Source organism: Melampsora larici-populina (genome assembly GCF_000204055.1).
Source record: "Melampsora larici-populina 98AG31 unplaced genomic scaffold MELLAscaffold_107, whole genome shotgun sequence".
NCBI lineage: Eukaryota > Fungi > Basidiomycota > Pucciniomycetes > Pucciniales > Melampsoraceae > Melampsora > Melampsora laricis-populina.
The window spans coordinates 61,148-133,236 of NW_006768871.1; the positions used below are offsets into that span (position 1 = coordinate 61,148).

General features: G+C 40.3%; 9 protein-coding genes across 9 annotated transcripts; 5 read left to right on the plus strand and 4 right to left on the minus strand.

The window, feature by feature from the left end:
• Positions 1-14,276: 14,276 nt before the first annotated feature.
• On the minus strand, positions 14,277-15,090 carry MELLADRAFT_114031 (uncharacterized protein; the record flags this gene model as incomplete). Its single annotated transcript, XM_007418820.1, has 4 exons — positions 14,277-14,325; positions 14,407-14,773; positions 14,865-15,010; positions 15,086-15,090. The coding sequence occupies 4 exons, from the start codon at positions 15,088-15,090 to the stop codon at positions 14,277-14,279; spliced, it is 567 nt and encodes a 188-aa protein (XP_007418882.1).
• Positions 15,091-15,917: 827 nt separating this feature from the next.
• On the minus strand, positions 15,918-17,690 carry MELLADRAFT_69722 (uncharacterized protein; the record flags this gene model as incomplete). The annotated part of the gene is made up of 8 exons (XM_007418819.1): positions 15,918-16,144; positions 16,250-16,608; positions 16,681-16,804; positions 16,918-17,063; positions 17,173-17,251; positions 17,354-17,412; positions 17,509-17,535; positions 17,632-17,690. 8 exons carry the CDS (start codon positions 17,688-17,690, stop codon positions 15,918-15,920), a joined length of 1,080 nt encoding a protein of 359 aa, XP_007418881.1.
• A 2,812-nt stretch (positions 17,691-20,502) lies between these two features.
• On the plus strand, positions 20,503-23,018 carry MELLADRAFT_69723 (uncharacterized protein; the record flags this gene model as incomplete). The annotated part of the gene is made up of 8 exons (XM_007418812.1): positions 20,503-20,548; positions 20,776-21,055; positions 21,143-21,527; positions 21,664-21,789; positions 21,943-22,123; positions 22,191-22,468; positions 22,907-22,912; positions 22,998-23,018. 8 exons carry the CDS (start codon positions 20,503-20,505, stop codon positions 23,016-23,018), a joined length of 1,323 nt encoding a protein of 440 aa, XP_007418874.1.
• Positions 23,019-23,720: 702 nt separating this feature from the next.
• MELLADRAFT_118642 (uncharacterized protein) lies at positions 23,721-25,211 on the plus strand (the record flags this gene model as incomplete). Its single annotated transcript, XM_007418813.1, has 4 exons — positions 23,721-23,817; positions 24,137-24,416; positions 24,504-24,882; positions 24,947-25,211. The coding sequence occupies 4 exons, from the start codon at positions 23,721-23,723 to the stop codon at positions 25,136-25,138; spliced, it is 948 nt and encodes a 315-aa protein (XP_007418875.1).
• A 142-nt stretch (positions 25,212-25,353) lies between these two features.
• MELLADRAFT_73686 (uncharacterized protein) lies at positions 25,354-26,187 on the plus strand (the record flags this gene model as incomplete). Its single annotated transcript, XM_007418814.1, has 3 exons — positions 25,354-25,500; positions 25,568-25,845; positions 25,952-26,187. The coding sequence occupies 3 exons, from the start codon at positions 25,479-25,481 to the stop codon at positions 25,991-25,993; spliced, it is 342 nt and encodes a 113-aa protein (XP_007418876.1).
• Positions 26,188-27,673: 1,486 nt separating this feature from the next.
• Positions 27,674-28,361, minus strand: MELLADRAFT_69725 (uncharacterized protein; the record flags this gene model as incomplete). Its single annotated transcript, XM_007418818.1, has 4 exons — positions 27,674-27,871; positions 27,893-27,928; positions 28,053-28,218; positions 28,249-28,361. The coding sequence occupies 4 exons, from the start codon at positions 28,359-28,361 to the stop codon at positions 27,674-27,676; spliced, it is 513 nt and encodes a 170-aa protein (XP_007418880.1).
• Positions 28,362-31,088: 2,727 nt separating this feature from the next.
• MELLADRAFT_79796 (uncharacterized protein) lies at positions 31,089-32,553 on the plus strand (the record flags this gene model as incomplete). Its single annotated transcript, XM_007418815.1, has 2 exons — positions 31,089-31,740; positions 31,852-32,553. 2 exons carry the CDS (start codon positions 31,192-31,194, stop codon positions 32,218-32,220), a joined length of 918 nt encoding a protein of 305 aa, XP_007418877.1.
• Positions 32,554-48,276: 15,723 nt separating this feature from the next.
• MELLADRAFT_69727 (uncharacterized protein) lies at positions 48,277-48,828 on the plus strand (the record flags this gene model as incomplete). Its single annotated transcript, XM_007418816.1, has 1 exon — positions 48,277-48,828. One exon carries the CDS (start codon positions 48,277-48,279, stop codon positions 48,826-48,828), a length of 552 nt encoding a protein of 183 aa, XP_007418878.1.
• A 6,363-nt stretch (positions 48,829-55,191) lies between these two features.
• On the minus strand, positions 55,192-56,949 carry MELLADRAFT_84204 (uncharacterized protein; the record flags this gene model as incomplete). The annotated part of the gene is made up of 3 exons (XM_007418817.1): positions 55,192-56,175; positions 56,278-56,504; positions 56,559-56,949. The coding sequence occupies 3 exons, from the start codon at positions 56,947-56,949 to the stop codon at positions 55,192-55,194; spliced, it is 1,602 nt and encodes a 533-aa protein (XP_007418879.1).
• Positions 56,950-72,089: the final 15,140 nt, after the last annotated feature.

Here is a 72,089-nt window from a genome sequence, read left to right on the forward strand (position 1 = left end):
GCGCAAACGCATAATTTGGGTGGAAGACTTTTGCTATGCATTTTGGCGGGTTATGCATTTCTGTTGTCAAATTTGGCAGCAAAACGTTGTGGAAATAAAGTTTACTTGAGTCTTTTGGAGACCTTTATATAGAACTTTTTTTATTATTATTTATTTTTTAGTTTCTAATGGGGCACTCTCAAACTCAGCATATCCTTACCAAAAGTCGCATTTTTTGGGTTTTTTTTCATTACATCATACTCAGCCATTACTAGGCCCTGACAACATCTAGACAAGGCTAAAAAAGAAGGCTAGACTACAACGGAAAGAATAACACACGGTGGGCTGAGCCCTTAACAACCAGAACAATCGATTAGGAGGCCTTTTTATTAAAAGATGGCTAGAGGAAACGAAAAGAGAGGGTAGGCAGCGTGGAAAAGAGAACGATGACGAGTTAAAACAAGGTAGAAGGAAAGGACTGACCAAAATGGTTAAAACCAAACAAATCAATTCTCAATTCGGAGAACAGGTGATAGGGTGATTTCTTCGGAAAGCAAGGCATGATTAAGCCACCATTCAGATTTAGAAACGGTCGTTCCGATCGGAAACGCCAAAACCAAACTAGAGAAAACATGCTACAGAGAAGAATCAAACGAAAAGAAAAGAGAGAATGGAATTCGATTAGTAATCGAGAACAGGTCAGAAGAAAGGAATGAGAAAAACAAAAAGAAGAACTTACCTAGGTTTGATTAGGGTTGAAAAAGGATCAAGTGCTGGGTATAAAAGGGGGTCTTGTTTTTGTTTTTGTTAGGGGAGTGTGTGTAGTTTTAGAGATCAATCGATCGAGTTGAAGTTGTGTGTGCTATCGAAGTGTTGTTAAGTGACCGTTATCGAATCTTAGAGTTCTTTTTCTTCTTTCGTTCCGAGTTTCTAAAAGACAGTAAAGGAAGTAAAGAAAGAAGTTTACTTGAGTGTTGAAGTTCTTTTTTTTTACTTTATTGTATAGGTAGAAAGAGACAAGGGAGAAAATAAAGTCTTACACTTTATTTTTGAATATAAGGGTTATTGAAGAGTGTTATCGAAGATTTTTGGAACCCTTACACTGGGAATTTCAATTTTATTTCATTTTTTTATTTTACTTAAGCTTACCTTGGGGGTTTTGTCCTAAGGTATTAAGGTAAATTACACTGTTACAAGTGTAATTCCCTGGGTTTTAGGACTGCTAGGGTGTGTAGGGTAGTTTTGGAATCTGTAGAAGTTGAAGAACAAGGTTTAGGAGGATTTTCAAAGTTTTATTTATTTTTTTTACTTGCTGTGGGGAAGTTTCTTGGAGAACTGCATTGGGGAACATAGTAAAAAACAGCTTGTTTACATCTGTTTTTGAACTGTAGGACCTTTACGGGGATTCTTGAAACTGAACAAAAGCTTGTAAATTGGGATTTTCAAGGTTGGAAGCTTATTTTGGGTGAAAGTAAGGTTGGCAAGAAGTGTCTCATTGTATTTCGAGGGCAGCTTAACGGCACTTTGGTTACGGCTCTTGGCGGTTTATCCTACTTGGGTGGTTTCTTCCCCTCGAGGCTCTGCCTACGCTCCACAGCGTAGGAGTTCTACAACGTATCAAGATTCAAGATTTTTTTTATGCATTATCACAGGTTATGCAGCTGCGCGGGTATGCATTTGCGCGGGTTTGACTGTAGCAAGAATGATATTGTAATGATGATATTGATCATTGATAAAATAATGTGGACAACCAAGTAACAATAAAATAAGCTGATGATAACAATTATTACAGGGAGTTGGATAAGGACAGTGAGTTTGAGTTGAGGGGAGAAGAGATGTATGAAAAGGTGACACAAGGAAAAGTAATTTTGGCCAGTCCCCTTCTCATGTATGGAGATGATTGGAATGAACACAAGAAGGAGATTGTCAAAATCCCTTGAGCTTGTGTCTAGAACATGATTCATCATAGACTTTTGGCCCATCGAATTCAAATCAGTCAACAGCAATCCATCCACATCCATCCAGCTCTGCACTCATCACTTTTACTCAACATATTCCCTCTGGTCTTACAATGTCAGTACACCAATAGTTGTTACTTACTCAGAACTTGTTAAAAATCTAAAAGAGAATTTTTGTAAGGAAAAGTGCTCACACACAATGGGTTTCACCAAGAATCAGATCAAACAAGAGGCAATAAAGATTGTTGCTCATTGTCAACACTTGAAGTTCAGTTTGATTCTGTCTGGTCAGCAAGGTGGTCATCACATAATAGTCAGTTGTATGTGGTGTGTTATAACATACTTCAATTTAGAGTCTTGACTTTGCCATAGTAGTGGGGTTCAAGTCAAAAATTCCAAGTAGGAATTTCACAGCATCCGAGAGAGTTTTTAGGACAAACTTTACCTAAAACGGACTGGGACGTCGTAAGAATGGTTTAAAGATAGGCCACCACGTCTTATAACGAGAAGAAGAAAAGCTTTGAGACAAAGGTACAAGTGCTGGAAAAAAGTGCATTTTATCTGCTGTTATGGACTCAACAAGAGAGAAGAACGAAAAAACAGCCGTTAGGGAGGAAAAAAACTACTCGTACGCCTTTTCTTGAAACACAAAAAGACAGTATTTTTTTCTCGATCTGAAAAACAAACTGATTGGCTTAAAATTATAGGCATTGTTGTATAATTTTAGACCTCGCAAGTAGCTCTAAAGCTACTCACAAGTCATAAAACGTGAGTTATAATTTACAGCCTTTGAGCGACGTCTAAAAGCCATTAAGGGGTGTCAAGTCAAAATAAATACGACAGATTTTTTTTAACGCGGAAATCTTTTTATGTTCTTGTTGTAAAAAAAGATTTCCGCTGTAGTAAAAATCTGTCGTAAAAATGAAGTAAAATTAATGTACTTCTTGCCGCTGTAGGCTACCCGAGCGGTAAAATGAGAGTTCTGCGGGTTTTTTACAGTCGGTCAACCCAAGCACCTGCTTGACCAAAGAAGGTTCAAACCTTCTTTGGTCAACAACAACTTCCTGCAACTTCCAGATCTATCATCATGGTTCGAATCTCCGAACGTCAGAGAACAATCAACATCATAGAGCAATGGTATCAATCCGCCTGCGATGAAGCTCATGAGTTAAGAATGCAGGAGGTGACTTATGGGCAAAGAATGGCCCCTTCAATGGGCAGTTTAATTTATCCAGATGAAGAACCATCAGCTTTGATATTCGACTTCATCTTCAATGCAGAAGATGAGCTTGAGGACCTCTTGGAGCTGGTCACCGAGATGAGATACCACGAACCTCGATGGAAGATGCCTTTCGAGGATGACTTCAACATCAACGATGTTCTACGTGATCGGCCATTTGAGTTCAAACAAGCTATGCGAACCACAAGAGCTGGCTATGATGCCATCCTTGACCTCATCATTGGTCACCCGATCTTTTTCTCAACATCTAACAATCCACAACTGCCTGTCGCCAAGCAGCTTGCTCTTACCTTGGAGCGATTGGGCAGTGCAGGAAATGGCGCTTCATTAGGCCGTTTAGCCCGAACTTATAAGCTCTCATCTGGAGCAGTAGTTAATTGCTCACGCCGGTGCATTCAGGCCATCAATGAGTATGCTGCCGATTATCTCAAATGGCCTGATTGTGACCGGCGAAAGGAAATCTCTCAGGTAATGGCCTTGGAAGGCTTTTCCGGTTGTGTAGGCTTCGTCGATGGGACTACTTTCCCGCTCTATCAAAGACCTGGGATAGATGGCGAAACTTGGTTTGACCGCTGTAGTATTTAAAGCTCAACAAGAGCTTTACAACACCTAAGAAGGGATAATCTACTACGTGTAATATAGTAGAAGTTGCCTAAAGACTGCCTTCTTCAAAGAAACCAGCACAAGGGCACTTGCTGACCACTTTGTGATAACAGAGAAAAAGATAAAGACACTATGTTTATTACTAGCAATACTGTTGTAAGTATTATTCCCAATTAGACTTGTAGTCTTTAACACACGTAAATAAATTTCTCCTTGCTTTGAAGGGGCGGATTTAAGTGATCTTAGTACAAATATAGTAAATAAATGATGATTTATAACACTACAACAAAGGTATAAGATGCAGAAAAGGGCGCTACAATCCCAAATTCATCAAGGAGTACTTATATCCAAATGTAACAATCTTTACAACAGTCAACAGCCTCAAAAACCAATCAAATCCGCCTAAATAACCCTAAAAACCATGTAATGACGCAATGTAATGATCTTGTTACTAATGTATGATGTAATTTTCACAGCCAAAAGTGATCAATGACGCAATGATGTAATGTACAGCACTTCTTAAGATGAATACAGGTGATTTTTTCCTTGTAAACTAGCTGAAACCCAATTTTTGAGATTACGATTTTTTTCAGATGTGCTCCAATTTTTGATTACTAAAGTGGATCTTGTAGCCCACGTGTTACTGATCATTTCTGACACCTATAAGACCTATTTCTGATGAGTGATGAGTAAGATATTGAGTTGTGAAGTTAAGGTTTTTGGTGTTACATGTGTCTTGTGACTGTAAATTCGAGATTCACGCCAATTTCTTATTTCCCTTATAACTTTTTACATACACCTCCGTTACTAATGATTTAAAGGTTGTACATTATGTAATCCACTCTTCTGCGTTGAATGAGCCATCTACCAACTTATTCTGACGTCATTTGACATATGTAATTAGCTGAAAACCTCCATTTTCGCCGATTTTCACCTGTTTTCTTCACTTTTCACAGCTACTACTCTCTTTTCCTTGCTCATGTAATATGACATCATCTTCTATAACCTTAAAAATCCCGGAAAATCCTCTTGGCAACCTTAATTTCTACTACTACCACCATTACATATGTAAACTACACGCCTAACCCTTGTTTACCAACTTCGAAAAAGTACCTTTCTGCTAATAACTTCTGTTTCCCCTTATCAACCTTGAATATTAAAATTGTTCCTGTATAATAAACTGTTGTTCTTTCATATTCTAACCTTATAAAACCCATAACTTAATTATAAATAAGCTAAAAACCATTTTCCAACTTTTACACCTATATTTTCGAATTTTTCTTATCTTTTCTTTTTCTGTCTTTTTGTAATAACTTTGTAAGTAAACTATGTTGATCTTAATAATATTTTTGAACTAAGATGACATAATAATGATCCAATAAGTATACATAAGCCTCTAAGAGCTTCAATTGATCTGAAAACCTGAATTTCGAATTCTCTGCTATATTGAAGTTTGCTAATAAACTGGTAAAGTAAAGATGATTAATTTTTTTGCTTAATGTCATAAATAGATCACCACAACGGTACAGTGCGATAACAGCCGAATGTATCGTAACCGGCCCGACGTTGCCATCAGCCTCTCATTGGGCCGCAGGTCTGCGTGTTCTTTGATACCTCTTGTGTACGGTCGATTTACGACTCTGTCTGGGTGGATCTGCTACTTTCTCAGGCTACTCGGATTCGGATTGGGCTGAGGATCGACACGATCGTCGGTCTACTACCGGCTACACCTTTCGTTTTGGGCATGGTCCAATCTCGTGGAAATCACGGAAACCGACCACCGTATCTCTCTCTAGCACCGAAGCCAAGTACAAAGCAATGTCTGACTCGTGTAGGGAAGCTATGTGGTTTAAACATCTTCTGTTTGAACTAAACATAAGAACCCCATCAGCAATACCTCTTCATGTTGACAACGAAGGCGCGGAGGCTCTTGCGAGAAATCCTCAGCACCACTCAAGGACTAAACATATTCACGCTCGATTCCACTTTGTCCGAGAGTGTGTAAAGAATGAGGATGTGACTATATTACATGTATCCTCTAAGGACATGTTGGCAGACATGCTTACCAAGCCTCTACCACGTGTCTTGCTCGAGCGTCACAGGGCCATGTTTGGTCTGCTCTAATTTTGTCTCTTTCCTTTTCCTTTTCCTTTTTCTTTTCTTTAAATTCTCTTTCTCTTTCTTTATGCTATCTTATGATATTTGTTTGATGAAGCTAGCTGGACGCAAGGGGGGGTGTTGGAATACTTGATGTCTCATGATGAACTCCTCTCGTATTCCTTATGTCATCTGTCATGTGTGCTTTCCATCTACTGCTTCTTGTCTATTGTTTTCTTTTATCTCTCATGACGGATCATGTGAATCCTCTAGTTCTTACATAACTAACAAATGTTTATTACGTAGTAGTGTTGTGTATATATACAACCTGGAGCTGCACTAGGAAAGGGTCTCTTTTCCTCACCCTTTCCATTTCATTCTCGTGCGCTCCAGGTATGTATTTTCTTTTTCCTTCATGTTGTGTGTGTTACTTATGAAATTGAAACTACCCTTTCCATTTCATTCTCGTGCGCTCCAGTTGATCGCAACAAAGACATCAATGGAGGATAGGTGGAACAAGATGCATGAGAACGATCCACTTCAACCTATGGTGGATGTGATGCTTGGGAAGATTCGAATGTATTTAGACGAAGCTCTCGAGTGTGATACACTCATTCTCGCTGCAGCCTTCCACCCTGGCCTTCGTTTGAAATTTTTTTCGCATGCCTTTGGAGAGGCCTCTCGTAGTCATGGACGTGCTGAATCACTTATGGAATCGGTTTTCGAAGCTGAGCGAGATGCGGCGGACCTTTTCACTCAACCAGCATCTGTGACAACGTCTCCTACTGGATCCCCTGTCAATTCATCTGGAGCCGACTTCCTTAATTTTTACAACAAGGTAACTACTTCAAGCAACCTCAATGAACTTGACCGATACCTCCAAGGTATCGATCCGATGATTTCACCCGACGTAAACAATCCACAGTATGCCTTGGATTGGTGGAAGGTGACTTTTTTTTTATCTTTGTTATTGTTTTTTTTATGAATTCAACTAATGTGCATTTATTTACAGGCTAACCAAGGTAAATACCCAGTTTTATCCACCTTGGCTCGTAACTACCTTGCTACACCAGCGGCTTCTTCTGCTCCCGAACGTTCGTTCTCAGTGGCCGGGCGAGTTTGTGCAGATGACCAAGGTGCATTGAATACCCGAATGATAGAAATGCTAGTAAACGGTCAATTGTGGATGCTAGAAGGCATCCCCTTAACTGGGGACTTTGCTGAGGTTGGCAAGATAATTGAATACGCCAAGAAGGCAATCCAAAAGAAAACCAGAAAAAGCAAGTTTTGATTATCGTATTAACTCTTCTTCTTTTTATTATCTTTTTTTTGGGTGTAACTGGTTTACATTTCTTCTTTTTTCAATTTCTCTTATCTTCTCTGCTATACACTTGTTTACAACGAGTTTTTTAAATTTTCTTTACACTCATTAAGACCTTTTTTGTCAGTTTACATTTTTTACTCTTCTTTTGAAATGCGATGTTTGCTTTTTTTGCCTATAACACAGCGAAATTTTTTGCCTTTAACGCAGCGAAGCGCTGCGGGACAAAAGTACGCTTTTGGCTACTTTTTTTCAGAAATGGGCTTTTCCCGCTTGCGCTAAAGCTGCCAAGCTTTGCCGGCTTTCTTTTCCGCTGCGCTGTCTAAATGGCGGTTTTCAGCGCTACGTAGCGCTGCGAGCCAGAGTTGCTGCAAGGGTTTAGAGATTTCCAAGACAATGGGTCATAAAGTCTATTTCCTCAAAACATACCTCTGAGTCTGACACTTACCTGCTTCCAACATGAAGGGTACATCCAATCATCATAATAAAGACCAAAATCATCATAAGAAGGAACCAATCCGATTCCAACAGTCATCACCACCCCATACCACACTCTCACTGGACAGCCACAATTCTAAGGTATACTAGTTTTTTTTAGTCTAATCATATAAAGATGAATACAAAAATGAAGTATGTACTCAGTATGCTTAGGCTCAGAATGAAAAACACTAGTGTGAAAAGCTTGGGAAAAACCTCACTTGAACTCTCTTGACCAGTCTCTTAAAGAGCCAACATGCCTTGAATCATTCTTATTCAGAATCTATAGACCGTTCTTATGTAAGAAATCTACAGTTGAAAATTCTAATATATAAAAAGTAGTCATATGAGATCTGAAAAACATCATCTTACTTTCTTTCTAACTCACTCTGAGGTTCTTTGATCTGCTTTATAAAAAACCCATTTTTTTGTGTGCCTTGCATCAAATTCAATGAGTCACACATACACAAATTCAGAAAAGGATGATTAATAGGGGGGCTCAAGTCAAAAATTTTTACAACTTTTATGGTAAAAAACTTTTCCCAATTTCATAAAATTTACGCAAAATTTTATGAAATTGGGAAATGTTATACGACATCCCAAATTTTTTTAAGCAGCAAATTTGCGTAAATTTACTGCTCAGAAGCAGATCCGAAAGAATTTTTTTGGTCCTTTTTTATGAATTGGGAAAAGTTTTTACAGCACGGTACCGTAAAAAACTTTCCCCGATTTTTTAAGAAAAGGCGGCAAATATTTTGACTTGAGCCCCCTTAATATATATAGTCTTAAATGTGATCTGTACTACTTACTCTTTCAAAAAAATAATGGCATAAAGACCCTCAATTTTTACAAAGTACATAATCCTGATAAACAATTGATCATAATTATCAAAGATCAGAAGAATGTCTCAAGAAATTCAAAGTTGATTGACTTGATTTTGGTACATCCCTTTTAGCCAAACACTTGTTCCAGCTTGTTCCCCTCAAGTTCTGCAAAAAGGTTAAAAGAAACCTATGAAAATTTGGGACTTATGTTAAGTTATGTAGTGTAGCAGTTAACAATGACTGACCTCTCACAGGGAATTATCTTGTGTTTACTTACTTATGGAAAGGTCAGGTCATTGTTGTTACGGCTGAGGTGGCTAGGCACCGTAAGTGACTAGGCAATCATCCTAGTCTCACCCGTTTTCGGTTTAGCCCAGTTGGAAGATCTAGGAATGTTAGATCAGGGCTGGTTTCTTTTCTCTCTTAGCGTCATTGATGTAATGCCTGGCTGAAACATGTTTCACATATATAGTTCACGTTTCTTCCTAAAACTTGTGTTCTCTCTATTGTCACAATTTCTATTTGTTTCGGTAGACCTTTCACTAACACTAGTTTCACTAGGTAGATCTTTTATTTCTCTTTATGTTATTGTCACAATTTCTATTTGTTTCGGTAGACCTTTCACTAACACTAGTTTCACTAGTTTGCGTTTCAACTCTGTTCGTCTCTACAGGTTATGAGCTTTAGAGTACCCGACGACTCAGACATCTCTTTCGAATCTGCGCAATCCGAACCTACCGTTCACGACAATCAAAATCTTCTTGCAAATCAACAAATCATCGCAAATCCCTACGCTACTACCATTGAACCTCTCGAATCCGAAGCGATGGACCCTGAAATGGAAACTCAAGTTGCTGGACAACAACCTCCCACTGCTTCTGGAGTTAACAATTCCCAGAATTTGCAGCAAATCTTGAACCAGCAATCCATCACGAATGCTCCGCACACCGTCCATCAAACGATCACCAATGTCTTTACTATCACTGGAAGTGAGAACACGGACTCCTGGATCGTTAGGACTAAGAATTGTCAAGTCAAATTGGCTAGTCTTGCTTCGCTCGCTTCGGATGGTTCAAATTTCGACGTTTGGGATGCCGATATTCAAGAATATCTTGAGACGATGACTGGATGTATTGATTACCTTCACCCTGCTGCTATCCCATCGGTCTCTGGTTGGAGAGAAGACATCGCTAGGGGCATCAACGGACTTTTTCACTGGACCGTTGACAAACACATCAGTATGCTTCTAAAGGAACATTCTCCTGTGCCGTCCGCCCGTTACGCCTGGTTGAAAAGTCAATTTTCAGGACAAACCTTTGCCGGGCGAATGTCTTTATTGGATCAATTCACTTCTATTAAATATGATCCTTCTTCGACAACCCTAGATTCTTATGTTCAATCTGCTTCTACCTTACGACGTAAATTAGAACGATCTGGCATGTTCATTCCGGATGATATCTTTGCTGGAGTTCTTATGAATAGCGTTCCTCACGACTTTCCCAACGTATCCAACACTTTCGAAGCCCAGATTATCAACAATTCTGGATCGATTGTCAACTCATCGGCCATGATCCGAGCCATTGGAGCTGCTGATGTGGCTCATCGTCGTGGAACTGTTTCGGTTGCGGATGGACTCAGTACTGCTGTTGTTAAATCTCCTAAGGTCAAAGTCGTACGTTGTTACTACTGCAAGAAATCCGGTCATACTAAACCGGAGTGTCCTATCCTCAAGGCTAAGGACAAGAAGCGTCAAGCTCCGACGGCTTCTACTTCCGATGTGCGAACTGTGGAACCTCAGTTTGCCGACATCGACTTTTCAGGGTGTGTGGATATCCAACATATCATCGTTTCACAACTCGATACTGATATATCACCCTCTACCATTATTTTCGATACTGGCGCTACTCACCATGTATTCAACAATCGCTCATTCTTCATATCTATTCGCAACATCAAACCATTACCAGTTAGAATGGCCAATGATTCTTCTTCTTCTTTTATCACTGGTGTTGGTCGCGTTAGAATTTGCAATGTAACAAACTCAGACGAGTTTTTGGATGTGGATAATGTTTACTTTTGTGAGAACCTTCGTCATAGTCTTCTCTCTGGAATTCAGTTGGAGGAAGATGGTATATATTTTCGAAATTCATCAGTTGGTATTGAACTCTGGAGAAATCAATCAAGAGTTTTAACAGCGCAGAAGTCTGGTAGGAAGTGGATTCTTAAGGCTGTTCCAAGTATCGTTGAGACTGCGGCTGTGTTAGGCGACTTTATGCTGTGGCATCGTCGTCTGGGTCATGTGAATGACCGAACTTTTGTTGAAGCTTGTTCGTGATAAAATCATGTGTAGGATTGCCTGACAAACTAACCAAGACTGTGGCTTGTGAAGATTGTGCTGTGGCTAAATCAACGAAGACTTCAACAATTGGTCCCTCTCTAATTTCATATGATGGACCTCTTCAGCTTGTCGTAGCTGATCTGTGTGGGCCTTTTCCTGTCAAAACAGTGTCTGGTTCTGAATATTCTTTAGAAATCCGCGACGTTTTTTCAACTTTCATGCGGACTTATCTATTAAAATCAAAGAATGAAGCAGCAAATCAAATCAAAATTTTTATTGCTGAAGCAGAAAGACGCACTGGGAAGAAGGTGATACACTGGCGTACTGACGGTGGGGGGGAATTTGTTAACAATTCCTTGAAATCTTATTTTGCTGAGAAAGGTATAAAGGTTCAAAATTCGTTGCCATATTTTCATGAACAAAACGGATCTATTGAACGTGCGAACAGAACTGTTCAGGCTGGGATGCGTGTTCTTCTACGTGATTCAGGACTTCCAAAGAAGTTCTGGGGTTTTGCTATTATCACAGCAACTGACTTACACAATAAAACACCAAATTCAAACACCGGATCAAAAACACCTACTGAATTGATGTTTGGTTTCTCTCCCCAAGTTGATCATTTACGAATTTTTGGTAGTTGGGCTTTTGTTCATGTTCCTGTAGAAAAACGCAAGAAACTCGATGACCGGGCTATCAAATGCCGTTTTGTTGGTTATCTCGATGCCAGCAAGGGATGGCGGTTTTGGAACCCTTCAACTAATGAGTTCATTGATTCGGCTCACGCACGATGGTTGGATGAAAAAACCATTCCTAAAGTTTCCCCTATACAGGATCGACCTCATCATCTTGATGAAACTTCCCTTCAACACATTCTCACTTCGAACGATACTATCGATAACCACGAAGATCTTCGTACTCTTTTTGAATCTCTCTCGATATCATATTCTCTAGATGATTCAACTTTCACGGAAACAGTAAGAGAACAAGACTTGAACATCGACCTCCTTCATGCCAAAGCTGCTGGTTTCTCTCAACATCTTCCACGTAGTTATCAAGAAGCAATGAGCAGTGAGTATTCTCATGAATGGAAGGCTGCATGTAGGAAAGAATTGGATATGTTAATTCGACTTAAAGTTTGGGAAGAAGTTGTTTTACCACCCGGCCAGAAAACAGTGTCTAGCAAGTGGGTATTTGCAGAAAAAACCGATTCTCATGGTAACATCACAAAACGAAAATCCCGATTTGTTGTGAGAGGTTTTACTCAACGTGAAGGCTTGGATTTTTCAGAAACCTTCGCACCCACAGCAAAGTTTACCTCACTCATGATCATTTTCTCTATCACTGTTCAACGAGGTTTTCATATCCGCGGTTTCGACGTTGTAGCAGCATACCCTCACAGCCCCATCGACGAAACAATTTACGTCAAACCAGCTGAAGGAGTACTTACGTCGTCACCCAATCTGGTTCTGCTTCTCAGGAAGGCTTTGTATGGTACCAAGCAAGCAGCCCGCTGTTGGTGGAAACACTTCTCATCAGTCCTATCTGGTATGGGTTGCAAGTACTGTATAAATGACCAAAGTCTGTATGTTCTGCATTACAAGAACGATATCGCCTTACTTTGGATTCATGTGGACGACGGTGTGATCTGCGGTTCATCAATGAACATTATCAACTTTATCCACGAATCACTATTGAAGACTTTTGAAATCACTTGGAACGACAACCTAGAACAAATCGTCGGTATCAAGATAGATTATCGACCAGATGGAATTTTCTTATCACAACCGGTTCTTACTTCAAGTTTATTGGAAACGACTGGCTTCTCTTCTTCCCGAACGTCAACTCCGATGACGGCCAATCTTCAACTTGAAACTTCTGACAAGGAGTCTGTGGGTATCAATTCATCATCTTATCTGTCGATTTTAGGCTCTCTATCTTATCTGGCAATTGGAACCAGACCCGACATTTCCTTTTCGGTGAATTACTTGGCTCGTTTCTCGTCAAAACCTGGGGATAAACATTGGTTAGCATTGAAGCATCTACTTAGGTATATTAGTGGTACGAGGAATGAAGGGATTTATTTTAGAAAAAGAGAAGAAGATGGTGGATTAATTACTTACTGTGATGCAAATTGGGGAGGTGAATTTTCACGCTCGACTCATGGTTTTGCAGTTTTTCTGTTTGGTAATATTATTTCATGGGCATCAAGAAGACAAAGTTGTGTTGCGACTTCGACTTGTCATGCCGAATATATGGCATTAGGTGTATCAGCACGGGAATCTATTTGGATTCAAATTTATTGGAAGACATATTCAAGACAACTTTCATTACAACTTTAAAATGTGATAACACAGCGGCCATCAAAGTAGCGCAAGACTTACATCTGACCAAACGATCACATCATGTAGCAAGAGAATTTCATTACGTTAACGAACAAATATTCGATGGAAATCTCAAGATAGTTTGGATTGATGGACCCAATCAAAAGGCAGATATACTTACGAAATCTTTGGGTAATATCATATTTCAAATACATAAACATAATATTTGTATGTCCTAACTAGTATAAACCTCTAAAGGTTGAGGGGGGGGTGTTACGGCTGAGGTGGCTAGGCACCGTAAGTGACTAGGCAATCATCCTAGTCTCACCCGTTTTCGGTTTAGCCCAGTTGGAAGATCTAGGAATGTTAGATCAGGGCTGGTTTCTTTTCTCTCTTAGCGTCATTGATGTAATGCCTGGCTGAAACATGTTTCACATATATAGTTCACGTTTCTTCCTAAAACTTGTGTTCTCTCTATTGTCACAATTTCTATTTGTTTCGGTAGACCTTTCACTAACACTAGTTTCACTAGGTAGATCTTTTATTTCTCTTTATGTTATTGTCACAATTTCTATTTGTTTCGGTAGACCTTTCACTAACACTAGTTTCACTAGTTTGCGTTTCAACTCTGTTCGTCTCTACAATTGTCACGAGAGCCATCTCTTTTTAAAAAGTATGATGAGAGTGACATGTTGTGACTTCAACACCATCACACACTTTGGAAATTTCCCCCTCTTGTAACATGACCTGAACATTTGTAAAAGTGACACAAGATGATTCTCTCTGTCCAGGGCAGGTGATAGAAGAACAACTAGTCAAACTCTACGAGAATGAGCAAATTCTTTGAATCATTATTTTGTAGGATGTCGCACATTTTCTTTCAGAAGGGACACCTTTATAAAAGGAAAGGTTTACTTAGCTCAAAAGAAACTACTCCTCAGATTTCAACTTTTCAATCAAAAGGTTCACTCTAAACTAATACATTCAAAAAGAAACGATAACCTAAGATTCAAAGACCATGTAGTAATCCAAAACCAAAGCCAGAAACCAAATCTTTCTCTTGACACAAAAATCATCTTGATCTTCTCTTCTCCACCTCAGTAATATCAAAACGAAGTTCAAGAAGAAGCACGTTTCTTTTGACTATACAACAATCCACCCAAATATCTAAACGAAAAAAAAAACACGTGAAGCTCATTAACCAAATCATTCAATCATGAAAAACCATAAGTTCATTTAAAACCTTACCCTTGACTACCAAACAAAGCACCTAATCCAATCACCGTAGCACTCACAATCCTTCTATCCCATCTCTTACGATCCCAATTCATAAACACCATCCATCCCACACCTGCCAAAACACCTACGTTCAAAACTGATAATAAGCCGAATTGGTTTTGAGGTGAATGGATTTCTCTACGAGCTTTTTTAGTTACTTTATCAAGTCGATCGGCTGGTCTTTTGGATTTGTTTTGTTGATGATTGATGGATTTCTTGGTAGGTGTGGTGCCTAGATCGGATGATGATTCAGATGAATTATTGGTGTCTTTTTCTTCTCTTGATCGGTTTAGATCTTCTTCAAATTGAGTTTTTCCTGACCAATCATTCGGTACAACTACCGCAAAAAAAAGACATACATATTAAGAAACTTTAGATTGATGATCTGATTTAGAGATGAGAGAAAGTGTAGATTCAAGTTGGATTACCATTCAGTTTATGATTCACATCTGGAAGTGAAGTTTGATGTGCATGTTGACTTGCTAAATCGTTGGTAGGACCTTCTAATAAACTTGGATCTGGTTTAGGTTGTTGATCTGGAGGTAAAGTGTGTTGTGCTGTGATAGATGCGTAACTTTTTTTTGGGGGGTAAGGTAAACAGATGAATTAGTGATGGTTTTCGATGGTGATCAGAATGAATTGAGTTTACCTCATTTTGATCAATGGATGGATTGGTGGTGGATGAGTTGATGGTGGATTGATAGGTAAAGTGAATCGGTTGATAAAGCCTTTTACGATTTGATATATGACGTCATTGATTTGATTTCCATTTTCGTCAAATTCTCTTTCATTAAAACCAAATTCAATTCACCATGCATATACAGCAGTTCTTGTATCAAAGCTCCATCTCAAAATCTACTTTACTACTTTAAGAATCCCATTGATGGTAAACTAGAATACAGTCTAGTCAAAGGTAAAGGTAATTAACCAACTTGAATTTTCAATCTTGTGCTTCTCATGAGACTTTGTGTTTAGTAATTCCTAATTTGATGAAAGACCACTTTGAAAAGTAAATAAGTTGGCTTCTCTTTATCATTCACTCAGAATACATTTTGCGATCACCGAGCAGACTTTCGATCATTCCTTTTGTCTATTCTAAGCTATTCTGTACCTCAGTTCTTCGGGCAAATCAACTATGCAAACTCATCTGGTTTACTATTTTTGATGAAGCATTTTCAAGTCACCTTACCTAACTCAGCACATCTACCATATACCTACTCTCTAAAAACCATACCTAAGATCCTTTATCAGAAACACAAATCTCAACACCGATCATCATCTTTTTAAACATTTTTTTTAAGAAACGAAAACCGAACATTCAAACAAAATTCCATTCATGTAAAACAAAAATCAAACTTTTAATTCAATGAAAATGCAATTTTTGAAAAAAAAAAACCAAAACCAAAACCACCCAATCTTTTCAACTTTTTTAAAATTCTTTCTTTCTTCGATCTACTCAAAATGAACCCGAATATTTACTTTTATTTTTTAGATTTCCCAGTTTTTCGTTTCCTAACCATCCCATTCGAATTCCGATCACCTTCACCTTCACCTTCATTTTCCTGTTGATTTAATTTTTCATTCGATTCAACTACTTCTTCTGTTCTTCCAGGTACTTGACTCATAGGTAAATAAGACGAAACAAATCTATAAGCCGTTGCCGGTATAAACGTATTCTTCAATGAAGGTTTAGTAGCTGCTGATTCATCTAAAGGTAATTCTACCATCATCCCCCCAACCAAAAAAAAACCAAAACATCATTAAAACACACTTCTTTTATGGAATTCTCATTCTAAATGTATTCTTCACTTACCTGTTCCATCCTCAGCAACGATCCAAACAAAATCACCTTCAACAACCATATCAATCCAACCAGCTTGAGTAGGTTTCGAAAGGTTTGAATTCTTTTGACCTGCTTGTAATTGACGTCGTCTTTCTTGTCGACTCATCACCATCGGTACATCTGATGATGATGATGATGATTCTTCTGCTTTAAGATTCTCTTCTCCTAATGATAAACTCTTTTCAATTGAGATCTTGACTTTCTTTCTAGGCACTTTGCTTTCGGTTTCTTCTTTTTCTAAAACTTGTGTTGTTGATGATGGTTTTGGTTTTTCTGGTGCTTGTAATCCTTTGGGACCATATGCTGCTTGTTTGGCTGCGATTTGAAATCTATGGCGAAAAATCAAAAACCAAGTTAGGTTTATTGTTGTTTTTAAGATTAAGAGATTCTTGAAAGCTTACTTTCGGATTCTGATTAATTCTGATCTGTAATGAACATGTTGAATTCCATAATGCATTAAAGTAGCTACACTCAACACAAACATAATAGCAAACCCAAGACCAGGTTGCCAACGAGAATACATATCTAAAGAAACGAAAAAAAAATCAAACTCATCAGCACAAAAGAAAGGTGAGGTGATCGCATTATATCATCGAGATTTGATCAAAAATGAATGGATGATCAAGTTCAAGACTTACATCCAGTTCCTTTCCATTTAGGTACACCATTATCATGAAAGAAATTATACCGTTCACGTTTCTCTTCATCCCTCAAGATCGCAGTAATAACACCTAATCTAGCAAATCTAGCTTCGATATCTTTCACATTCGGATTCTTATCTGGACTAAAGTCGTTTTATTCGATTTTCAAATCCATTCAAACCCCCCAAAAAACGTTTAGTGAACAGATCAAAAAGTTTTGATTGATGGATTGGCGGGTTTGAGGAAACTTACTGTAGTTCAAGTGATCTTCTACGTGCAGCTTTATTAATTTCGGGTAAACTGGCCGATTTAGTGATGTTTAAGAACGTATCTATCATCATCATCATAACGATAATAACAATCAAAATGATGAGAAAAAGTTAAGGATCAATTTAAATAGTGAGAAATGGAAAATGATGGAATTTTGGCTTACAAAACGTAGTGCCTTTTCCTTCTGAAGCTTCAAGTGCGCTAACTAAATCAAAGATCTCACTTTTGGTAGAAAAAAGTTCATTCGAGAGTTTCAAGTGTCAAGATTATTTGGGTTTCGTTGGGTTGGAGAAAAGGGTGCGGTGAACTTTTACTTACTGATCATCTGTATCCCATCCATATACACTAATTTAAAGATTCAAAGACAAAACCATTAATGTGAGATTTGTGAGTGTTTCAAGAAGTTTTAATGGATCGGTTTGATGGGATGGGATGACTTACTTGTTGGAGAAACAGAGTAAAGAACCCAGGATGCAAGAAAGGATGATGGATAAATTCATGATTTTGATGTTGGTTTTGAATGGGTTTGATTTTGTTTGAAGTGAATGAGTTGGACAACGGAAGGTTGGTATTTATTTGATCGATCAAGTCAGCGTTGACGATCGACTTTGACTTGTAACTTAGCAACCAACAGTTTCAAAAACATTGTTGCCAACAATGTATTTCACTTCAATACAGTTTGTAAACTATAACTTGCAAATCGATCTTTTTTCGAAGTCATTCTGATGATCCTAATCTGAAGTGGGAAATGTTCAAATGATGGAAATGTGATTTATAAAAATTTGAAAACTTTCATGGACTACCTTGAAGCCTTTTCATCGATCTTAACATCATTCACTTCTTCTCGAAAGAAACCTCGGACTTGAATGAAGAATGAAAAAAACTGAACAGAACTTGAAAGGTTTTTTAAGATGAGAGAGAACTCAAGTTGAGCTGTTGATATGACATCAAGCCTGCTGCCAACCTTCACAGTTCATGGCAATTCATTCTTATCGATCAAACCAATCATCAATCAGAGAACTTTGACTGAGACAACCGCATTCACAACCAAAACAACCAAATAACCTAATCAAAGCAATCAAATGTCAAACATATAGGGTATACAAATATGTTCTGGGAATTTCCAGAAGGTTTTTTCCAGAACGCCAGAACCCTTCTCCTTGAACCGGATTTTACCCCGGTTGATTAACGGTTTTCCCTTGACTGGTGAAGAACCTGTTTGGAACGAGTCCCTCCCAACCGTGCTGCAACGGGGGTTTTTCCCCGGTTTTTCAGCCGGGTTCACTCAGAGAAAAACCCGATGTTGAGCGGAAAATACCCAGTCCTTGAGTTAGGTTGATTCTGTGCGGTCAGGTGGCTCAGTTTTTTATTGTATGGATCCTGCGAGGAGCAAAGGTTTAGACTAGAGCACATATATTGGTTAAATTGCAATTAGTAAACTTAGTTGAAGATACATGGATAGACAATACAGAACTGGATAATTGTTTAAGTAAATCAGTGAAGAGAAGAAGCAGGTGGTTTCAAATTGGATGGTCAATTGAGAAGCTATGTAGACAATTTGATTGGTTGCTAATGCAAGCTATATGTCTATATGTGATAAAGTCCCGTTTGGAGTCTTGATAAGATTTAGATATAGGATGAATAGAGATGTATATACATAGCACAAGTTGAATCTGATACACCAGTCGCGTGATCGGTCTGATAAGAAAGCGAACTGAAGATGACCAGGGCTACGTTTACTTTGACTAGTATGTGGTCATTACATAATTCAGCTGATCTGAATCAAAAGGTAAGTGTTGATGAGAGTTGCATTGAGAAGGAGTAGGCAAAGGATTTGTTGAATGATAACTTGAAGGTGGTCGATTAGATTGAAGTGAAGGATCAAATGATGAAGAAATCAAAGCATTAGCAAAATGATTATAAGGAGATGGATAAGTTTGACCGAGTGGATCGATAATCTGTTATGCAGAAGTGAGAATCAAAATGATGAGATTAGTGAGATATGAAGTTGAAAAGGGTTAGTGGAATTAGACATGGTGATGATGATGATGAATGGTACTGAGAAATTGGTGAACTTCAAGTTGTTTATGAGTTGACTGATTGAAACTGCTTTTTGAGAATTGAAAAGGTTGAGAAAGCCAAGTTGGTTGTGTAATTTTCTTCACTTGATTCGTTTTTGATGATGATGGTAATTAGTAACAGATGTCTTGATTTGGTTTTTAGCTTTTTTCTCAAGGTGAGAAAGTCAAAGACCTTTCATTGAATCGGGGTAAGCCCCGTGGCTTGCGTGCTCAGCGACAAAAATGGTTGAAACCCCGTTTTGAATCCGTTGAAGCTTGACCCATTGCGGAACCGTTGGTATCCATCACGGTTTTGAAAACGCTGCACCAAATGTGGTTGATGAACGGTTGATCCAATGGTTGATCAACCGTTCCTGATCAAACCATTGCAAAACTGGTTTTGGACGGTTGCAGAATGGAGTATTCACCGGATTGTACTCGGTTTATTTTTTCACCTCTGGAACCCGGTTGGTCAACTAAAAGTGACCTGGTGGTGTAATCAACCGGGGTAAAATCCGGTTCAAGAACCGGAATAGTGACCTGGTGGTGTACCCTAATAGAACAGGACATCAGATGATTATGTTTTCCTGATCACCTCATCATGAATCACCAAACCACATATCAGTTGATTCTAGAGACCAAGTTCACTCGAGTCTTGTGAATCGAACTTAACAAAGTCCCTCGCATGCGGTAAAACCCGGAGCCTTGTCAAGTTCGCTTGTGAATGACACTTTCGACACCACCACATGAACTCATCACATTCTTCATATCACTGGCACTATCCATCACAATGCAGTAGCTCATCTCAGCAGTTCACTTAACCGTACTTCAATTCTTTTTCAATTCCGTCAGGCTTCCATGAAGTGAATTATCTTTTTTTTGAAAATGGACATAATCAATCATAAGCTCGCCATCTCTTGCTCAGGTCATCCCTGCTCACCCATCTTTCTACCTTACTAGTTGGTCTAATAAAAAGATCATACATTAAAGCATTGACGAAATTTGATCGGAATGTTTTGTGTAGGAAACCCGGTTCAGGCACCTAACCCAAGAAATGGATGACTGTAAAACTCATTTGATGTTAGAGATTTTGTTCCTTCAATTCTTTTATCGATCTAAATCTTTTATAAAATCAATCATCAAAGATATCTATAACTCGCTACCAAAAATCATCATTATTTCCTTTTGTTTTGGGTGCAACAGAATCACTTTGAATATCTAACACTCTTAAACCTTTCTCAATCCATCAAATATGTCTCTTGCTCGCAAATCTTCTTGTGACTGTTCTTTGGGTTATGGTGAGCACTTTTTTCTTGATTTTCTTTCTCTAATTTTTCCTATTCAGCTTCTATCAGACTGTAGGGCGGAATTGTATCAATTCCACAGTCCTTCCTTTGAGCTCTCCAAGCAGTATAGACTGTTTCGTGTGGATCTATGTCTTTCTTTCTTCTGCATATCAATGGCTTCTCATTCCAGACTTAACAATACTAATAATGCATCATTTTTTTGTGACATCATCCAACAGCTCAACAAGCCCCGAATCCGAGCGATGGGCAATCAACGCGACGATCGGTGGATGTCAACAACCCCACCCGGACCGAAGTGATCGCCGGTCCTTCTTTACTCGAACTTCGACACGGTCCATCATCTCATGGTCGTGTTGGGAAGAACAGATCACGGTCTCGATCCGCACCTTGCAACTTTCCACCAAGGTCAACACTTCTTTCAACTAGGTCTTGTTCTCCTGCAAGTACCTCTGAGGTATATGCCAGTCCTTCATTGACCTCCCCATCTGGACACTGCTCGTAAGTCTTTCCAAAACATGTGCTTTCATCTCGACCTATACTGATTTTGTTTTATTTGTTAATTTATTGATTGGCTTTTCGGAATAGCTATGGAGAAGAATCAGAGACTGAGATTTCAGTTTGTGAAACGTTGAGATCACTCTCTACAGATGATTCCATAACCACGAGCGACTCGGAAGACACTCAGGTCTCTGAGCCTTCAACCACCGAGGGTGATGATGATGTCATCTCATCAAAGGCTGGTCAATTCTTTGATGAAGATGTCAGATTTCCTCCGGTTCCATCTGTCATTGAAGGTCCTTTAGATTTTTCTTTAGTTGAGCAAGTCAGATGGGAAGATTGCGCTAAAAGAAGGATTGCAAGGATGGTGGAAAAAGAGCCGGTTGTAGCATCACAACTTCAAGTGGTTGATACTGGGTACGATGCTATACCTCTTGCTGTAAAGCAAGATATTATCACTTGGTTAATTGCGGTACGTTAATCTTTCTTTACCATTGGTTGATTTACATATTACTGATATTTTTGATGAATAGTTTGAACATCGGATCAGCGATTATCCAAATATCTCCCTTCCCATGAGGCATCGAGCGATCATACTGTTTCATCAGTTTTGTGCTTTGGATACCATGGAAAACATCGACGCCGAGCAAATCAAGCTCCGAGCACATCAAATCGGTGTGGCATGCCTTATGTTGGCCTGTAAAGTTGATGTCGATTTCCTGGCACCGTTAGAGGTGATCCCATTGGTGTTTTTGGGAATGGAGTGTGGTGCAGTCGGGTTGGGTTCACATCTGCGCTGAACAAATTGGGGTTCGTAGTTTTTTTTCTTACACTCTAGTGTTTGAAGTGGTTTTCTGAATTTTGTATTTCGTGTACTATTTCATTAGATGTTGGAGCAGCTTGTCTTGGAGACCTTGTCTTACCAAGTGACATTTCCTACTCCGTGCGACTTCCTCACTGAACTGGTATTTGCTATACCAATGTTGGAAAACCTTGCATCGCATTGTGTACAGGATTGGCAGCTTGTGGAGGAAGGGTTTGAGTGGATGTACGGGCATGCATATCGACGTACGTTCTTCTTTGTTTGCTCAGTTGATCATGATGTGTTACTGATAATTTTGCAATTGGTTAATAGATCCAGAATATGGTCATTATCGGTCATCTGTTCTAACGGTGGCTGTTCTATTATTCTGTTTGGATCAATGTATCTTTGATCATCCGCGTTCTCAAACCAGAACACTTGGTCAAGTTTGGTGGAGGAATGTCAATGGAGTTTGGGCAGAGACAAGGGGACAAGATTCATTAGAAGAGGTATCTTGTAACCTTGCGAGTGATGAGGTCCGGGGACATTGGGTGAACCTCAGTGAAGCAGGTATTAAGACTTCTATCTGTGAGCTCATGGGTTTGGAGCAGGTTTGTCTTTTATTTCTTCCAGATTTATCCTTAGCAGCTTGTTCCAAGTGTATGATTACGAGGAATCACTGACATGTGTTTCTTTTCTTTGGTTTTGCTTTAAAAGTGTGAGGTTGATCGGTGTAAAAAGTGGTGTGCGGCTCTTTGATCAAAAGTGCCTCTTCGATATTTTTCTTTACTTTATTATCTTGGATCATGGTTTTCTTTGATTTGATTTGTGAAATGTGTATCTTAATATCTCCTCTGATAGTTTTTTTTGGATTGCTTGTGTACAACAAAAGATGATGATGGTGCGGAAGCTTCAGGTTTGAGAGTCGTCAATCAAAATTATCCTTGTTTTGTTGCCATTTTGCCGTATAAAAATCGATACATCTGCGTCAGAGTTTTGGAGTAGCCTTGGATTGTAAACACTTGTCATTGATACTCGCTGTTTTACAGCCGATCGTAAGTGATAACCATGTTTTGGCGCCAATGGCAACAGTCGGAACAAACAAATTGCCTCAATCCTGAGCAACTTGTTTATTAACAGGTGTTCGAGCGAATTGTATAATTTCATCACTTAATTCGATGATTCATTCTTAAAGTGTGATCATAACAAATTATTTTCACGTGTCTCACTTCTGCAATTATATCCGATTGTATCTTGATAGGATCTTATGATTCAAGGGTTGATTTTGGGAGACAGTTTGTATTGGTGGTTTAGCGGTGTAGTCTGAGTCACTTTTCCTTTGTTTTTCTTTCTGAGCTCGCAATTGCTGCAATGTGGCCAATAGACGAGGGTTTTTTTCAATTTAAGTGCTCGACATATACGATTGTCTGATGTTCTTTGGAGAGGTATCCTATGATCCTCACCAACAAATAGATAAGAGAGCAACTGCGTTTCACCATCAAGCAACTTTTGGGAAGTTCATATCGGTTGACTCTAGAGATCAAGTCACTGAAGTGCAAATGAGACTTTCGAAACCAAAACATGAACTCACCCATTCTTCATGGCATCGTCCAACACAATTTGATTGATCATGGCAGGCTCAGCAGTTCTTCTTTTTCAATTACATCAGGACTCTGTAAACACATTTTGAAAATGGACATGATCAATCAAACAACTTGCCAGCTCTTGCCAGCTGGTCTACAAATATGATTCGTCGAAGCGTTGACAAATTCGATCAACTGTTTTTTAGGAAAGTCAGTACAGGCACCCAATGGATGACTATAAATTCAGCTTCATCTCCTATTTTGTTTCTTAAACTCCTTTATGAATCATCAACAGCTTCAGAATCCATCTTCTCACCTTTCTACAAATCGACTTAAAAAGTACCTTCTTGCTTGGGCGCAACAGGACCACTTTGAATGTCCATGACTCTTGAAACTTTTCATCATCTCCTCATATACAACAACACATCTCTTAATCCCAAATATTCTCGCATTTGTTCTTTGGCTTGCGGTTGGTACATCTCGTCACTCCTCATTTCTCTCCTGTCTTGTCAATTTCCGTTTTGCGGTTTCCATCGAAGAGGGAGGTGGAATTGTATCACCACCAAGATTTTTTCACTCAGCTCTTTAAGAAATACTTTTGTGGGGATCTATGTCGATGCTTGTCCATTACATCAATGGCTTCTCAACCCAGTTTTATAGAAGCTAATGTATCTTTTTTGTGACGTCATCCAACAGTTCAACAAGCCCCGACTCCGAGAGATGGACAATCAACTCGACGATCGGTGGATGTCAACAACACCACCCGGACCAAAGTCATTGCCGGTCCTTCTTTACTCGAACTTCGACACAGTCCATCATCTCATGGTCGTGTTGGGAAGAACAGATCACGGTCTCGATCCGCACCTTGCAACTTTCCACCAAGGTCAACACTTCTTTCAACTAGGTCTTGTTCTCCTGCAAGTACCTCTGAGGTATATGCCAGTCCTTCATTGACCTCCCCATCTGGACACTGCTCGTAAGTCTTTCCAAAACATGTGCTTTCATCTCGACCTATACTGATTTTGTTTTATTTGTTAATTTATTGATTGGCTTTTCGGAATAGCTATGGAGAAGAATCAGAGACTGAGATTTCAGTTTGTGAAACGTTGAGATCACTCTCTACAGATGATTCCATAACCACGAGCGACTCGGAAGACACTCAGGTCTCTGAGCCTTCAACCACCGAGGGTGATGATGATGTCATCTCATCAAAGGCTGGTCAATTCTTTGATGAAGATGTCAGATTTCCTCCGGTTCCATCTGTCATTGAAGGTCCTTTAGATTTTTCTTTAGTTGAGCAAGTCAGATGGGAAGATTGCGCTAAAAGAAGGATTGCAAGGATGGTGGAAAAAGAGCCGGTTGTAGCATCACAAGTGGTTGATACCGGGTGCGATGCTATACCTCTTGCTGTAAAGCAAGACATCATTACTTGGTTAATTGCCGTATGTTGATCTTTCTTTACAATTGGTTACTTAACATATTGCTGATATTTTTTGATACGAATAGTTTGAACATCGGATCAGCGATTATCCAAATATCTCCCTTCCCACGAGACATCGGGCTATCATACTGTTTCATCAGTTTTGTGCTTCGGACACCATGTCAAACATCGATGCCGATCGAATCAAACGTCGATGCGGATCGAATCAAACTCCGAGCACATCGAATCGGTGTGGCTTGTCTTACATTGGCATGTAAAGTAGACATCGATTTCTTGGCACCGTTAGAGGTGATGCCATTGGTATTTTGGGAATGTAGTGTGGTGCAGTCGGGTTGGGTTCATATCTGCGCTGAACAAATTGGGGTTTGTAGATTTTTTTCTTACACTCTAGTGTTTGTAGTGGTTTTCTGACTTTTGAATTTCTTGTACTACATCATTAGATGTTGGAGCAGATCATCTTGAAGACCTTGTCTTACCAAGTGACATTCCCTACACCATGCGACTTTCTTACTGAACTGGTATTTGCTATACCAATGTTAGAAAACCTTGCATCGCATTGTACAGGATTGGCAGCTTGTGGAGGAAGGGTTCGAGTGGATGTACGAGCATGCATATCGACGTATGTTTTTCTTTGGTTGTCCAGTTGATCGTGATGTGTTACTGATAATTTGTAAATTGGTTAATAGATCCAGAATATCATCAGCATCGGTCATCTGTTGTTACAGCGGCTGTTTTATTATTCTGTTTGGAACAAGGTATCTTTGATCATCCACGTTCACAAACTATCAAACTTGGACAAGTTTGGTGGAGAGACGTGAATGGAGTTTGGAAAGAGACAAGGGTACAAGATTCAATACAACAGGTATCTTGTAAGCTTGCTAGTGATGAGGTCAGGGGACATTGGGTGAACCTCAGTGAAGAAGGTATTAAGACTTCTATCTGTGAGCTCATGGGTTTGGAGCAGGTTTGTCTTTTATTTCTTCCAGATTTATCCTTAGCAGCTTGTTCCAAGTGTATGATTACGAGGAATCACTGACATGTGTCTTTTTTCTTTGGTTTTGCTTTAAAAGTGTGAGGTTGATCGGTGTAAAAAGTGGTGTGCGGCTCTTTGATCAAATTCGCCTTTTCTATTTTTGTATATTAGAAATCTCCCCTGGCTATACACTTTTGTGTTGTCTTGATGTGTTATACTTTTTTTCCTTATGGGTTTTTCTTTGCTTTGCTTGTAGATAACAAAAATGAGAATTTAACGGCAGCTCCAGTTTTTATAGTTGCCCATTGAAATTGATATAGTCTTCTGTTTGAGAAGTTTAGATGTTTCCAAGTATTCAAAGATGCGAATTGTGAGATTTTGAAATGTTTTTGGATTATTTTCCATGCAAACTTGAATTGGTTGATCAATACGAGCGAAGTAGATTCAACCTACACCATGAACCCGTTACCAGAAATCCAACTGGTGTTTCCCTTCAATTCATCATTAGAAACTTGCTTGGATTATCACAACTTGAATAAATTTTTACAGCAAGTTACAAGTTACATGGTAAAACGGGTGAGATGGATTTATCAAGGTTTACAATATCAATATTTCCTATTCTGATTTCATTTACGGCATTTTTTCAAGTAATATTATCAATTTTTACAATTCTTCATACATTTTTCTTATCAACTTTTGATGCATACGTATCTATAACCCAAATAGACCAGATAACCACCGTTATGGCCCGATAATTATTTATGTGTAATTTTTTGGGAGATCTACATACGTATTCAAGATTCATAAGTAAGACGTGGGCGAAAGGTTTCAAGTTGCAAGACATGATTTCATGACACAAGGTAAGATAGGTAAGATAAAGAAACGTGTTTGTTCAAGGAGAGTTTCCGGGCGTTCAAAGCTGAGATTTCTTTAATGGGTCCGAGCCTGTCCGAACTTTCTAAGATATGTCGAAAACGGCTCGGATGCTCAATCAGGTTTCGCCGAGCTCGACTCCTATTTGAGCCAATAAGATCTTGAGCTTGAAAGTCGATCAAGGGGTTTGTATTTAACTTTTAATGCGGCAACAGACATCAACCTGTAACAAATTTTATCGAACCTCATGAAAGATCCTTACAGGATTTTTCGGTGAGGTTTTAAAGGAGAAACATGAGAGCATTTTGATCGATGGTATCATATCAGGTATTCAAGCTTTTCCAAGAGATCGGCGTTAGAATGCAAATGTAAACATTAAAACCCCATATGAGAAAAAACACATCTGAACCCATTTGGATTTCAAGATTTCCCCGCAAACATCCTAAATTACAAGTGGGTTGGATCGGGGTTTTCATCAAACGGGTCTCAATGCACGGTTGTATAAGTATACCGCTTTGTTGGAATGACTTGGGGTTGCAAAAAATTGGATTGGAATCCTCCGTCAAACTGTTGTACTTGAGAGTTACGGGCGAGCTTTGGTGACTTGTCAACCCTGAACTTCATCATACAATAATCAAAAGGTTGTTGATGTTTCAACCTTTTGATGAGAGAGTACATAACACAAGATCATCAAAAGAATAAGGGCCAGGTGCAGAATTTGCGCGTTATTAGTAGTTGATGTTGTTAGAGTGTTTTTTGGGTTTGAAATCAGCAGGAAGGTTAAACTACCGTACAAATGGCATCCTTGTGGTTGATTATGCATAAGGATGATTGGTGGAAAAGTTCATACCTGGGACTTCCTCAAGCTTGTCCACCTCTTCAAACTCTTCTGGTTAAATGTCTTGACAAAGACTTGGTTTTGGGTAAGGGGTGGTCAAACAGATCACTATGTTGCTTGAAAGGTGACACCTTGCTTATTAGGGCATATTCTGAGGAAATGATAATTGGTGTTTGTTGTGTTGGGGTTGATTCCAGGTTGGATGATGATGATATAGCACAGCCAGTATGCAAGCTGCATGTAATTCTTCAGCTTCCCCCACCCATCCTTAAACAGGCTTGGAAAGTCCAAATTCACATCTTTTGGCTATTCAATATTTAGACTCACCTGAACAGCCATGTGTAGCAGGTACTTCATCAGATCCTGTCAACAGATTATGTAAGCACTCTTCCTTACTGGAGGAAGAGTCTGGGCAAACTTCCAGGACGGAATTGAAGTAAAAAAAAGAATGAGAACAACATACAATGGAAAACCTGTTTTGACTTACTGGAGCAAAGGGTGTGATATCTTCCTGTGTCACTTTATGTGAGCCAAATGTGAGAATGTCACCCAGACCACCAGCCCAACCTGCACTTGCCCCTACTTGAGGCATAGGTTCCAACATATGCCCACATAGACCTGTTTGGTATGGGATCCACACCAGCATCATGGGACTGAATCAACATATATTGGTTGCTATTCACCTGAGTAGAGACAAAAACCCAAGATTTATCACTGGACAGAGACCAGGCAACTGGTTTGCAATGTCCAGCCCTGTTAACAGTGACCAGTTGGGTTGGCCATTTGGTAAGGACATTTTTATAACTGCTGCTGAGAGCTTAAATCCAAATACCACTCAGCTCAATATTATCAAAGGCATAGCAAGGAGATAGTAACAGGTCTCATTACATACTAGGGTTTATTTGCAAAGAAATTTTTCAATACCTACTCAATATAGTATCAAGAAACAAAACTCATCACAACAAGCTTGATAGTTCTATCATATATTATGACTGAGGAATAATTACACAATATGCAATTGGTTTGAGATATAATGCAAGTATATATACTCATGTGTGTTATTCTGGCATTACAACAGCTTTTACAGATATCTACTTTGAAGGATTTCTACTTTCACAGATATTCACTGCCCAATGATCAATCCCATACCTATCATCTGTGTTATCTGGTTGAAATATCGTCATAACATGGAAGATATGCACTTCAAACCAAGTCTCAAAAGGACAAATCAATTGATTATTTAGAACAGCACAGTAGAATTGAACACGACTGATTTTAGATAGCAATAACAGAAAAAAAGCTATAAGAAAAGCACCTTTGTATATATTCCTTCACTAAAAAAATGTTTTAGGCTGCGTGCTAAGAACAAAAGCGATGCATTTAACCGCAGATCGTCGGCTGTGTAGATCCCCAGTGAAACTATATGTGAGGCTGCTCGATGATGAAGAACCATCATTTTCGTTGATCGGACTGTGCAGGACGTCTCAAAGATAAGAAAATTAATCATTTTCAAAACACAAAGATGAAAGAAGCTGTAAAACAAATAGATATAACATTCCACATCGGAATAAAATAGTAAGAACGAGATTCAAGAAACTGCGATTTGTCTCTAAGAATACATAATTCTTTTGTCTTGAATGAAACAAATCAAAAACCTCGTTGAAGTACTTACATAGCTTTGTGATTGAATTTTGATCGGAGTTCTAATTTCCATCTCTACCTTGATGAATTTGAAGCACCGCTTTTTATCAAACCCTTAAACTAAAATTACATACCAAATCCCTCACGTAAAAAATCGTAAATTGATCACGACTTCTTAAACTTTACTGATTCTGTTACACGTCGTCTTCGAGGTGGAGGGAGTCGAGGGACTGATGAGAAGATTGGATAAATATTTATCAGTTTGAAATAGGCATCGAATTCGATAAGTCATCCAATCCCTAATCTTTTTGAATGTTAACCGAATGTGTGTGTTTTTTCTTGGCTTGTTTGTTCTGATTTCTTGCAGATTTCTTCACAGGTAATTACTACTTGAACCGTTTTGACTGTTACACTTACTTATGCAGTTTTGATCAATCATCAGATCTCTATCATCTTGGTCTCAAATAAATTCCTTCAAAGTCCAGACTTTAACATAAGATTACAATCCCCTTGAACTAAACCTTGATGATCTTTCCTAGGGTGATTTGCCAGTGCCACTGATCCTACAATTGTACATAACTTTACATATTTAAAGTTTACCGCGTATCAGATAATTTTCTCATCGAGCTCGAAAAATCCTTCCTTACATAAACGAAAAAAAAAATCTTCTTCTTTTAAAGTTTTCTTGATCAACAGAAACTTTAAAACTTTCATGTGCCCACGCTCTGAGCTTGGCTGCCGCTCCTCCGGCTCATACCCTACCATTGAAACTTTTTCTTCTTGATTTTTTAAGCACAAGATTTCGCCTTTTAGACTACACTTAACTTGTTTTATAAAACACACTCACACTCACACTCACTCACACACTACGCAACTACACACTAAGATTCAGTTAACATTTAGTTACATAGTAGTTTCTTTAGTGAATGTTGATTGATTTACATAAACAAATGAAATAAAAGAATTACAAAAGGAAAGGATGAATTGTTAAGATTTTGATTTCACTACATAACATAGAAAAGATTGAGAAGTTCTATGATAAAGATAGGATTTTTTTTACGATTTTTATGTACCTGGAATTGATTTTTATCTAAAAAAGAAAGCCAAAAGGAATACATACAAATACGTACAGCCCCCTATTTTCTGATTGAGATTTGTATACGTTCTACATATATAAAGTTTTTCCGCTCTATCTTCAAGTTCTCTTTGGAAAGAATTGTATGTAGAACAAGAGACCCTAGATTTCAGATTCACCTAAAAAGAGATTTTCATAGATTAAAAAACAAAAAAGGCAAATCCAAAATTCACCCTATCGTTCGGTTCTTCTGTCGACATGCACTTCTTTCGCCTTTGTTTTTCATTAAACTTGTTCAACTTAAACTGAGAATACAAAAATCATACTATACTTACTTTCAATATATCATTCAGAAAGAATCATACACTTCTTTATCATCATCATCTTTACATATCATCTTACCTCATATCTTTTGGTTTAGTTTGATTTAGACTCGGCGGGTTTTTTTTGGTATTTTCTTCTAGCGTTCTTTTGACTTCTTCAACGAATGTAAGTCTTGTATTGAACTTATCAAATTAAAAAGGTTAGTCATTTCGATTTTTTTTGGTATTCAGAAGGATTCTGATGATTCTGATGAGATTAATTTGGTAGATAGTGATCTTTTTAACTTAACACCCATCACATCAAAACTAGAATAGCTACTTATCAATCTTTAAGAGACTTTAAAAAGTTCTTTGTTTCTTTACCAAGATTGACGATCTTGTAGTGTGTGTTTCTTTTGAGAATTGGTACATTTCAGTAGTGAACTCAACTGACTGACTGATTGGATACCATACAGCTTTTTTGAGAATAAACTCAATCGATCATCACACTTTACCATCTTCGATCATTCTCTTGACTTTTCTCATTTCTCATTTCTCATCATTCTCTTACCTCAATTCTAAGACCACATCGATTCATTCTACTTAAAATGGGATTACGACATCCACCAAGTCCAGTGCTTATCAATCGATCAACCATAACCAACACAAACCATGATGAAAACAATCGATCGACTAATTCGAATTCGAATCCGAATCCGAATCGAAGATTCCATTCATCTTCAATGGTCACTAATTATACAAAATCAAATCTAATCGAAATGAATTCACAATCAGATGAAAGTTGTTTAGTAGTCATCTCATCAAAAGTTTATGATTTAACACTATGGATCGAAGATCAATCATTATCTCCTTCTTCTTCTTCATCATCATGCTTAGATTCAAATTCGATTCATCAATTAAGACATCTTTCTAAAATCGATCCTTTACATGCTGGGAATTGGTTGATTCAAAGATTAGGTTCTCATCAGATTCATTTGATTGATGAATGTAGAATTGGTGATTTCGATTCATTCGAACATCAAGCCTTACCGATCCTTCGATTCCCTGATAGTCTTGATCCTGGTGGAGGAGGAGGAGGAGGGGCTGGATTTCATTCTAATTGGAGTCAGAATTTTAATAGAAATTCAAACCAAACGGTTAGTTTCGGATTCCAGCTTTCTTGTCGATCGTTCAATTGAATCCCAAAAAAATCCTTTCTAAATTCGATACTGATGACATGTTCTTCTTGACTTTTGAATCTCTTCTAGGAATCAAATCACAATTCTATAACCGATCACCCATCGACTCCATCAACATCTACCCAAGCCATCAATACAGTCGAACCCAACTGTACCAATCCCAACCAAAGCTCTCTTCCAATTAGCTCTTCCACTCCAACACCTAGAAGATCGCACCTTTCAAGAGCTTTAGCATTAGTAGAGTATCATAAATCTTTGGTCATCGAAGCTGAAGCGAATGTAGGATCGGCTCATATTAGCTTATCTGAAGCTTTTGAAGGATTAGCTGAAGCTGAGAAGAAACGTGATCATTTGGTGATGTTGGCTTGTGAAGGCTTTCGTCCTACTTTACCTGAATGGGAATCTTTAGAAGATGAAGATGGATTTGGAACGGTTTGAATCAATGAATGAATGATTAATTTTACATTTGATTCTCTCATGAGGTTGTGTTGAGGATTGATAATTATTTACTTGGAGGGGTTTTTTCTTGGTCTCTTGGTTTCTTGATTTCTCATCATTATCATTATCATCATCAATCATATCTTTTTTGAAAGGAAGGAGGTTTATGAAGAAGAAAAAAAAATATAACATCTCATTGTTATCAAATCTTGACTTTTCTCTATTTTTTTCATCATGATATTTATATAAATAAACTTACCTCTCAATACAGGTTTCTCAATCATAATAAAGTTGTTGATCATCATTATTTTTAAACAGGACAAAAAATTACACAAAAAAAAATATATTTATATCTATATATGTCAGATTTTTCACTTGTAGTATTAGTAGTAGTAGTACTTTCTTTCTTTGAATCGAATTGAATCCTTTTATTGGTCTTCTTCTTCTTCATCTGTTTTTATTAGTCTTTTTTATTAGTCTTTTTTCTTTTCTTTCATTTCTTTCTTTCAATTTGTGTTATAATATACAAAACAAAAAGTAATCTCTGTGTCTTTTTTTTAATTTTTTTTTCTTTTGATTTAGGTTTGGTTTACAGTTTTATCTTGTGTAAGAAAGAAAATGAGATTGGTTTTTTATTTGGAATTTGATGTTTTTAAAAGAAAAAAAAATCGGAAGGAAATCCAAAATCAATCAAAACAAAAAGTAAAAGTTTTTCAAGAAATCAAAGTAGTTGTACATAAACATCTTCTCCCAACCTAAAAATCCATCTAAAAAACTTGAGACAACCCCTGCTAAAACCCCCCAAAAAAAAACTAGGTTCTCGTGGGTTGTTTGGATGGGGTTTTCAGGTTGGGTCAAGATGTTTGTGTACTGCTAATGTTACTACATAGTTGTGTAAATGTAGCAAGGGTTGTCCAAACAATTGATCATTAGTTGGGGATTTGGATTGTTCAATAGTGGTGGCAGGTTGATTATTAAGCTCCATTTTCTCATGCTGTTTGGTAAACACAAACTTCAGTAGGTTTTCAAAACCATTTTTACCCTTGGCTCCCATTCCTTTGGAATGGGAGAAGAACTTGACTCTCAAACCAAAAGGTGGAAAACAGTGGCTAGGCTCAAAGTGTTGCAGTTGAGTGCTTTGTTTAGATATATGATGATCTTGTCAATCATGATGTCCACTGGTACCATGGGGCAGAGTAGATCATTTTGATGTATTGTCTCCAATTGCTCATCCAGAGAAACCTTTGCTAGAACATACTTTGATAAGATCATAAATCCTCTGGGCTTTTCTTGAGTTAAAATCTTGAATTGATAAAACAGAAACAAAAATAAAGGGTTGAAAAAATAGGAAATGGTTTGATTTAAAAGAATCAGAATAGATTTGAAATGGAAATTGATTGAATAACAAAAACAAACTTAGAGTGAGGATTTCCATTATGTCCCTCATGGCTTGCCAATCTACCACCAAAAATACAACCTCTTTGAAGTAGCTATGTTTCTTACCATCCTTCTTTTCCTAACACCTCATAGAGTATATATTGGAAGAATTGACTTTCATAACTCAGTCTATGATCAACAGATGGACACAGGCCTTAATGTTCACATCATATTTTAAATGATATTAAAAAACATCACTTACACCTTAGGCTTCCCACATCCATTTCCAATGTTCAGCACAGATATGTACCACATTGAATAACATCACCTGACAAATGGGCCTTAAGGTTGGGTAGGTCTTTGTGCTGAGAATTAGATTGTTTGTGCTGTTGGTTGAAATTGGCCCTGTGAACACTGGATCTTTTCAGCTTTGTATTGACAGTATCCATATAACTCATGTCATCACAAACTCAACAAATGTGAAATAAGTTCAAAATGAGTTTGGATCCAGATGACTTACATCATTGGTGATATTTTTCATATATGTATCACCAAGAAGATACACAATTTTGCAGTCTTGGATGGTTTGTGGTTCATCTTCTTGATCAGAGTCAGAGTCAGATTCATTGGAATCACTACTAGGATTGATGTTGAAATATTCTTGTTCAACATCCTCATTGCCCTGATTGATCCAAAGTTTGTTGGTCCCAGGTATCTCATCAATGACATTCTTGACCTTGTCTTCCTCTATGATGACAGCCATCAGTCCAACCAGAGAAAAACTGCCTGAAATGTCATTAAAAACACGTCTGGGGTTCAATCAAAGTGAATTTAGACCTGCCTTGACAATTCAACACATCTTGTGGTAAAGGCACCAGATGGACATTGATTTTGGGTTCCAAGCTAGCTGATAATGCAAGTCAAGGCTTTCATCCTCAAGTTGTCAATACATTCCACAACCCATTGTTAAATTGCTGCTTCAAGAGTTGGATACACTGTCCAGCATGTAAAATTAGAGATCATGTCAGCATTCTGAAGACAAAGTAAAAAATGTGACAAAGCAAAAAAAAAGAGATGAAGAATGAAAAGGTAGATTGATTGAAAACACAAAGCACTCATCTGTTGATACAGATTGTTCTTTCTCAGGATGGCCACCATAGGCATGGTAAGAAACTCACCCCTATGATTCCATGCAACAACCTTCATAATTGAATGCCAAAAAATGTATGTCCAGTTGTTCTTGACGTAGGAAATCAAAGCACCAATGAACACATGGAGATTACACTTTACCTTCTAGACTTCCTGAATCCAGCCAAACTTGCTTGATAACTCCTCTAAAAAATAAAGTTGAAAGCAAGAAAGCAAGTTTCAGTCAAAGATTGAAAGAAGTAAAACCAAAAGATATCACACTAGTATCAAAAAGTTGAAACAATTGAAACAATCAAAAAGATTGAAAGAGCAAAAATCAGAAATAGAAATAATTGTCTTGAGCTCTTTTTCAATCACCAAACACTATGCCAGATTGCAAATTTACCGCTGAGTTTAGAAGATTGAGAAAACATAGAGAATTATACACAAGGCAGAAAGGGTCAAAAAAATATGGAAAAATAAGTGTTGCATTCCCCTGTATGTGCCCATCATTTTGCATATTTTGGCAGATTTTTACTGCAGCAGTGTATATCAGGTCAGAAACTCAGTTTATGTCCAAAACTGGCAGTCATGAAGGCATCAACCTTGTGAGACCCATAAAATTGTCAATTTTGTGTCAAAATCTGTGATGTGTCTGCCCATTCTGGAAGCTATGTGTTCAATTTACCAGGTACACATTGGAATGAGTGGTGTGTGTCCAAAAATGAATGAGGTACAGTAATCACCATCCCCATCAGCAAAGCTAGAAAACCTTATAAATCTTTTTCCTGCAAGGGTTTTAGCATCCAGATGAAAACTGTAATTCCAGTCTTTGGCTTTCATATTTTGCAACTGTCAAATTGATTGAAAGAAAATTGTTGTATTTGTGGTTGTTCAAAAGTTTCTGCTCAAGCCTGGGTAGTTTTGAACAAAATTTGAGTTTCTGACCAAATACACCACAAAATCATTTTTCTTTGAAACATCTTCAAAACTCAAGGTAAAAATATGAAAAAATATGCAAAATGATGGGACATCACAGGCTGATTCAACCATATTTTTTTCAAATTGTTCCAACCTCTTACAGATTTCTGAGAATTTTCTATATCTTGACTTTCCTGAACTCCATGGTATATTATTGATTTGGCATAGTGATAGCTGAAACCCATTTTTGGAATTACAGGTTTTTTGTAAAGTTGTTCAATTTTGCAGTACAATAGCTCATTTTATAAGCATTGTGATTCTGATCATTTATCATCCCAACATGACCTATTTCTGATGTGTGATGAATGAGGTATTGAGTTGTAAAGATTGATCAAATAAGCTTTTGACACATACATGTTGCTTTACATGTGTATGTAAGCGCCAAATTTGAAATTCACTCCATTTTCTTTGTTTCCTTATCACTTTTTTTCATACACCTCCGTTACTATTGTTTGAAAGTTTGTACATTTCGAAGTGAATGACTCTGCATTGATTGAGCTATCATTCAACTTCATCTGACAAGTTTTGACATATGTAATTAGCTGAAAACCTCCATTTTCAGCAAAATTCACCCCTTTTCTCATTAAGGGTACACAAACATTACAACCCATTTGAAAAACCCATTTGAGAAAAAATAGAAAAACCCGTTTAAAAAATTATTTTTTTGAACAGAAAAATAGATTGGGTCCCTCTGGAATTTTCTGTTCAAAAAAATATTTTTTTGAATGGGTTTTTATATTTTTTCTTAAATGGGTTTTTCAAACGGGTTGTAATGTTTGTGTACCCTTATTGAATAATGAGTTTCCTTATATCACAAGATCATCCTGAATCAATCCATTCTTAATAACAACTATAAAATCAATCTGAAAAACTCTTGGTGCCATAGATCCTCCAATGACATCACTACACAGGAATTAATCCCATGGTACCATTTCTTGAAATTCCCCCTTGCTTGAATAACTTCTCTCCCCCCTTATCAATTCCGATGATCATAGTTGTTAATGACTAAAGTGACCTTAATCTTTCAGAATAAAACCTTCTTGAACCTATAGCTCCCATAACAATAACCTGAAAACCATTTTCCAACCTATGTATCTATATTTTTGAATTTCTTATGTATTTCTTTTTCTTTCTTCTTTCTGATAATGTTTAACTTGTTTTGAATGGATGAACTTTAATGTAAATGAGTGATGATTACATGAGATTGATTTATTATCAAACAACTCTACAAGAAAAATATATGAAAAACCCCCAATTGTGCCCTAAAAACTTCAATTCTCCTATTTTTTTTTCAATTTTTCTTGATTGACCATATAAATTGATCACCACACTGTGCAATTCATTTGATTTAACCAAAGCTCATTGCCAACCTCATTCAGAGACTCATACCAGATTGTTGCATCCTTTAGACATCATTCACATTGACTTAAGTGGACTGAGCATACACTGTTGCTATGACAAAGCCTATACTTCATTCTTTTCACCAACAACCACACTTCATTCCTTCATATCACTGGCCTTGAATCAAAAGAAAAGGATGAAGTTTATGAAGCTATCCATACCTACATATCCCTTGTTGAGTGTCAGTGTGACCACCAGTGTGACAGATAACCTGAATGCTTACCACTTGACAGTAGTAGTAATTCTCTCCACAACATCCTACTTCCATATTTCCCAAATTTACAAGTTACGGCAGCTTATACACCAGAAGAAAACAGTTTGTCTGAAAGAGTAATGGGGACAATTGTTTCAAAGACCAAGCTATGCTTATTAAAGCAAATCTCCCAATCATGTTTTTGCTTGGATTTTGACAAGGGTCAAGGAATAACCCTTGTCCATGAAAGAAACCCAAGATGCTCATACCTATGAGAAAGGGCTCATGTGAATACCCCTAAGAAGTGGGTGGCTAACAGGCAGATGTTTAGCAACCAGAAGGTACCATGCCTGTGAGGGTAGGGTATTCAAAATAGTACTCTATGCTCACTAAAGTTGGAAAATGGTTATTGTAATCAAGAAATTCTATTCTTTAGTTCAAATAAGTAGTATTTACAAATTGGAATAGAGACGGGAAAGTAAAAAGAGTGAGAGTCTGTTTGGATAAATCCAGACAGACTACAGTTAGATGACTCCTTACAAGAAGGTTTGAAATATAATCAATAATAATTATCAAGTAAGAAGGCTGGATCCAAGGCCCTCCTTTGTTCTTTAAAGTAATGCATTAGAGTGAGGTATAGGTCACTAGTCTGGTTATTCTATAGTTGCCAACTTATGGTTATTCAAAAGGTACATTGACCTGTGAGTTGATATATGTCACTAACCTGCAGTTGTTCAATAGGTAAACTAACCCGTGAGTTGATGTAGGTCACTAACCTGCAGTTTTTCAAGAGGTAACTAACCTGAAGTTAATTGGAAGGTCACTAACCTAGAAATAATTGACTTATGGGAAGTAGAGGATCCAGAGGATGAAGAAAGAGATTACTTTATCTTTTATTCAGGAAACTGCTTTAAAGATATGAAGTGAATCACTAGTCTTATGATTAAAAACCTTGATTATGTAATTCAATTGAACTTTGAAGGGTTCTTCAAAAGAGGTGTGTAATAAATTGCTTGGGGGGAAATCTTTGAAGGTTGAAAGAGGAGGGGTTTATATACTCTCCTCTCTAAACCTAACTGTAGTGATACTTGTTTCTATCACTACAATGGTTGAGAGATCATTATTAATTGTTCTTTATTACTATTGTTTGTACTTGATTAAATATAGTAATAATCAGTATGTGTTATGTATTATAAGCATATCAACTCTTGACACTGAGTTATGAGATGTAATTGCTATTTCATTACATATTACATGTTGTTTTGAGTGTACATGTATATGTAGTTAGTCTTGTTTAGGGCTATGACCCGGCCCCTTGAGTTCGTGGCCGGCCACGGGGCAGTTTGTAGCCCCAGAAATTCCCAAAGGCTCTCAGAATGTGGGCAGGGCCGACCAGGGCGCGCCCTAAAATGCAGGGCTTTGGGCCAAGCTGGGTCTGGCTTTTTTTTGGGCGCAAAAAAGCTTAGAAAGGGGCATAGGTTTGGCATAAATTTCAAGGTCACATGTATCCATTAGACATTTGTAGCTACTATTCAAATAACAAACGCATCAGATAACTACTTGTATGTGTATATAAAGTCTCAGAACTACTAAAAAGGCATCATGACTACTTGTATAAAGTAATTGAGATAATAAAAAAAAACGTCATGACTACTTGTATAAAGTCACAATAATTGAGATAATAAAAAACCTAGAAAAATTGCTTGGACCAGCTTTTAAGACAGCCTTGAGCCTCAAGGTTTTGAGTAGTGAAGGAAGAACGGTGGTCACTCATGACACACAATGCAGCAGAGAAACTTCTCTCAGATGGAGCACTAGTGGCAGGTACAGAAAGCATACCTTTGGCCATACATGCTAAAGTGGGCCAGTGACGTTGATTCAGCTTCCAGTAGTGAAGGACGTCACCATCCTCATTCTCTTGAGGTGCAGTTAAGTACTCGTTAACCTCATGCTCAATAGGAATAGTTTTGCGGCGTTTAATGAAGTGCTGAGGTCAATTGTCAGCCTCCGAGCTTAGACTAGCTGAAGCCAAAGAGACTACAACCCAAAAATATAAAACAAAATATAAATATATATATATATATTTTCTTTTAATTATACTACAGCTTGTGTCTACTTTCAAAGGCAACAAACAAACATCGTGTACCTAGTATCAAAGGTAACAGAATAAATATTACAAAATAAAAACTCATAAGACACCTTGTGCCTAGTATCAAAGGCAACCTTGAGAAATAAAGATTAACATACTTAAGTTGAGTAAGAAGGATACAAAAGAAATCCATCCCGACAAACAAGGATAGCTTCCAGAGTCTGGAACACCGGGGCGCGGCCCAGGAACTAAGAACAAATAACTCAGTAGTTCCCGATTGAGCCCAACCACGAGCTGGCCAATCAAGAACCAACGGAGTTCCCAATCCGGCGAAAAACCACGAGTCAGCCCAAGGAGCTTCCCAATTGGGAACCTTCACTGACAAACATTCAAGAACCACAAGTCATCCAGACCTCCCAGATAAATATATGAAGGGAGAGCGCTTTCAATTTGAAGAACGGACTCACCTTCTTACCACGACTTGAAGCAACCACAGCTTTTATCGCAGTCCAGATATACCCCTCCAAGTATATCTCCGCTCACTACAAAGCCCTGTTACCGAAACTATCACCGTACAAAGAGTCAGCCAAATCTTACTATTTCGTAAGTAAAATCCCAGGTTCACTACCTACCTTCCTTCCCCTTTTACTGCCCCTGTTTCAAGACAGTAAAACTCCATCTTGGTCAAGTGCCATTGTTCTTACAACGTAAAGTTGATAAGATCCCTGCAGTTTTTAACCCAGGCTACTCGTTGTTCTCATCTTCAAGAAATATCTCTGGCTCAGAGCGTGACCGGTTCTTTCTGTTAAACTAACAGTGGGCCGTGGAATCTTCTAACACCTATATAAATCTTCATAAGGTGTTAGTAACCGTCAAAACTAGAAATTAATATCTTTTGGTATTCCTTACCTTTATAACAGATACCAGTCATCCTACGTACCCAATAGGATTCTTGTCAGGATCTCCAGTTAAATACTAGACGTTTAACTAGCAGAGTAAGTGCCACCCTGACATCAATCAGGGTTGAATTCCTCTTCAGGTTTGACAATTTTGATGTCGGGATCACAAGGGGGCCTGAACTTGTTGGCTTGAGTGGTAAAGTACTTGATCAAGTCTTCAGGTCCCCAGCCAAGAGACTCCATACAAAAACCAAACCGCACCACAACATATTTCAGTTGCATTGCAATTTTGGTGCGATTTAAGGGCCTAAACGCATGATTGCGGTGCTCTCGCACCAAAACAGTATGGTGGAACACGTAGTTTTGGTTCAACCAAAACAAAACTGGACCAGGTGAACTGCAACTTGCAACAAAACAAAACATATTTTGGATGGTTGCAAGTTTGTGAGAGGCGAGAGGAATGTCCTTTCCCATCTGCACTGAGTGGTCCGCTATGTACTACAATGAACCTTGTTAGATGACAGCATCAAGATTATTCATTGTTCAGAAGCCAAAGACGGAAGAAAAGACCAATACAAGTGCATATAGCCAAAAACACGACTGAATTGTTCTATCGTTGATCCATTTTTTGTTTTTGAAGCGCCGGAATCGTAAATAGTTTCTCAATTCAATAAATTCACCTACAGTTGACTCTGTCAAAACCAATTTGTGTCAAAACCAATACTCTTGGAAAACTGATACTTTTTTGGTCAAATGTTTTTCTATTTGCAGGGAAATCGGTCCAAAAACCAATAACTTTGTCAAACGCGATAACCGATACTTTTTTTTTGAGATCCCAGGTTCAAAACCGATAATCTGATGGATCATGTGACTTGTGGTTCTGGGTTTTTGCACATTTTTTGTGTGTTTTTTGCATGTTTTTCGTCTCTACAATTGGTGTAGTTCCGCTAGTTCCACCCCTTAACTTGTTTATCACACAATTTTATCACCTCGCAATAACAATAATCAATTCTGATACAATGCTTCCCAAGGATCTTTCTAAATACAATATCTCTCACATCAAAAAAGGATTTGAAGCCTTACAAATTGAGAACAATTCTCGCTTAAAACCTTTGAAAGAGCTGATCAGCTCAGGAAAGAAACTCACCAAAGCTGACGAGCGATTCATGGATATAACAGCAAACCTTGTGGATGAGTCGAGGTTGGTGGAGCGCATCAAACAAATTGGCAATGTAGCCCGTGTCGCCATTGATTTTGACAAGCAGGAGAAGGCCATGTTGGAGGTCCTACTCCTCAAGGCCGACCAGCCGAGTCCAGTGACAGTGAAAGCAAATAGTGAGTTTACAGCCTTTTCATCTTGACCGAGAATGTGACCATGAAGCTCACTCTCTGGAATGAATGATCCCAGAAAAACAGAAACGTACGGAAGCTTTGCAGCCGAACCCTTCCGACAACAATAGATACTATCAAGTTTCACTGGATCCCAACTAAAAGCTGTGGCTTTAATGAGGATTACTGTGCCAATACTGAGCTTCATGATGATGTCTAATTTGGTGATCAAGTTTTAGATTTGGGAAATTGTGAAGAAGATTTGGTAAAATATTTCAGAACTCACTGGTATGCTAAAGCCACAGCTTTTAGTTGGGATCCAGTGAAACTTGATAGTATCTAGGCCCAACAAAAGGGTAAAGTAAGGTACCATAAAGTATGAGCTTGGTTCATGTCTTTAAGGAAATTATACAATTGGCCTATGAAAATTGTTGGGAAACATGCCCAGGCAAGTTTGTGGGTTAGACAAACACTGCAGTAAAATGATTGGACGGGAAACAAATGATCAGCAGATCAGTTGGCCTTTTATATTTGTTGAAGACTGCCAGAGTTTCTCACCAACCATTGCCTCATAGATGAAGATGCTGTATTCCCTTGCATCACCTTCTGCAGAGTTGTATAAGGTTGGGTTTCAACATGTGAACTCAAGTGTTGTATTGTGGAGAAGCTGGTTGTGGGCTTGCTTGATGAATGTCCTTGAAAGATCTAGTCTCTGCTTGATTCACATTTTGGTATGCAAAGATTACATTTCTTATTGTGGAGACGCTGATTGTTGCGTAACAAGTATGCCCTTTGATGCTTTGGCACATGTTTTTTGGTTTCCGCTCAAATTGTGTAAATTGATTGTTGTTTGGAGTCTCCTCAGTGTTACATAAAAAGTGTCATGTCAGTTGAATGCGCAGAGGAAAAACATCACTGCTACTACAACAATCAAACACTTATGTAAATGTATTGCTTGAATTGTCTGTGATCAAGAGTATCAGATCTTGAACGCAATAAGAGAACAACAAATTGAGATCATGATAGCCAGAGTATACAGTTGACTCTGTCAAAACCAATACTCACAAAATGGGGGCCAAAACTATTGGTTTTGACCGAGTATCTGTTTTGTCAGATCTTTGTCAAAACCAATAGAAATCGTATTGCGGGCAAATTATTGGTTATGAAAGAGAAACATATGTACAATTTCTATCACAAGTGGTTCCTAAGAATCTTGAGAAAAGAAATTGTCAACGCTTTGCTGCTTGGCAGCTTTGACACAGACTAAGCGACAATGTCTTACAGAGGCCCTAATGGCGCGTTCATACCCTTTAATTTCATCACTTCCATTGTAACCAAGATATCCCAACATAATCTCTGAGGCTTTGAGGAAGGCTTTGTGAGTTGGTCGAGGTGGCGGTGGTGTAATTTCAACTTCAGCCTTCTCTTTCATATCCTCTTGTATACTTTCAAAAATCTGTTTGGGTGTCCATTCTTCTAAACCACCTGAATGTTCACCAACTGGATTGAGGAGGTCAGAGATTAACATTTGATTTGGTTTGTGAACAAGATTCAAACTTTTGAGACTGTCCAAGTCGGATTTTAAAGTGTCTCTAGCTTTGCTATCAATGATCGGATGCAAATCCAGATCGTGAGGATCGATATCATCATGTTGATCCTTGACTGATCTGTCTGGATTCCAATCCGAAAGGATACCAGACTTTCTCCAGCAGTTGGCGATTGTTGTGTTGGTGACCCTAAACCAGGCCTCAGATGCGAGTTTCATTGCATCCAGTTGATGAATCTTGTAGATCTCACGCTTGTAAAGATCAATCACATAATTGATAAATTAGGATCAATAGTAGCACTTGAAATTGGCAATAATTCCTGCATCGAGTGGTTGGACGTGAGATGTAAGATTTGGGGCAAAGAATTCCAGGCGGATGTTTGATAAGGGTGTGTCTGGGTTGACTGAGTGACCGGAAAAGTTGTCAACAAAGAGTAAAATCTTGCGGCCCTCCAATCTAAGCTCTTGATCCCATGATTCAATCCACTCACAAAAAACTCCGGTCTGCATCCAGGCTTTTGTGTTGTTCCGATAGTAGAAGCCAATTTGCTCGCCTGTCTTTCCTTCAAAGCAGACAGGCTTATGTGCTTTCCCTATGATTAAGGGACGGAGTTTATCGGATCCGTCGGCGTTGACTGTAAAAGCATACATGAGACAACACTTATCAGACTTGATCCCAGACCTGGCATTGAATGCTAAGCCCTTTTCTGGGGGCATTCTACAGAAGGGTCAAAACATCAGCAACTTGTGAAGAATTTAATAATATAGGATTACAGACGTACCCATAAAAAAGGCCAGTCTCGTCCATGTTATAGATATTGGCGAGATTGTAGAGATTGGTGATAGCACACACTCGGGTTCTCTCCGCAGTAACACTTTTGGGTGAAGCTGAGCCAGCCTCGCCATGTCGTTTAATTGCACGGAGACCCGTTCGCGCCTTGAAACTGGTCAACCACCCCTTGGAGAGACTGAGTCGATCTTCATCCGGTATCTTGAAGAGGTCCGCAAACCAATTCCACATTGTATGTATGACTGAACCAGTCAAGATAAGACCCAAGTGCTCAGCCTGATTAACCCAGGTCTCGAGTGCTTGGGTGACTAGGGGATGCTCGGTTGAAGTCTTTTTCTTGGAGTGAACACCATTCCCAGTATTGTACTCCGCACGCATCTTTGTCTCCTCCCTCAGCCATTCTGAAAGGCAAGGCTGTGAAAATCGCAGATTGGGATACAATTCTTTGAATTTTTTTGCAGTCTTGTTTTGCTTCTCCCCATTGGCATGATACCAGTTTAGGATCTCAATCCGCTGGGAAAGTGTTGGGTTGACCATCTTCACAACTTTTTTATTGTTGTTTCTGACTGTTTTGTTGTCGGAAGGGTTTGGCTGCAAAGCTTCCGTACGTTTCCGTTTTTCTGGGATCATTCATTCCAGAGAGTGAGCTTCATGGTCACATTCTCGGTCAAGATGAAAAGGCTGTAGACTCACTATTTGCTTTCACCGTCACTGGACTCGGCTGGTCGGCCTTGAGGAGTAGGACCTCCAACATGGCCTTCTCCTGCTTGTCAAAATCAATGGCGGCACAGGCTACATTGCCAATTTGTTTGATGCGCTCCACCAACCTCGACTCATCCACAAGGTTTGCTGTTATATCCATGAATCACTTGTCAGCTTTGGTGAGTTTCTTTCCTGAGCTGATCAGCTCTTTCAAAGGTTTTAAGCGAGAATTGTTCTCAATTTGTAAGGTTTCAAATCCTTTTTCGATGTGAGAGATATTGTATTTAGAAAGATCCTTGGGAAGCATTGTATCAGAATTGATTATTGTTATTGCGAGGTGATGAAAATTGTGTGATAAACAAGTTAAGGGGTGGAACTAGCGGAACTACACCAATTGTAGAGACAAAAAACATGCAAAAAACACACAAAAAATGTGCAAAAACCCAGAACCACAAGTCACATGACCCATCAGATTATCGGTTTTGAACCTGGGATCTCGAAAAAAAAGTATTGGTTATCGCGTTTGACAAAGTTACCGGTTTTTGGACCGATTTCCCTGCAAATAAAAAACATTTGACCAACAAAGTATCAGTTTTCCAAGAGTATCGGTTTTGACACAAATCAGTTTTGACAGAGTCAACTGTATTGGTTTTTGATGATATGTACGCAACACTAATTATGTAATCATCAACCTTATCCACAACCATGCATGACCATCCCCACCACGCAGGATGCTCCATGCACTCTCTTCTTGCATAGAGGGCTGTAATCAAATGCTCATGTACATGTACCAGACTACAGTCAAACCTGCACAATCACATAATTTGGGTGGAAGACTTTTGGTATGCATTTTGAAGGGTTACACAATTCGGTTGTCAATTCTGGTAGTAAAAAGCATCAAGATTCAGGATTTTCCCCATGCATTATCACAGGTTATGTGGATGCAGGTGTTTGAATTTATTGGGTCTTGAATGCAATAAGAGAGTTGTGGCATTAGGATAGAATCTGAAAAGTCCAAATCAAATCTTGATCAATATGTGCACAAACTTCACATGATTGTCAACAATATCTGCAATGCTATGGGACCATACCAGCCGCTCCACTTGCGTAGAGGGATGTAGAGGCTCAGCAAAATTTTCCACGGAGATTCATTGCCAAGGTTAGCTTGACCCAGCCATTGCACGGACACAGTGATTTCAATTTCCCACACTGGACTGGGAAGTGCACATACTTTTGATGATGCACCTTGCCAAGCTCTGCAGCAAGGTATTCAGAGCAGTGTTCACCCCCAAAGATTTTGAAAAATAAACAGAATCTAGCCAGCTTTGGCAGCAGCTGCCGCACTCATAAAAAGCGCTCATCTTGTATCAATTTGAATGCTGGAAGCTATACTGACTCAACCATCACTCAAGCAGGAAAGCATCTTTAGGGACAGTTTCTAAAATGCCAATGCAGTATTGTCTATTTTGACATAATTCAATGGAGATCACTTTCTATCTATGAGTAAGACAATGTTGGCCTAAGTGTATTGTTTTTTCAAATCAAGTAGCTATTGGGTCACACTGAAGGATCATGCATATCTTTCCTTGTCCAAGCTACAACAAAAACTATTTCAGGTTCTTTGCCTAGCCCAGGGAATAATCATGAAGCTCATCAAATACAGTATACCACTAAATACCACCACTTGGTTAAATCAAAATACTTTTGAGGTTATCTGAGATTTCCCATCTTAGCCATTGAATATTACAAGAAGAGGTGTATATACCTTTTGTGCAAGAATCAACCTGAGGGAGGGGGGTTAAGTCGCTCCTGCTGGTAGCATGAATTGCAATGGGCAGGTTCCAAGCAGGGTATGCTGGTCACACTGCTTGTGAGTTCTAAATGTGGTGGGATCACCTGGCTGCAATCAAGGATTGGGAGGGATGATGAGGATTTGAGAAAGAGGTAATGTTGAATGCCCTTGTAGTGGGGTGATAATTATCACCAAATTGAGAGGTAACCTCTTTGCCTCCTCAGCAGACCACTTACAACCAAACACATGGACACTGGAGCATAACCAATGGATGATGGTATTGAGGAGGTCTTCAATTGAACTGAAAGGAAACACATGTGATACTTGTCATACCACAAGACACTGATTCAGGGTCTTGTTGTAAAATGGAGGTGGAGAGTCAACAAAGGCAGTGAGGAAAATCTCTTCCCTGAGACATTTCCATCTTGGTGTTCCTTGAAATTAGGTTAAGGGCTTCTGCTGACTCAATCACCCTTGTTACACCATTGACAAGTATAAAATAAATGTGGTCTGTCCGTTGACTACATAAATAATTTTGATATAATCTCAGAGTGTAATTAGTTTGTATCTGAAAGTTGAAAGGTGAAATAAAATGAAATAAATGTACATCTTTTTCTTCTAGACAATGGAACCCTGGGCCAAAGAACTTTTACGGACAATCAAATTCTTCCTTGACTGGCTGGTTCCTCTTTTGCTTGTGCACTCACATATTCTGTTTTTCAGAATCTTGTAAGTCCACCAAAGGAGGGAGAGCTAGTTCCCAAATTCATGAATGTGGATCAATCATTGATGAATGATTAGTCAGAGGACATTGATTATATAAGTTGTGACCTTTGTACCTACCTTAACAGCTTCTTGGCTTAGGGTGGGTAAGGTACCTACAGAGGATTCTCTATTGGCATTTGTGACTGAGGTGGAACTGATGCTGTAGGTAAGAGTGACCTGCATTTTAATTGCAAAGTAGACTAAATGATTCAGACTAAGGAAAACAAAACAAAAGACCAAGAGTGCTTACTCTTGAAGACAAACCTGTGACTGTCTTTGATTGGCCACAGGTTGGTACTGGCTCACAAAATTGTTCTTGGTGTTGGTGAAAATGGGTGCTTACATGACGTCTCTGACTCATTTGAAATGCTTGAAATCTGCAAGAGCATGTTAACCTCAGAGAAATTGGAGCCTCCCTTGAGTTCAAAGTAAGTCTTAATCAACCCTGGGCCAGCAACGCACATGTTGCACATTGCGGTGCGTCCCGTTGTGGGTTTTTGAGCCCGTGACACAGCAAGTGTTGCGGTCTCTGGTTGCGCTGAAACCCGGGACGCAACCAGGGCTTCAGAATTTATGTTTTTTTCGGACCGCAACAAACCACACATCTTCAGTCCAAATCTGCGAGTTGCGGGTGTTGCGGTCCAAGTCTCCATTTACATGCTATTCTCAATATGGCAATTCTTTCCCCTTGTTTCACCCCTTTTGTTGCACCACCATCCCAAACAGAAGACCTTTGCCCCAATGGGTATGATCTGGATCGTTTGTGACAGCCTCCAGCCAGGGGATGATTGGCTACGACAGCATAAAGACAGCCTTCTGTTGTTTTATATGGTACGTTTCTCCTCTCCTTCTTCCCCCTGTCCTTCTTCATCAATTACAATCTGCGGTCACTTCACTGACCCTGTTTTATACCTTCTATCAAACTCGATATCATTCTCATTATCTAGTTACTACAATCCCTATCTGATATCATACTATCAAAATACTTTTATCATCATATCTTAGCCTCTTTCTTAATCTATCACTCTCCATCACTCCTTCAACACACCAGCTACAATATCAACATGTCATCACAATCAATTGCCAACACTTCTCACCCGGCCCAAGATAATACCCCATCCAGACCTATTCGCAACAGGAAATGGGCCGACTACCCAGGGATGACCCCTAACCCTACCAACTCTCGTCGCAGATTGAGTGTTGAACCTTCTCCTTTGCAAACCTCAAAGAGAAAGCGTAAAGAACTAAGTTACAAACCAGAAGTGGATTCCAATTGGTCAATTGTCAGCATTCATCCCAAGGCAACCAAGGTGAAAAAGACTCCCAAGGTTTCATCTCAATCAACATCCAAGCGCCGGAAGGAAGCAACCCACTCCACAGATGATGTGAGTGTTTTTTTACTTTTACTCAACTTGAAATTGGAACCTTTGTTGACCGTTGTACCAATCTTGCAGCACCTCTCAAAAAAAGTTACCAAATCCACTTTACAAGCTGATTCTGACGATGAGGTCATCATTGTTCCCAAAAAACGCAAGGTAGAGGACCCAGGAACCGATGTAGCTAAGCTCAGGTGTTATTATGGCAAGCCAATTCATCAAAAAGGCAATGTACGTTAATCCTTTCCTTACATCCAAAACCGCCGGCTGATTGATGACTGATTGTTGGCTTTTCAAAAACTAGGATCTATCAAAACCTCCGGCTGCTTTATGACTGATTGTTGGCTTTTCAGAAACTAGGATCTATCAAAGCCTCCTCTTGCTTACCTGTGTCTGTTCTGCGAGCACGACCATATTTGAGTCAGCTACAGCAACATGACAGGTGCTCTGAGGGTTAACTGTGATGGGTCTACCGCGACAGGCGGCTCTGATGTTGGATGTCCTGGCCGACTCAGAGCTCAAGAGCAGCTGGAGTTGGGGGTACCATTGTCTGTTGCAGAGAGTTGGCTAGCGGAGAGGAAGAATCCAGGAGCTATTGATCAATTTATAACCGCCACCTCTGGAACAAAGTTCAACAACACCACCTTCAACAAGATGGCTTGCTTATGGATCATCCGCCATGCATTGCCTTGGACACAAGTAGAAGACCCGATTCTACGGGGTATGGTTTTTTACCTTCGCCGTGAGGCCAAGCTTTATGGACGTAAGTGGGTAGCAGGAGAAGCCAAGGTCATCAATTCTTCTTTGAAACAGAATGTATTCAAAGAACTTCAAGTAAGTCTACACCTCTTTACGATTTTCATCTCTAGAATCAGAGTCTGACTGGTTCGACTTTGAATATATAAACAGCAACTCAACTCACGCTTTAACCTTGTCCACAATGGTTGGACTAGCAAAGGCAATTGGCACAGGTTTATTGAAGCATCAGCCACCTTCATAGATCCGAAGTGGAACTATCATGTAAGACATCTTACCCTCAAAGTTGTGGCCTGGCACCATCATGGTCCATGGCTTGCCGAGCCAATTGTCCATCTTCTGGTCAAACATAAGATATTTCCAAAGATAAGCCTACCTTTCTTGACATCTCTTTTTCGCTGGAATAAAAAAATGAATTCTTTTTTTTGTGTTTTACATTCTTTGCCAGACAACTGACTCAGGATCAAACAATAAGACCATGGCAGCCAAAATGCATTGACAATTCAAATCAAAGGCTGAGGAACCTGGGATAAAGTATCAATGGGACCCAAGCAGCATGCACATCTTCTGCTTTTGTCACAAACTCACCCTGATTGTCAACGCTGGCTTAGCCAAGCTTGGCATCAAGGCTCCTCCTCCAGCTAAAGTCAAAGCAGCTGGACAAGGGATCTTTCCGACCATTGATGAAGAAGCTGAAGAAGAAGAACAAGAAGATGGTCAAAATCAAAATTGCACCGCAGCAGACAAAGACATCTTACCTGAGCACAACATAGACAAGCTAGAAAATCCTCCGGACACCAGTGAAGCAACTGCTTCAATCGACGACAAGGCAGAGTGGGATGCTGCAGATGCTGAGGATCTGATTGACCCAGCCGTGATTCTGGAGGAAGAGGTGGCTCCTACTCATTGTCAGGAAGCCAATCATGTGGACTTCATATTACGCAAGGTGAAGTGCAATTCAAAACCTTCTATATATTCACAAATAAGCTCATCAACTCATCTGAACGGTACAAATTATCCTAGGTTGACTTTATCGCACGTTGAATCACACGGTCAGCTGCCTGGCGTAAAGAGTTTGAGTGGGTAAGTGCAAAGAAAGAATTCACCGGCTCAATGATTGCAGGATATGGAATTCGATAGAATGTGAAGTACAAAAGCTGTCACAAGGCTTGGCTTGCCAGGGATGTAAGTGTTCTATTTCTTCCTTCTGTATGACATCAGTCTCTATGATTTTATTGGACTAATTGGATCAATCCTTAGGTCATCAATCAATTGTGTAAAGATGATTTGGACCGTGTTCTTGGTAAGCATCATCAGCCATCCATTCCTTAACTTTCTGTTGTAGTAGTTAAGGGATGGGTCTCTCCAAAGCCCCTGAGGGGCTTGCCTGTCTTTGACAGTGTGCGCGGTTTGAACAACCTACCACATTGCCTTCCTTACTTGTGTCAAGAAGGCAGGTACGGGGGGTGAAGGCCCCGGCCCGAAAGGTTTTGGTTCTTCGACACCAAATCTTCTTTCGGCCCGAGTCCTCCAGGGATGGTGGGTGGGTCATTCTGTGCACATCGTAGGGTGGGTGGGTGGTGCACAAAAAAGGGAGATCACCCGTATGTGATCATGCGAAACTCTTGCTTGGGGATGACTGATTGTGAGAGAGATGGGTCGGCTGAGTAAAATTCTTGGGTGCGGTGTTGCATCTTCTCCAGATACACGCCTAGAGATTTCACCGACCCACCTGTCACTCCCAGGCGCAAGATGTCATGGACGTCTGAACCACCTGTGTTATGGTGGTTCATCTCATCCATTCCTTAACTTGCTGTCGTAGTAGTTAAGGGATGGGTCTCTCCAAAGCCCCTGAGGGGCTTGCCTGTCTTTGACAGTGTGCGTGGTTTGAACAACCTACCGCATTGCCTTCCTTACTTGTGTCAAGAAGGCAGGTACGGGGGGTGAAGGCCCCGGCCCGAAAGGTTTTGGTTCTTCGACACCAAATCTTCTTTTGGCCCGAGTCCTCCCCGAGCCCACCCACCCTCCTGATTGTGCACTGATGTGTGCCTCCCTTCTGCGCGTGTGTGCCAGTGCCGACCTCCCCAACCCTCAGACGCTCAGTAGGGCGTCCTGGGCCTGAGGCACACACCCCACACACGCACCCTGGGCGCTCTGAGCCTTCCTCGCTGCTCGCCACTCACTGCTACGCGCCGACTGCTCTGCGCCGCTAGACTGTGTGAAACTTTATATGAAATAAGGTTATTTTGGCCGATCATGACTCAATACAAATTCTTTACGCCACCTTCTCATCAAGTTGCATTACCCCCATTCAACTGCTACCCGACGATCTCGTCTCCATCAATCTCCCTCATCAAAACAGCCTCTCTCGTATTTCTCTACCCAACTTGGGTCCTCTATTGCCGCCAAGAACTCTTTGGAATCTTCTCCGTCTTTCTGGGCGTAGGGTTTGCAATAATGTAAGTACGTCAAAGATTTCCACCTTTCCAGCCTCGCTATTGTTTCCATTTTCGTACCCAGGTTGAACCTCAACGACGCTCCCCCTACCCTAAATGAGTGACCACTCCAGGTATTGACACTTGATTTCCCCCATATACTCTCTACACCTTTCAGAAACCGATTTTTCGTCAAAGGGATACACCTTCCTGTCTGGTAGGTCGCGAATAGGAGGTCGTCTGGGGAGCAAGTTGGGTTTCGGTGTAACAGTCGTCTAATAGCGGTCACTGGGTCGAGAGCGTTGAGTTGCTGTTGGAGGTGAATGACTTGCACTTCTCCTGGTGCTGCGGTCTTTGCCTTTCGTAAATGTAAACGCACAAAGTTGGTCCCATGCGTGCTGCCGAACTCGACATGTCTCCGCAACAACGCTCCTTCTGCTGCCGACTTCCTTAAGAGCTCTCCCAACCGTGCGATTCCCCAAAACGCGACTAGCCCTGTGGTACTAATTAGCTCGTCTGTCTCGGACCCTCGGTAGGTACAACCTTGCACTAAATTGAATAGCTGTCTAATGATGATTGGGTTTTTGTTTGAAACCAGGTCTTTGAGCTCCTCTGACCTCTTCGCTGCCACTAGTAACGTCTTTATCATGGCAGGATCGACATTCGGCCGGGAAGTATGTTTCACCATATGCCAGGCGCGGATGCCGTCTAAGTACTTCTTGACGGTAATTGAACTTATTTTCCTCGCTGGACCATCCACCGCTTCCTGATCAACATCGCTTGCCCAGGCAATGAAATCGTAAATCTCTCGGTCGGTGACAGGTACATCCGGGTTGAAGTTGCCGGTCGTCTTTATTTGAAACTCAATGAATTTGGTCATGCCGGAGGAATAGCCTGCGAGTGTTGATGTGGCCCAGCTACCTTTTGCTGCAAGTTTGCCAGCTCTGGATGTGTTCGCTGCCGCCTCCTGGAAATGACGAGGTAAGTTTGCCATTGCTTAGAGGGTGAACGAGGGGGGGGCGGACCCTGAGAACCTGCTCTATTTCAACCGACTTACCTCTCTCCCACACTCTGGGTTTCGTCTACTCCTGTTTCAGCAGATTTCTCAAATCGGCCGGTATCGGGACCACCATCATATCTGACACCTGTTTCGATGAGTCAAAGCCTCTCGAGAGCAGGTCTGCCGCATTATCTTCAGATCGTACCCTCCTTGCCTCTAGTTGGCTGTTGCTTGCGATGAGGCTCTCCTGCAGTTTGGCCCACTCCCGATTCACCAGTCGATCTCTAGACTTCCCATTCTGTATCGCACCTTCTGTGACTGTGTTGTCTGTCAGCATTAGGAAACGTCTCCCTTTGACCCGGTACAGTCTCTTCAACATCAAGAAACCAAGTCTTGCCGCCACGGTTTCTGCCCACGCTATCCCTCGTGTGGGCTCGGTGTTGCCTGACCCTTCCCAGCCTCTCAACAGACGGAATCTTGCCCATTGACGACCGATAATGATCCCAATGCCATACGATGTCGACGCATCGCCCACCCAGTTGACGTTTTGTATCTCCTGGTCTGGGATCACTCTCATCGGGTTAGCTGAACGCAGTGCCTCCGTCCACAATTCTAGGTCTGTCCGGACGCTCTCTGGTGCCTCTCTCCGCGCTCTTTTGTTGTGCCACTCCGCTAACCAGTGATATATATCGACATTGTGAACTCGCATTTGGGGCAGGACCATGGCAGTGTGCACCAGTCGGCCTGCAAGGTGTTCTACTTCTTTGTGGCTGTGCGTTTGGGTGCACAAGAAATCCCGTATCTCCTCTAACCTGACCCGGATTTTCTCCGCCGGAAGGCGTACCGTTTTGCTCCTACCATTCAAGATAAAGCCAAGGTATGTTTGTTCGTCGGCAAAGTCTTTCCGTTTCTCCCTGTTCTCCACGACTCCAAGGGCCTTACTCAAATTTGAGACCTCATCTAAGGCCACCGCCTCTCCTTTCCGTCTCACAAACAATGTATCGTCTACCCAGCGGAAGGCGCCTAAGAGGGGGATACGTGACATAACAATTTCCTTCCACGCATCTGCTACGCGCCCGAAACTACCGCAACCCGCCACCCCGCCGAACGCTATCCTAGTGTCGAGCAGGATCATGTCGTCGAACGTGCGTATCATTAAGAACCGCCACTGGTTGGGGGATGTGGCGATTTGCCTGTACGCTTTTGCCCAATCAAATATTGCTAGTTCGAGTTTGCCTTCCGTCATTCGCAGAAACCTTGCCACCGCTTTAAAATCGTCCCAAGTAGTCGTGTAGTCTTCTTTGTCCACCCATGAGTTCACGGATGGTAGGTCTCGGTCGTTTCGCGGGAACGATAAGTCGTCAATCGGTCTCGTCGAACCGTTACTGTTGACCACTGCTCCAAGGGGGCTAGTTCTGAAGAACCCTACACGTATGTATACCTCTTCCTTTGTGAAGGGGCCAAACATACGTCCTGCCGCGATTTCTTTGTGGAATGACGCTTCGATCTTGTCTTTTGCCAGCAATGCCGACGCGTGGTTAGGTGGGCAGTAATAAGGTACGTTCGGGATCACTGCCTTCTCTACCCCTTGGTCAAAACCTGCTCTGAGGCCGCTTGGGATGTCCCTATACTTCGATAGCAGCCCTGCCCTCCGGAGCTCCGCCTCCCAGAGCGGTATATTCATCTCACACTGTGCTGCTTTCGGCCACTGCCTCCCCAGGACTGCTGCGGCTGGTGTGTGTGGTGAAGCTCTCCGCCCTGTAGGAGTGGTTGTCTTGTGTGGGGATCTAAGTTTGGGAAAGGGGAGCGTTGGGAAAAGGTAACGGGGAGTGGCACATCAGAACTTAAGGTCCGCATTCTTGTCTAGCTCACACTCCTGTTTTTGTCACAGGACCAAGCTACTCATGATTCATTTCAAGTTGTAATACGGTAAGCTTACTGCTGTCTACCTCCATTTCCAGGCTTCTTCCTCTTGTCTCGCCGCGGGCTACGGCTTCTCGACCTGCTGCGTCTCCTGTAGCCACCCCGGTCTTCCCTTTCACGCTCTCTACCTCTGTAAGGGTCATCTTCCCTATAACGGTAAGGACCCCCGCTTTGGAATTGCCTCCCTCCTGACAAGTTCATGCTCCTCTTTGCCTCCCTCTTCTGTTCATACAACAGTAGCTTCCACTCAGCGGACGGAATCCAATCCCCCTCCCTTCTTAGAGCGCTGGGTTCCCTAGGTTTTGGTTTCACATATGCGCCAGACTCGGTCGTGACTTTCTTTGTGGATGACGTCGATGTTGACGGTGTTGATCGTGGGAGGCCAGTTAAGGGGTTTAGGTGAGCTAGTGGGCCGCATGGTGCGTACGGGTTCGTGCGATAAGCCCTCTCATTGAGGGAGTCTGCTGTGACTTTTGCCTCATCAAAAATTCAAGACTGAAGGCTGCTGAAATTCTTGATTTTGTTATCGATCGTTTCTCTCATCACCCCCTGCCTGATCCTTCGACAGTATCTTAATGCGATCATCCAACCGTACGCCTCTCTCAGCTCCATTACCACGTTCCTGTGGCCTTTGAATCGCTCGGCCAAAGTCGTCCAACCCTCAGCCACCACATACTTGATGAACAATCCCATACCGTCTATCCACTCCTCAAACTGCATTGTCAGTTCTTCTGGAGGTGGTGCGCCTCCGTACACGCGCAGGGAGGCTGCCCCGTCGTCTATCTTGGCCTCTGTTGGTGCCTTACGGCGACTCCACTCCTGTTGGTCGTCGAGTAGAAAAATTCGGTTAAATACGGTGAGTGGGATATACGACTTGAAAGTTTGGAGCCAGTGAGTGAGCACAGGTGACAGGGGGGTCAACCCTTTTTCCATTTTGTCGCTAGGATCAGCCACCAAGTATCGACTGTTCTCTACTACATCGCCGTTCTTCAGTACCAGTCGACCTCGTTTGGACGCCATCAGGAGTTTCACCTGGGCTTCTTCCGTCAGGTCTTGATCGTTGTTGGTCGTGTCGGAAGGGGGGCTACCTGCTTGTTGACTAGGGGGTTCGACTGGATCACGAATGTGTGAGTTGGAGGGGTGAGTGTGATGGGTTTGGTGGTGATACTCGGGTACTGATGCTTCCTGTGTCGCCAATGGCTGTTGCGTCGTTGGGTTGGTCGCCGGAAGATTCGCTGCTTGCCTTGCACGCTTGGCCAGGGGCATGTCGCTTAGGTCGTCTGTGCTCCAAGACGGGTCCTCTTGGATAAACTGCCGTGGTCGGGGTCGCGGTATCCCACTCCCGCTTGCGATAGGTTGATTACTACCACTAGCGACTGGTCCAGTTGCCTGTGTATGGCTCTGGCTTGTTGTTCCGTGGGCCAATGCCATCAGGTGTTCAAGCAAAGCTTGGCCTTCAGCATATTTGCCTTCCTCGTACAGTTGCGTAACCCGCACATTGGGATCTGCCGAGAACGCACGACCTGTTCCCAGACGTGGTGGAATAGGGTTGAATGTTTGTCAGGTTCTTTTCACTCGGTGGTTTGTGGTCTGTTTCATTGCTGATTTCGACGCTCCCCCACCGCAGGGCTCCTGGAGCGTATCATCGTGTTCCCTTGGACACACGGCCACTCGCCCCGCCCTCCCTCCTAAGAGATCACAGAGGGCCTCCTGGGGGTCATCACAAGGTCCAATCCCATCATGGGTTCCTGGAGTTATCTTGTGCTCATCCAAGATCGTGGAGGGGAGGTACTGGAGCGGTGCTGCAAGTGGGGGGGGGGAAGATAAAGGGAGTAGGAAGAAAAGATGATCCGTACCTGGTAAGTCTTCTCCCCGAGAGTTAGGATCTCTTGAGGCGGAGTCCTCTGATGATGGTGCGCTGCTATTTGCACGGCCTTTCCCCTTCTCTGGCGGAGCTTGCCACGACACATCGTCTGCATCAGAGGGGATAAGTGGTCCGTCTACTAGGTGTTGCAGATCGACGACACTTGCTTCTTCGTCTTCTTCTGCGATGATGTCCATCCCATCGATGTCGGGGTCTGGTCCTCCAAGGGCTGGGTCGACGTGGTTGATGTTACCTGCCCAACTGCTATTCTGCTTTGGCAATGGTAGGGGGGGGCCTGGCGCCTGACCTGTTGCTAGTGATCTTGATCGTGTCATCCTGAGTTCCTCTGCTCTAATCGCTGCTTCATGTAATGCGTTGTTCATTTCTACAGTCTTGTCTGTTAAGGCCTAGACTACTCAACTCTAATTTGATTTTTATAAATTAAGCTTGACTGTGTGCACAAAAAAGGGAGATCACCCGTATGTGATCGTGCAAAACTCTTGCTTGGGGATGACTGATCGTGAGAGAGATGGGTCGGCTGAGTAAAATTCTCGGGTGCGGTGTTGCATCTTCTCCAGATACACGCCTAGAGATTTCACCGACCCACCTGTCACTCCCCGGCGCAAGATTTCATGGACGTCCGAACCACCTGTGTTATGGTGGTTCATCTCAAGGAAGAATGGTAAGCCTTACACTGCAGACATTATTCGGGTTCCCCAAGTGGGCAGGGAAAAATGATTGGGAGTATGATTTGTCATAAAATGGTCTATCACTCCACACCTGAGCCATAACACCCACACTACATATGTGTAGCAGGCTCAGTGAATATGTGGTTATCATGTACATACAGTTCTGCTCAGTTATCTGCTCATCAGGACAAGTTATTCATATGTAATACATGCTGTAACTTCTTTCAGATTGAAAAAAGCTTCCAAAAGATTGACTACATACACTGACTCAATGTTTTGGTGTGATCTCATCAACTCAACTGCATGTAACACACTTTCTGTTACTAAGACATAGCTTCAACAATATTGCCTGAGCAGCTACAGAATTATATGTAGTGAATTTTTGGGAAAAAAAATTCAAAGTCGAAAAAGTTACATGTGGTATAACATGTGATTTATTTATTCTGATGGGCAAAAAACTGAGCAGACCTGTATGTACATGATAGACAACTATTGACTTAGCTTGCTGCACATATGTAGTGTGGGTGAAATGGCCCAGGTGTGCAGTATTAGATTCTTTTATGAAAAACTGTACTATTAATCATTTTCCTCTGCCAAATTGGGGAAGTTGAATGATGTTTACAGTGTTACGGATACTTCCACCAGCTTGAAGTTACCACCGCCGAGTGGGCTCAAGTTCAACGAATCAATGTGGAGCTTCAGGTAACTATCTTTATATTATATCATACTATTTATTATCGTATTCTGTTGCTTATTTGATTTCTATTCAGGTTTTTCTTGCTACCACCAAGAAGATGGAAGGAGACGCGCCTACTGGATGTATGGTCATCCCAGAATACGTTGAGCTTTGCCATAATTTACAGGAGAAAGTTAAAAAATTAAGCTCTAGCGATGCGGTATACCCCATTTTGGCAAAAATGCTGCAAAAGACATAGGAAGACCTTGACGAGGGCCTTGGCTGTGAGACATTGATCATGGCAAACCTCTTACACCCATTCTTTTGCCTCAAGTTTTTCCAGAAGTGGTTCAATGGAAAACTCGGCGCCGTTCCCATGAAAGCCGAGGCACTCTTACGTCGCATCTATTCAGAGTACCAAACTGCTTTGCCATCTCACACTTCCGGAATTGCCAATGAAGCCACAACTACATCTAATTCATCTGCTCAGGAACAATCAAAGATCTTTCATGAAGATTCCAATGAAGCCGATGAACCAGCTGGCGCTATTGACAACTCTTTGGACAACTACACTTGAATGGCTGACAAGATGCGCTCAAAAGATTACGATCTGGGTGATCCAAAGGCGGGTCTGTTATGGTGGTCGGTAAGCACTTTATTTCAACATTCATTTTCAAGAATTGATTTGATGGTATGTGATTTAGTACTGATTGTTATAGTACATATCCAGCGTCACGAGAAACACTATAGAACTCTCGCAACCATGGCGCGCGACTACTTGGCTACAACTGGATCATCCTGCGCAGCTGGTAGGATATTTTTGTGCGTGGCGGATGTCTGTGCTAGTGATTGAGGTAGCCTGCTTGCACGCACCATTGAGGCCTTGGTTTCAAGCCGGTTATGGTTACAAGAAGGCGTTGATTTGGGGGTTGAATATGTATGCAGAGCTGACTGCTGTGCTGAAGAGCTTAGGTGTAGCCTTGGATTGAATTGATCATCTTAACTTTCGTACAATTTTTTTTCTCATGACCGTAGTAATGTCTCTTATACTCTGATTTCCAACAATCTATTGAATAGTAGTCTCTATCGTACCTTTTATTTCTATATTACAATGTCATGAACAGAATTAAAGATGTTTTTCTTGGTAATTTGCCCTGTTGCGGCTGGTGTGTTGCTGCAGCGTCACGGCTGGTTGCTGGCGCAACCTTTAGTACTGTTGCGCGACTGCACAAAGTTGCGCTGCTCTGAGGTGGGATTTGGTGTTGCGGTTTGGAACGCAACACTGCACATGTTGTGGTCTTTTGTCACGTGTTGTGGTGTGACGCAGCAAAAAAATGCTTCGTTGTGTCGCTGGCGCAGGGTTGTCTTAATCAGTAAATTATAAGACTGAAAAAAGTGTGTTTCTGCCAATAATTGCATACTAGCTAAGTTTGGCGGCGGGCGCCGCACTGTTAATACTTTCTTGTGCTTTGTGCTTTGTGTATCACATTGGACTACTGTAAGATATTGTCTGCATATGATTTTACAGTGTGTCATTTTCACACTTGGTGTTGAAGAACCTAATCCAGCAGATTTATATATTATGAGACTGTTTTGTAGATTTGTGATATACAGTACAATTGGCACCTTGACTTGATAGTGAATTAATTTCTGATCTTGGGAGGATACCTAAAATTGATCAATTCAGAGTGAAGACAGAAGTCTGGATATTTTATGTGGAGTGTGATGCTAAAGGGCCAAAATGGCCATTTTGTGCGTGACTGGTTGATAGATGCCATTGAAAGATGTTGCAAGACAATTGGTCCAATGCATAATCACTATACTTGCAGCTCTTTGCATAATTGATGAGTTTGAAGAAAAAAAAACCTCGAGTTTTCAAATAAAAAACCTTGAGTTTTTTCAAAAAGTGACCAAGTTTTGTCAAAAAGCTGCTGAGTTTTTCAAAAAGTCAGTGAGTTTTTTTGGAAACCTGGCTCAGTAATTCTAAAAGAGAAAGAGCTCACTCAGTTTTTGAGAAACTCAATGAGTTTTTGAAAAAAACTCGCAGGTTTTTTTGAAAACTCAATTGTTTTCTCTTTTTCCAAAGTCATCAATTCTGTAAGGGGCTGTACATACAAAGAGTTTGATGTGATACATCCTTCCCTAATCCTAACTGCAACCCTAATCCTTACCCTAACCCCTAACCAGATTGTACAATTCCTGAACAGTCAGTCACCCTTTTTGGAATTGGATATCTCCTGTTCTCCAATAATTAACTTCCTCAATTCAAGTAGAAATCATATTTCAATCTGCACCTACTTTGTTTCAATATTAACTAGCCATTTGGGGGCGGCGGGCGCCGCTCTCATTCAGAACTCCCAATTCATCCTGATGTCAAAATTTCATAGATTGAGCAAAGCGCAAAACCAAACCTGGCTCGCAGCGCTGCGCAGCGCTGCAAGCCGTATTTTGGGAAGCGCAGCTAAAATCAAACTTGCTCTGGGGAGGTAACTATAAGCGCAGCTCAAAAGAAATCTCACGGGAAAATCTCAACGAAAAGCGAAATTTACGCCCAGCAGCGCTTCGCAGCGCTGCAGGCAAAAAAGAAGCGATTTTTTTTTCGCAAATGAAATAGATTTTATTGATAAAAAGATACGTGAAAGAGTGTTAAGAAAGGTAAAACAAAAGGCAGTAAACAATTTAAAAGAGCGTAAAGAAAGTTAAATCAAATAAAGTTGAATGAAATAAAAAAAATAAGTGAAACAAAGATATTAGAAGTGAGACTGTCTAGTCTTCTTTTTGATAGCCTTCTTTCCAAACTCAAGAACCTTGCCAACTTCACCAAAGTCTCCAGTAAAAGGTACCCCTTCAGTTGCCCAGATTTTACCACTAACCGTCATCTCAATCATTCGAGGAACCAACCCACCACGTTCAGCTGTGCAGACTTGACCAGCGATTGAGAACGATCGCTCGGGCGCAGCTGAGGCCGCAGGCGTTGCTAAGTAATCTTGAGCCAGTGTCGATAATACGGGATATTTCCCAGCATGAGTCTGTGAATGAATCACACAAGAGATAAGTAGAGTATAATGTGGTTTAAAAAAGAATCAGTGGGTCGATTACTCACCTTCCACCAATCCAAAGCACATTGAGGCTCATTCATGTCAGGAGAAGCCATCAGGTCGATACCTTGAAGGTATCTCTCGAGTTCATTCAGTTTGCTGGATGTCACAACTTCTTTATAAAAATTCAGAAAGTCGTTGGAAGCCGCTTCATCTGATGTGTTGGTTGGAGGAGGGCTGCTAGCAGTGCTTGTTTGTTGAAGTCGAAGATCAGGGGAATCACGTTGAGTAGTGAACACTGACTCTAATAGGTCTTCGGCTCGTCTGTGGTGGTTAGAATCATTTCCGAAGGCGTGTGAAAAAAACTTGACTCGTAATGCAGGGTGAAAGATGGCCGCTAAAACTAATGTATCACACTCTAATGCTTCCTCCAGATAACTCTTAATCTTACTTAACATCACATCCACCATCGGGTATAGTGGATCATTCTCGTGCATCTTCTTTAATTGAGTTTCCATTGAAGATTTCAGCTGCACATACTTAACTAGGACCATACAGCCAGTGGGTTTGTCACCCTCCATCTCTCGAGTCAATATCTTGTATGGCTGTGAGATAGTGATGAGAGCATTAGTAAAAAAGTTAAAACAAAAGCGAAAGATCAAATGAGAGAAAGCAGGGAGGAATTTGAACACTTTGAATGGACACTTACAGTGAGAATATCTAAGATGTCCCTCATAGCTTGCCAATCTGCCACTGAGAATATCATCTCTTCGAAATAGCCATGCTTTTTACCATCTTTCCTTGGACGTCGCTTCTTTGAGTGTACTTCAGCTAAATCTTCTTTCATCACAGTGTTGATCAGCTGAAGTAAATGTCATTGTTCAGTATTGAATCTATACACATCGAGTTTGGAAAAGAAAACATGCTAACTTACATGCCGAGCTTCCCACATTCGCTCCCAACGCTCGGCGCAAATACCCCACCGAATACCATGCCCTGACAAAAGGACTTTGAGCTTGGGTAATCCTTCTGAAGTACGTTGAGTATTGGCTATATCTCGGCGCCGATTGAAATCAGCCCGATGAGCGCTTGACCGAGTGATTTTCTTATTGACCGTGTCCATCTTGAAAAAGAACAATCAAAACATTTGAAAAATTAACAATAGAAATTCTAAATAGAAAGAAGAAAACATTAAACTCACATCCTTAGTTAGTTGCTTCATGTAAGTATCACCTAGAAGGTACGCAGCTTGGCGGCTGCAATAATAACCGGGCTCGTCTTCTTGCTCGGTATCTTCTTCATCTTGATCAGGATTTGATTCAGCGTCATTGGAAGCAACACTCTCCAATTCGTCACTAGCTTCATCATATGATTCTTCAGTACTTTCAAGTTGATCGGCGGCTGATGGGTCCTCTTCTTCGTTGATAACGGCCATAAGCTCAACTTGAGGAAACCTGCCTAACGCGCTATGTCGGATACACGATGGTTTCATTCCAAGGGCATCGAGTCCAGCTTTGACAATCAAGCCCATCTTATGGCAGAAACACCGAACCGACATTTCTTTGGGCTTCCAACTGAAAAGGTGTCCTGATTTCAGGCCTTTGTCGTATAGTTGTTGATGCATTTCACGACCGAGTGTGAAATTATTGCTTCCTGAATCAGATACATTCGCGAGCATGTGAGATTTGTCATTATGTCAGTACATCAAAATAACACAATACGAAGTGAAGTGAAATAAAAAGAAAAGAAAAATATGAAAGAGATTGGAAAAGCGTATCTTTTGATATAAGTTGTTTTTCTTCAATATAGCCACCATTGGCTCGGCGAGCATTGAACCCTTGTGATGCCATGCAACGAGTTTGAAACTCAAGTGTCGCACGACAAACTTCCAGTCATTTGTAACAAAAGACACTGATGCGCCAATGAAAGCATGAAGGTTACCTTTAACGGTCCAAACATCTTGGATCAAGCAAAACTTGCTATTCAGGTCCTGTCAAAGAGAAAGTCACAGGAAAGATTAACTCATCAGTATTCAGTGAATATTGTAATTGAAATAAAATAAACAAACCTTGAGCTCTTTATCGATCACCGAGCTCCGAAGCGATAGATACAAACGCTTGGCTTCATCGGCCACCCACTTTCGGCCAAACACTCGTGCATCGGGTCGTAACCAATAAAATATGGCCTTAAGCATTGGATCATCAATTCGGGTGAAAGGTAGAGCTTGTGAAACTTGCCACACCGCGAGGCTTTGGTTGAGGGTTTGGTTGGAAAACATCGGTGCCGGGGTGATAAAAGACTCCAGTCCTCCTTGATGACCTTCCTGGCGACGCTGAATACGGAGTTCGGAAACTGTCGGAGGAAGTTTCGCACCGGCCGCAATGGCCTGTTGCCGACGAGGACATCCAGCACCAGACTTCCCAGGTGCGTTGCTGCCATCTCGATGAACTTTGAGGTTCGATCGTGAGCTTCCACTGATGCGGACTACCTTGCCACAAAACCAACAAGTGTAAGAAAAACCTGGGCCGTCAGGTGGCTGCAAAGAACATCAATATCAGCCATCGGATAGGAAATTCATAGAGGAAAGAAATAACACATACATCGGGCACTCCTTCTTTGCTAACTCCATGTACGGGGTTTTCAAAATGATCATATGGAGAGCTGTATTCAGGCTCAGGGGGCTGATTGCGCTTTCGTTTTCGGATCCGTTCGTTATCTTCATCTGAGTCCTGTGCTAGGTCAACTCTTGGTCGTGCCAATGGTTCCTACAGAGTTTCAAAAAAACAGTAAGTTTATAGTATACAATGATGAGATTAAAGTGAAATGAATACATACAACATTAGCACCACTTTGACTCTTCTGAGCCCTTGATTGGCGTGGGCGATTTACTGAGTTGCCTATCTCGACCTCTGAGACCGAGACAGAACATTCTCGGTTTCGATTTCGGTTTTGGTTTGAAGTGCCTGTGCCCTAAACAACATATAGCAGTGAAAAGGAAGTGAGAAAGGGAAAAGATGAGAATAAAAAGAAACAAAGCATTAAAAAGAAACAAAGCAGTAGTGACTTACACGGAACAACGAAACCAAGTCACGACCCTGTTCGCCGAGATCTAGGCCTCCAGGTAGAGAGGCTGAACGCTCTCGACGCCGATGAACATGTTCATCTCTAACGTCTCGGCCTAATCCTAAATCAACTAGGCCACAACGAGAGTCAGAAGAGGGAATGATCATGCCTGGTTCTCGTCTCGCTGGGGTGACTACGCGAGACGAGCGGCGGGGTTGAGTGACAGGTTCTTTGTCGGTCTCGTAGCCCGAAGACACAAATGAGGTAAGGGTAGGTTGCTTAGACTTAGACATGTTGATATTGGTAGATTGATTGAAGATCTAAGATTGATTAAGTTGTGGAATGGTGTGGGTGGAGGATATTGAATGATCGATAAGAAATTGATGAAACGGAGACAGAGAAAAATATCAGATCAACAAATTTGACACGAATGAGTCGATGAGAATGAAGACAGACTGGAAGCAGTACGTACCTTTATGTGATGGAGAGGTTGGTTGGTCCACCGTCCCAAAAATCGAAGCCACGGTATGTTGAGGCTGAGTGATATCGATCTGGATCTATTGTGGCATCGAAATTCAATATGAAACGACATCTGAAAAGAAGATATATCAGTTATATATCAGTTATTAGTCAATATTAGCAATCATATGATGTTGTTGGACAGAATGGTGTGTTTCAATTGGCTGGATTTGTGGCTTGGTGCTCAGGTAATACCCCTGAGAACCACTAGCGGAAAACGCAGCGCCCCCATATTGGGGGCCCCGAATGTCAGCTGGAGACGCAGCGCCCCGGGGCCGGGCTTCCCGGCCAACGGAGCGGCTACGCCTCGCGCTGCACGCTTTCCTCTGCGCTGCAAGCCAGGTTTGGCAAAACCAAATGGACTGCACACAAATTTCAACAAACTCAACACTTCTCAATTGAAATCACCAAAAAGACCTCCCAGCAAGATTTCCAAACCTGAAAAACATTGAATAACCTGCCCGCAGACGTTACCAAACAAGATCAAAAGAAAAAAACCAGTACTTCAAACAACACTAACACAACCAATAGAAAATACGCTGGATGTGACTCTGAGAAGTAAAATGATCAGATTGACAGTTGTTTCAATTTTTGCTATGAAAAGTTCTTAATTGTGCTATTGATGCCTCAATGTCAATGAAATTTGAAATCATATTGATGGAAGGTGGCTGCAAAATCATCATTTCTCAAGGTTTCATGGTTATACAATTTTGGAGATTGGAGATTGAGTGACAACGGCATCTTGCGCTTACAAAAGGTTTATCAGGTTTTGGCAATTTATCATAAGGAATGAAGCAAAGATTATAAATAATTGATGTTCTAAAATAGTCAAACTCTTCAGATTATCATGATAATATTGATCATCATTCAAATCCACCAGCATTCTAGCAGCGGGTGCCGCTGTTGTCAAACCAAACTCAGCACATTCAGTCAACAGAGAAGAAATCATGGCTTGATCACTGGGCAGAATGAGACTTGCTCAATGATCATAGCATGCATCTTGTGAGGATAAACCAAACGTTGGGGAACACAGGTCACTGGGACTCAGAGACAACTTTGGTGATATGTGATTGCACAACCAACATTGTGCCATAGATTGATCTACCTTGGGAAATTGATCATTGCATCAAGTGCTACAAAGTAACACAGAAGCAAATTATTGGCATTGAGAATTGAGTGAGAATCAATCACCTGTATTGAGAGAAGCCTCCCAATTCAGTATATTGCTCACAGTATTTACAGCTGAGCATGTCAAGGGCTTTTGTAGTTTTGTTTGCTGGATGTGTTTGCCAAATTCTTCTTTTGCTGCCGGAACACCCAAAGAGCAATCATTTTACAGATGTTTCAACAAAGATTTATTTTTTTGAAAAGCTCATCAACACGCAAAAATGGGGTTTTTTCTCTCCGCTAAGTGGAAGAATACAGAAAAGATTGAACCTTGAAACAAGGTTTTTTTCTCTGATTTTACCGGCTGCAGAGACAACCTTCTCCAGGAAAAGTTGTCAATCTTTCTTGAAACAGCTGCATACCTCCTTTGATGAGGATACACAATGGCTTCTGGTTGTGATTTCAAGAATTGGTCTTTCACCCTTTGTATTTTTGACAAAAAAGTAAGGTAGATCAACTCAAGAATTGGATGGAGATAGATGATTTACTGACTCAAATCACTCAAACTGATTCCAATGTACATATTCAAATCTTAACTTCTTTAGCAGAAATGGACAGAACTTGTAGAATCCACCAATAAATCCAGATTTCAAAATATCAGTGATCAAGATCACTGATGCTTTACCACTTTTTTTTATTGTTTTTTAAAATTCTGAAATGAATTGATTTAGATGATTGTTTCACTTCCAAATCTGAAGTCTTGGATTTTTATATACAAATATCTGCTTGGGATCATTAAGGGTTTTCAGGTGGGGAAGTTGCATCTGAAGTTTTATGTTTTCCATTGGATGATATTTGTACAAAGCTTGTGAGAGGGTGTAAAAGTTGAAAGATATTCTAGATAAAGCCATAGTAAGTAACACTTGAGACATCCACAATGTTCAATAGTTGCACTTCAAAGTTGGAATATTTTTGCTTTCTTGGTAAGTTCTCCTTCTTTCATAACAATAGTTTCAAATGAAGCACAGGGCAGATTGTTGTAGTTGGGAGTCTATCAAATGAGGACTATGATTTACTGATTAAATGCTTGACATTCAGTAGAAAAAATCATTGATACATTATAATCAGGATTATAGTGATATGATCAACATCAATCATTGGTATCTTGTCCATTGATTGGAGAATAACATAAAAGAGACGACAGAAACTCAACTGACAGTCAATATCTTGTCAAACTTGTACTTCCAAATGTACTGATCACAAATCTGAATTCAGGGCCAGGAAAAAATTACGATCTGGGGATAAATCAAACGTTAAATCATTTCAGATTATTGCCCACTTGATCACAGAAGATTTATTAAAATTGAGTAAATGATTGCCTGGAAGAATCTTAATTTAGCATGATTTCTACTCATTAACAAAGTATCCTGTGTTCTCAGAATCCAAGCTTCGATTGTGTGAAATTAAAGTGCTTTTCCTAGAACTTCATACAGGATGCTGATGAAGTCAATTATATTTACCATTTCAATTTATGACATAGGTTGAAGATCAACAGCTATCATTGAATTGAACTTGATTGGATGTTCATCTTTTCCATTCTGGTTTCGATTCAAATTGAATTATGAATTGCTTGAAGCTCTGCCTCCACCTGAAATACATCTTGGTAATGCTAATCCAAGGATCTCCGGCCCAAGTGCTGGTACTGAAGCCATAAGACATTGAGATATTGTTAACCTCCATGACAGATTGCAATTGTGATTGAATCAATTCCTTCTTTTAGAACCTTTTTATCTAAAGAAGGGATGATCAGAACTGTAAAGATTGAAAGAAATAGATGAAATCAAGATTAGTAAAGTGAGTATGAGTATGCAACCTATGATCTGATGAATGAAATTTTGGCTGAATGTTTCAAGTTGAGTTACTTTACTTATTGTTCCACTTGAATCGGCGATGGACCACTTCCATACAATACAATACAATGTCCTCAAAGGTAAAATTAGTCGAATCAAAATAGTTATCTCATCAAACCAATCCATCAACTTCAAATCATCGAATGAGTCAATCAATTAGTTTATTACATCTTACTACTCATCATCTCTTCTGAAGACGTTCTGATAATTAACTTGATGCATCAAAGCAATTTCAATCTTCAATTGATCAAGCCAAAAACAAAGAAGTTTGGGTGAGTAAATCAATCGCATCAAACCTATAATATGGTCAGAAACTGATTATATATCTAAATCATACCTCATAATCAGTTTGCATATGCACTCATCACCACCGTTCAGAATATTCCATCTCCACCAGTGCCATGTACAGCCAACTATCTTAACCGATTAGTCAACTTTATTACTTGTACTTTTGCTTTTAACTCTCAATCTCAACTTGAACAAGTTTGGGATTCGATCAAAGCTTTGATCCATTCTTAGTTTATTAAGATGAGGTCTGATTGTTTTGCTGAGTGATTGTAGACCTAGATCAGGTTGATTTGGATATGACGAGAGATTGAAGGTGATCAGAAGATTGGTGTAGTCGGAGTAGATCGATCGGAACCCAATAGGCAGCAGCTGATTCATCAGATGCGATTTCTATTTAAATTACATATCATCTTCAATTGGCTTTAAATAAAGACAAACATACCTACTTTTATCATTGATAATCTTTTACCAAATGAATTGGTGATTTCTCTGTCATCTGATTGACCAATCGATATGAGATCTTTTGTGCCTAAATCAATTCCAACTTTTTCATGTTCTGGTTCCATGGGTCCACCTGGAATTGCTAAATGTGATGAGCAACGATCGTTGGCTTTTTATAATTGAAAAGGTCGGCTTTTGAAGTTTGGATCCATGATTTTGAGAAAAATTCATTCAAAGTTGAATGTAGATTTGTCTTGAATTATTACATAATTGGAATCGCAAGTTTAGGTTGAAATCGATGTTCTTGGATTTGATTCAAATTAGATCCTATAGGATGTGAAGTTTTTCTTGATTTGACATTGAATTAATTGAAGAAGACGAAGGATGGTAATCGAGGTGAACTTGATGATAGAGTAGTCGATAGTGAAACCAGGTTTAATTTGAATACCTATTTTCAGAAAACAAAAATTTAGTGTGATCTATTGTCAAAAAATGATGATACCAAAAATTATACTCAACTGATAGCCACACTTGCTCTTTTAGTTATACCATTGGATCAAGATGGTCCTACTGATGGAGTTGCATTAACAATTTCTTGATTTTTGATCAGTTTTATTTTTGTTGTTGTTGGTACCACTAATGAGGATAGGGTGAGTTGAATTTATAGATAAAAGTCCTTAACGTAATTTATTTAAATATAATTTGTGGTTCTTAAGCTTTGAGTCAAGTCGTCTACAAAACAGACAGATCAAAAGGAAGGATAAGTTTCATTAGCTTGTCACACTTAAATCATTAGATTACTTTGAATATAAATTCAAATTCGAAATATGTAATTGATAATTGTACATAGATTTTCCGAGCGGCATGGTTTGAAACAGGTGTCAAGCAGTTCCGCTGCAGCAAGGTCAATGGGGGATGTGATTTGTGAACGTATTATGGTAAAAAGTTTTGGTACTTCAGGAGAATTGTGATGCTTGATGTTCCGGGATTTGATTGGTGCGTGGAGGCTCCATGATGTCTGATTGACAGTGGTCATTCTTTCCGGATGATTTGAATCTCTGAGGTGAGGAACAACGCGGTGGGTATATGGTTGCATTTGAAAATGACAGTGGATGCAAGTTGATCCACATGGTGGATTTCTGCCCATGTACAAAACTCAAATATCGCACTAATGGTGTATTTTTTCGAGTTTTGTAAGCGAACCGTCTTTGTGGTTAAATGTTATGATTGTGTATGACTTGGCATGCAGGTACAAAGCTTTGATGTTTGTGCATTGCTCCTCTGGCACTATAATGCACTATTCATTTGGATTGCTGAGGTAGATTTAACCTGCAAAACGCTGTGTATCCTCATTTGGCAACAAGAACTGGGCACTTAGAATCTATTGATTGGAATTCAAAACAATGATGCAATGAAAGGATCTGGTGGCAGGCCCTGAAGGGTGATGTTCCATACTGACTGGGACTTTGGGATTTTTCATTATGTAAAGCACCTGAGAAGTACAGATGCTTCGGTATGTAGCCGACCCTAACCGTATACTGTACGGTCGGCTAGTTGCCGATGAAACCTGCCAGATGCTTGCAGGCGAGTCAGACGATCACCTTAAAGGCACAACATCAAGTTGTACTTTTAGATTTTTGTTTCTCACTCTCAAATTCGTCTATTTTCTGATTTTGAACCACTCAAGTATGCGGGAAACATGTTTTACGTTCAGTTGAAAGATTTCAGGATCCAAGCGCCAAAATTCAGATGCAGAGGCAGATGCATCTGACTTTACACGCCATATACACATCTTCACAACCAGATTCATCTGTATGTGTACACTGCACAGCAAGTACAATACCAGATGAATCTGGATATGTACTGCACATCTTCACAATCGGACTCATCTGATCCCAAACACAGATGAATCTCCACCAGCAGATTCATCTGTGTTTTCACACTATGTACATGACAAGTGCAATGCCCGATGGATCTGGGTATGTACGCACTACACCAGACACGTCGGCCTACACAACAACACATTCGAGGTCAAACTAACCAGACACATCTGGTTACATTGGCACGCCTCATCTGAATTCAACCAGATGCACCTGATTCTCTACACACACTGCACACTACAACACCAGATGCATCTGGATTGATCTGCTTCACCTGATCTAAAGTTATCCAGATGCGTCTGGCAAAACTGGATGCATCTGGCAACGTTCTCTACACACTATCAACTTCGAAGCAATGAACCACAGATGTATCTGACTCATCTCCACAGAATTTTTGTGTCCTCCACGGCATCCGTGTGAGACAGATGCATATGCAAACCAACGCTCCTCAACATCAGATACACATCTGCTCATCCTTCCCTCCAATCTCAACATTCATCTGGCTTCTCATCAAATACCTTTGATGCTCTTTGCTTGAATTCAATATGTTTTGCTGACTTGACAAAGCACCTCTCGGACGTCTCGGACAAACTGTTTGTTAAATTGATACATTTGGCAAAGACAGGTTTTCTGTGAACCATTTTGCCTGCCTCTGGCTATGTTGATGTTATCAAAAAATAAGATTTTCCTTGAAACTTGGATAAGAATAGGTGTGAATCGATGTTAATAAGAAATTTAAATGAATTAAAAAAACAAAGAGCTGAATAGAGATCAGTATATAATTCACAAAAACTAAATCGAAGACCTTCGAACTAAATGCGAACTAAATGGCTTAGATGAGATAACTGAGATGAGATCACTGCCCGAAGTTTACACATGTTCAATTTGTATATAACACCTTCACTTCAAGATTCAACAAAAACAAAGAACTCGCATTCTGTAATACAACTTGATAGATGAGTACGTGAGATGAGATACACAACTGCCAGAAATCTCTTCAATTTGTATACCCCGTTCCACTTCAAGATTCAACGGAAGAAGAACAAGTCGCTAACTTAACTAAGTCCCTCGATGCTGAGACAGCTGTCAATCAACGAGTTGAATCAGCATGTCTCAGCATGAGGGACTTACATCTAAACTCAGCTTTTTGGCCTGAGGGGTAAGAAATCCTTTGCAGAGGAAACCTTGTTTTTCTCATTTCCGTGAGCTCACCGAGGAACATTTTACCGCGCTTCATGGGCATATGCGCTGGCTCTCGCTGCATAATGTACAACTTGATTGATTGAAATTCCTCGGTTGTTCACCGAGCTACATATCTTTTGATTTTGTCATTTTTGTATGTAGCTCACTTGTAGCTCACTTATAGCTCACTTGTAGCTTGGTGTTTCATCGAAATAAGTCCTCGACTTAGCAGAGCTACATGTGAGCTACAGGTGAAAATCACAAAATAGTAACTTATGTAGCTCAGCAAGCAACCGAGGAATCTCAATGATTTCACTTGTACATTTTGAAGAGGAGGTCGGCGCATAACCCCATGAAGCGCGGTAAAAAGATCCCCGGTGAGCTCACGGAAAAGGACAAAGAAAGATTTCCTCTGCAAGGAAATCCTTACCTCTCAGGCCAAAAACCGGACATTAGATGTAAGTCCCTCATGCTGAGACATGCTGATTCAACTCGTTGATTGACAGCTGTCTCAGCATCGAGGGACTTAGTTAAGTTAGAACAAGTCGTTAAAAAGAAAAGAAAGGAAAATATTTCAATTTAAATTGAGCAATCAATCAAAGAAAGATCTGACAAGCTTGTTAAGTTTGACATACAATCTGTTTATTTCGAGGTGGTGGTCATCCTTGTCAATTGAGTACTTTGTCCATATATTACGTTGTAATTGATTAACTTTTTATAATTGATACAA